The sequence below is a fragment of the Dendrobates tinctorius genome, unplaced genomic scaffold, assembly GCF_039654945.1.
Source record: "Dendrobates tinctorius isolate UK_male_01 unplaced genomic scaffold, ASM3965494v1 ptg000103l, whole genome shotgun sequence".
Lineage (NCBI taxonomy): Eukaryota > Metazoa > Chordata > Amphibia > Anura > Dendrobatidae > Dendrobates > Dendrobates tinctorius.
In genome coordinates this window covers 8,009,070-8,072,811 of record NW_027361771.1, presented here as the reverse complement: position 1 = coordinate 8,072,811, position 63,742 = coordinate 8,009,070, and the positions used below count along the sequence as shown (strand labels likewise).

At 45.9% G+C, this 63,742-nt stretch overlaps 1 protein-coding gene across 1 annotated transcript; it reads left to right on the top strand.

Annotated features, from left to right (window-relative positions):
* Nucleotides 1-14,259: 14,259 nt before the first annotated feature.
* Nucleotides 14,260-45,254, top strand: KCTD2 (potassium channel tetramerization domain containing 2). Its single transcript, XM_073588034.1, has 6 exons — nt 14,260-14,699; nt 16,071-16,179; nt 18,308-18,399; nt 21,626-21,721; nt 32,079-32,204; nt 43,004-45,254. The coding sequence occupies exons 1-6, from the start codon at nt 14,406-14,408 to the stop codon at nt 43,031-43,033; spliced, it is 747 nt and encodes a 248-aa protein (XP_073444135.1). The 5' UTR covers nt 14,260-14,405; the 3' UTR covers nt 43,034-45,254.
* Nucleotides 45,255-63,742: the final 18,488 nt, after the last annotated feature.

Sequence of the window (63,742 nt, the reverse complement as noted above, 5' to 3'; positions counted from 1 at the left end):
TGAAATGCTGGTTTTTGTTCATTCTGCGTCCCAAAACTCAGAATAAAAAGCGATCAAAAAATGTCACGTGCCCGAAAATGGAACCAATAAAAACGTCAACTCGTCCCGCAAAAAATAAGACCTGACATGACGCTTTGGGTCAAAATATGGAAAAATTATAGCTCTCAAAATGTGAAACACTTGGGGGTTCAAAGTGCTCACCACACATCTAGATAAGTTCCGTGGGGGGGTCTAGTTTCCAAAATGGGGTCACTTGTGGGGAGTTTCAACATTTTAGGCACATCAGAGGCTCTTCAAACGCGACATGACACCCGCAGACCATTCCATCAAAGTCTGCATTCCAAAACATCACTACTTCCCTTCCAAGCCCGGACGTGTGCCCATACAGTAGTTTTCTCCCACATATGGGGTATCAGCGTACTCAAGACAAATTGGACAACAACTTTTGGGGTTCAATTTCTCCTGTTACCCTTGGGAAAATAAAAAAATTGGGGACTAAAAGATCATGTTTGTGGAAAAAATATGATTTTTTATTTTCACGCCTGGGCGTTATAAACTTCTGTGAAGCACTGGGGGGTTCAAAGTGCTCACCACACATCTAGTTAAGTTCCTTGGGGGGTCTAGTTTCCAAAATGGGGTCAATTGTGTGGGGTTTACACTGTTTAGGTACATCAGGGGCTCTCCAAACATGACATGGCGTCCGATCTGAATTCCAGCCAATTTTACGTTGAAAAAGTCAAACGGCGCTCCTTCCCTTCTGAGCTCTGCCATGTGCCGAAACAGTGTTTCCCCCCCACATATCAGGTCTCAGCGTACTCAGGACAAATTGCACAATAACATTTGCAGTCCAATTTCTCCTGTTACCCTTGGTGAAATAAAAAGAATTGGACCTGAAGTAATTTTTTTGTGAAAAAAAGTTAAATGTTCATTTTTTTTTTTTAAACATTCAAAAAATTCCTGTGAAGCACCTGAAGGGTTAATAAACTTCTTGAATGTGGTTTTGAGCACCTTGAGGGGTGCAGTTTTTAGAATGGTGTCACTTTTGGGTATTTTCTATCATATAGACCCCTCAAAGTGACTTCAAATGTGATGTGGTCCGTAAAAATAAAATGGTGTTGCAAAAATGAGAAATCGCTGGTCAACTTGTAACCCTTATAACTTCCTAACAAAAAAAAATGTTGGTTCCAAAATTGTGCTGATGTAAAGTAAACATATGTGAAATATTACTTTTTAAGTTTTTTGTGTGCCATATCTCTGTGATTTAAGAGCATAAAAATTCAAAATTGGAAAATTGCGAAATTTTCAACATTTTCGCCAAATTTCCGTTTTTTCACAAATAAACACAAGTTATATCAGTGAAATTTTACCACTAACATGAATTATAATATGTCACGAGAAAACAATGTTAGAATCAGTGGGATCCATGGAAGCATTTCAGAGTTATTAACTCATAAAGGGACAGTGGTCAGAATTGTAAAAATTGGCCCGGTCATGAACGTGCAAACCACCCTTGGGGGTTAAGGGGTTAAGGATAACATCAGAAATGAGCCAGAAGTGACGACTACCCACTGTGTTTACATGTACTAAATTTCTTTTGCCTTCAAACTTACTCTCACCATGCTGACATACGCTCTAACAGTTTTGCCTCTATTGCTCCTCACTCTCCTTCGCTATCCGCAAACCCCAGCACCCTCTAACCGAGTAATCCTCTCTCCTTCCCTCTTGCCTCCCCCACCTGACCTCCTCTGCTGACCTGCTCCTCGACCTCAGAGCTCTCCTAATAAAATACAAAACAAGCCGCCCACCCTCCTCCCACATGCTCTCCCTCTCTCTGCTTCTCCTCACTGCTTAGCGACATATCTCCCAACCCTGGTCCCCTACAGCTCATACCTCGCATTATTACCCCCTTCTATCGTTCCCAACCCAATACAAACACCAGCAATCTTTCCCACCTCAAATCCGTGCCTTTGACAACCACCACCCTGCTCCCACTCTCTGGATCACCCTGGAATGCCCGCTCCATCTGCAATAAACTCCATGTGATTCACGACCTTTTTACGTCTCGTAATTTTTCCTTCCTTGGCCTCACCGAAACATGGCTGACACCCTCCGTCACCGCCTCCCATGCTGCCCTATGTTACGGCGGCCTCCACTTCACCCACACTCCTCGCCCTGGCAACAGATATGGCGGAGGAGTGGGCCTTCTCCTTTCTTCCAACTGCACCTTCAACCCAATCCCACCTCTTCCCTCCCTAATCCTTCCCTCTTTTGAAATCCACTCTGTCCGCATCTACTCTCCCTCCAAACTCCAAGTGGCCGTCATATACCGACCTCCGGGCCCGACCACTGCCTTTATTGACCAATTCTCCACATGGCTGCTTCAATTTCTCTCTGCTGACAATCCCACCATCATCATGGGTGACTTCAACATCCCCATTGACACCCACCAGTTGGCAGCATCCAAACTCCTGTTCCTTCATCTTTTGGACTTAACCAGTGGTCCTCCTCAGCCACCCACACAGACGGACACACATTAGACCTGGTCTTCACCCGTCTGCTCCCTATCTAACTTCACAACCTCCCCTCTCCCTCTATCTGGCCACCATCTACTCACTTTCTCATCACTGTACTCCTCACCTGTCACCCATGTCCAGCAACATGCGCAACCCCGCAGAAACCTCGCACATCTAGACACTTGCACACTCTCTGACTCTATTCTACCACTGTCCTCCATATCTTCACTCCATGACACTGCCACTAGTTTCAATAATGCCACTCTTGCATCAGCCATCGACTCGGTCGCCCCTGTCATGCATAGCAGAGTGTGACGAATCAATAGACAACCCTGGCACAATAAGGCCTCTTTCACACATCAGGTTTTCGCCTTCAGGCGCGATCCGGCGCTTTTGACAGAAACCGGATCCGGCGAAATGCAATGCCGGATCCGGTTTCCCCCCCATTGACTTGCATTTGCGCCGGATCGCGCCGGATGGCCATGCGTTTCATCCGGTTTTCGCCGGATCCGGCAATGTGTCGCAATGTGTCGCGATCCGGCGTCTGGAAAAAACGTCTACTGTAACGTTTTTTGTCTCCGGCGAAAAAGCCGGACACGCCGGATCCGGCGCGTCCGGCTTTTTCACACAATGAAAGACTATGAGCGCCGCAATGCGCCGAATCCGGCGAAAGCCTGATCCGGCGGCCGGATCCGGTTTTTTGGTCTGAGCATGCTCAGTAGCTCTGCCCACAAGACATATATAAAAGCAAGACAGTGGGACCCACAGCCACACCCAACATGCCACCCAAGACAGCAACCAGGCGCAGGAGAAGGCAGGAGACATCTGCAGCAGCACCATCAGCACCACCCCAATTGGAGCAGCATGCTGAACAACGGGAGGGGAGTCCAGCAGCAGATGAGAGACGGTAATTATCAAATCACCCATTCCTCCAAACTAGGGCTATTGAATATCAAGATATTTATTGGCCCTTTGTTTCTCTTTATTCAACAGCCGCCCAATAGATGCAGCAGCAGCAGCAATGGCAGCAGCTGGAACACCACCCACAGGCATGGAGTGTGGCCACCAGGAAGACAGCACATCATCTTCTGGGAGCCCTCCCTCGCATCGTCAGCGTTTGACGGTAAGTTTTTATTTCCAAAATCCATCTTCTCTGTAATATATGTCTATTCATGGCCTTTTATTTCAAAACAGGAATCACAAGATGAAGAGGAGCTCCCAGAAGAAGAAGGAAGGGGTGGACAGACACCTGGAGTGGGCTCACAATTGGTAAGTTTTTTGCATCAAACGCAGAAACACAACATCACACTACACACAACACATAGAAAACAATGTTCTGCAGACCACACACAGCAAACAAATGCCTACATCCAAAGACATAACTTTTTTTGTTTTCTTCTCTAGTCTTCCCAATCTGGTGCTTGGCCAAGAGGTGCTCGCAGTGCCTCCCAGGGTCGTCGGCGACAGCAACGCGGCGGTCACCAGCGTGTAAGTATAAATATTTTTGCTTTGTTTTTTTGCACTTTTTATTTCATTTCTTTTGTGGAGGCTAATTATGTTATTTTTGTCTTTTTCTTTAACAGCCTTCACAGCGTGCTCCCGACTCTGACGTTGAGGATGGAGGGATTGATGTGGACCGCCTCATCGATCTCGTCAGAGAAAGGGAGCCGCTCTGGAATATGGCTGACCGCCGCCACGCTGACCTGATCGTTACCCGACGACTCTGGGAGGAAATCTGTTCGCTCCTTGTGGGCCGCTGGGAGGACCTCGATGTTCGGGCCCAGATTACAGAGCGTAAGTATATACAGTACCGGTTGCTTGATTTAAACCAGTGTTTCCCGAACTCCAGTCCTCGTGGTCCCCACGGATCATGTGTTCAGGATTTCTATTTACTATGGAAATCCTGAAAACATGACCCCTGGGGACCATGAGGACTGGAGTTTGGGAAACACTGATGTTGTATACTAACCACTCCTTTCTCGTTTCAGGGAACAGAATTGTGAATCGGTGGCGGTCTGTGAGAGATCGTTTCAAGAAGGAGTTCAATAAAGAGATGCGGGCCCCGAGTGGATCTGGAGGACGCAGGAGCAAGTACAAGTACGCAGAAGCCCTGTCGTTCCTCCGGGAAACAATGGTCACCAGAAGGTAAATATTACACACCACGTGTGAAAAAAAATGTTAGATGTAAATTTTTTTTTCAGCCAGGGCCATACCATGTCAGTATTTTAATTGTTTTTTTTTCTCTTTATTCCACAGCACGGTGAGCAGCACTCGGGAGCCGGCACGATTGGACCCTTCTGAGGCGATCCCTGAGGAGACCGGCACCGAGGGACACTTCGACCGCCCCGGTACATCTGCACCTTCCCAGCCTTCCAACACATTCGACCCATCTGTCCCATCCACCAGCACAGGAGCATCGTGGCCGCCTACATTACATGAAGCTGCTGGTGAGGAGATCGCTTTCCCTTTACCCCACCCTTCTGCCCCTGCCACCTCTAGTACACCTGCGGGTACTGGGCGGCAGCGGCAGAGGGGTCAGGAAAAGACTTATGCGCCAGAGTTCTTGCATCTGAATGCATCTTTCCAGAACTGTCTAAAAGTCTTGTCAGAGCAAATCTCCGCAGGCTATCAGCAGATCAACTCCAGCATTCTGGAGGTGAAGACACTTCTGCAAACCATGCATTCAGAAGCAAGATCTTCGCCAAACCACACCTTTTTCAGGTCTGTTGTGGAGCGCATGGAAACACTCTCTCCTGCCCAGCAGATGCATGTAATGCATTCATGCCACGCTGCTCTCCAGCAAGTTACCTCCCAACCTCCTCCTCCCACCACAGTAGTTCCTCCACCTGCACCCCCTCCAGCCACTTTCCATCCTCCCCCTCCTATTACATCTACACCCCCTCCAGCCACTTTCCATCCTCCCCCTCCTATTACATCTACACCCCCTCCAGCCACTTTCCATCCTCCCCCTCCTATTACATACCATCCACCTCCAGCCACTTTCCATCCTCCCCCTCCTATTACATACCAGCCACCTCCCCAGCACCAGCCACCTCCCCAGCACCAGCCACCTCCCCAGCACCAGCCACCTCACCAGCACCAGCCACCTCACCAGCACCAGCACCAGCCACCTCCCCAGTACCTGCAAACTCCCCAGTACCAGCAACCTCCCCAGTACCAGACATCTCCCCACTTCCAGCAACCTGCCCCGTACCAGACATCTCCCCACTTCCAGCAACCTGCCCCGTACCAGACATCTCCCCACTTCCAGCAACCTGCCCCGTACCAAACTCCTTCCCCATACAACTTGCCATCAACATCATCTGCTCCTACAGTCCCTGCCCAACCCTCCACTCCACCACCCACCACCTCTTCTGCTTCCCACATGTCCACCCATTCAGTAGTTTTTTCCACACCTTCACCTCTAACTGTTCCTTCCCCACAACGATCCCAGTCCTCTCTCCACACTCCCAGTGTCGAAGTGTCCCGCAGCCCCTACAGCAGTATTTCCACCACACACTACACAGAATTATAATGTGTGTATTTAAATAAAAATGACCAGTTTTATGGTTTCAGTTTTATAGTTTCAAATTTTTATGAAACATGTTTATTAAAATTTTAAAAAAGTTTACTAAAAAAAACATTTTTCAATAAAAGTTAAATTATTTTACACTGGTTGTCATTTCTTTCTGCAGCGAAAAAGGTTAAATACAGGGTATTTAAAAGGTGAAATGGTATTCAAAACTAGGTATATAACTGTGGGTAAATTTTAGCTTTTTGCCACAGTTGTGTTCCTGGTTGTGTTTGAAGCAAAGTATTTCACCTAAAAAGTTGTGTTTATTGTTGGTGATTTCCGAACAATGTACACAACTTTTGTTAAAAGGTGAAATACTTTGCATAAAACACAACCAGGTACACACCTGTGGCCTAAAGCTAAAAATAGAGACCATGACAAGATAGCCAACTTTGGTTGGCAAAGGTATATACTGTTGGTACAGAAGGTACACAAGTTTGGTTAGGGCACAAATCTTTCACACTCTGTCATCCTGCCAGTGTACTCTGCCTTGAGGTGACATAAAGTATAGTGCAAAATTGTCCCTCATTACTGAAACCGTCACAGAACTTCTAGTGGTAATGTCATGGTAATCTTGCAAGGTGGTTTCTTCAGAGGTGTCCTCAATGGAAATGGGTTCCTTGCATATAACAAAATTGTGGAGTACCACGCACGCTTTGATCACCTCGTCCACAGTTTCTGTCTTGAGGTTGATCGCAGTCAATAGGACCCGCCATTTGGCTGTCAGAATACCAAAGGTACATTCAACCATTCTTCTTGCTCTTGTGAGGCGGTAATTAAAAATGCGTTTTGGTCTTGTCAATCCTCTGCTAGAGTACGGTTTCAAAAGGTGTTCTGACAGCTGGAAGGCTTCATCCCCTACACAGACAAATGGCATAGGTGGACCAGATGTTTGCGGCAGCGGTCTAGGTGGTGGGAACTGGAAGGTGTTTCCATAATGTTTACGCCCCATGGCAGACAGTTTGAAAACTTGAGAGTCATTGGAGCGGCCATAGGCCCCAATATCAACCGCAATAAATTTGTATTCCGCGTCAGCGATGGCCATGAGGACAATTGAAAAATATTTCTTGTAATTGAAATATTCCGATCCAGATCCAGCTGGCTTTACAATGCGGATATGTTTCCCGTCCACAGCGCCCAAGCAGTTTGGAAACTGACATATCTGTTGAAACTTGTCAGCAATTTCAATCCACCTCTCTGTTGTGGGCTCTGGTAAAAACTCTTCAGCTAAGGAGTCCCACAGTGCACGGCATGTGTACTTCACAATTCCAGATATGGTGGAAATCCCGAGTCTGTACTGGAAATGCAGTGACGAAAGGGATTCTCCAGTTGCAAGAAATCTGTGGGGAATTAACAAACAATAAATTAGTTTTAAATCACAGCATTACATACCAAAACTGACCTAACACTTGGAGATACAAATTACCACCAACAAGATTGCAGTGAAAGTGTGCTCTGATGCAATCATATCCAATAAATGTGGCTTACCTTAAAGTCACCATCAGACGCTCTGCGGGTGAAACGGAGAAGCGGCAATAGGTGTCCGCTTTTCTTATGAGGTGTGCAATGCGCTCCACCAAGTAATGAAAATTCTCCATTTTCATCCTAACACATCCAAATAATTTATCCGGGTTTCGTCGAAGGTCCATGCATAGTGTAGAATAGACCCCACGCGTCATTCTCTTGGCTGTGATGGGGTGGATCCACAAACGTCGTCTACGATGCCTGATGCGCTGCTGTCTCGCTCTCTCCTTCTCCAGAACAATCACCCTCAAACGATTTGCCTCCGCTGTAAAATCCGCCAAATTCTTCAAAATATTTCCAATGACAACATCCATCTTCGCCAGTAAACTTGCTCTTCTCTCCAACCTGCACTTTCTCCTCTACAACCTGTCAAAGAAGGGCTGTAGGAACATGCTATATATAGTTTTCCAGTAGCCAATCCCGTTCGGAAGGCCACAAGGGTCAATTTTAAAAACCGGATCCGGCGTAATCCGTCGAAAAACGGATAGAAAAACGGATGAACCGGATGAGACGGATCCGGTTTTGTCTGTCAAGAAAAAGACGGATCCGGCAGGAAACCGGATCCGTCACATCCGGTTTTACGAAACATTTGCCGGATCCGGCGTTCCGGCACGACGCCGGATCGCGCCTGACGCCGAAAACCTGATGTGTGAAAGTAGCCTAACATCACTAAAAAGCTTTGGCAAGCATCCAGAATTGCAGAACGGTGCTGAAAGAAAACATATTCGCAAGACCACTTCACTGCACTCAAACAAGCAACACTCGCATTCAAATCTGCCCTCACCTTTGCTAAACAGGCCTACTTTACATCCCTTGTATCTTCCTTATCCCACAACCCCAAACAGTTGTTCAGCACTTTTAACTCCCTCCTCCACCCACCACTGCCCCTTCCGACTTCCCTAACCTCTGCCGAGGACTTTGCTGCACACTTCAAAAACAAGATAGACCAAACACGGCAAGTCTTTATTGCTCAACCAACACAACCCCTTTGCACACCAGACCAATGCCCAAAACCCATAACCTCCGTATCTAACATCACTGAAGGGGAGCTCCAAATCACACCTCCCCACTTGTGCACTTGACCCTATCCCACCCCACGTCCTCCCCAACATCACCCCCACTCTTATCCCATCCCTAACCCACCTCTTCAACCTATCACTAACTTCTGGTACCTTCCCTTCTGCTTTCAAATATGTCACAATCACGCCTATCCTTAAAAAGCCAACCCTCGACCCAACAGCCATGTCCAACTATCACCCAATATCGCTGCTCCCATTCGCTTCTAAGCTCCTGGAGCAGCACGTCCATGCTGCACTTTCCTCCCACCTCTCATCTAACTTGTTCTTTGACAATCTACAATCTGGTTTCCGTCCCCACCATTCCACTGAGACAGCCCTGACCAAAATTACCAACAACCTACTTACAGCCAAAGCTAACGGACAATACTCTATACTCCTCCTTCTAGACCTGTCCTCTGCTTTTGACATAGTTGACCACTGCCTCCTACTACAGATCCTGTCCTCCTTTGGCATCAAAGACCTCGCCCTATCCTGGATCTCCTTATACCTTTCCAACCGCACATTCAGCGTCTCCCACTCCCTCCTCATCCCACCCTCTCTCTGTTGGAGTCCCCCAAGGCTCTGTTCTAGGACCCCTACTCTTCTCATTATATACACTTGGCCTGGAGCAACTCATAAAGTCCCATGGATTCCAGTACCACCTTTATGCCGATGATACCCAGATCTACCTCTCTGGCCCAGACGTCACCTCTCTGCTGTCCAGAATCCCGGAGTGTCTATCAGTCATATCTTCCTTCTTCTCCTCTCGCTTCCTCAAACTCAATGTGGACAAATCTGAACTGATCATCTTTCCCCCATCTCACAGATCTTCCTTACCCATCTATAACAATTAATGACATCACGATTTCCCCCGTACCAGAGGTCCGCTGGCTCGTGGTAACCCTTGACTCTGCCCTGTCCTTCAAACCGCACATCCAAGCTCTCTCCACCTCCTGTCGCCTCCAGTTCAAAAATATTTCCAGAATCCATCCCTTCCTGAACCCTCAATCTTCTAAAATGCTTGTGCATGCCCTCGTCATCTCCTGCCTCGACTATTGCAACATCCTTTTCTGTGGCCTCCCTGCTAACACCCTCGCACTTCTCCAGTCCATCCTTAACTCTGCCGCCCGACTAATTCATCTCTCTCCTCGCTACTCCTCTGCTTCTCCCCTCTGCAAATCTCTTCACTGGCTCCCATTCCCTAAGCATGTGCAATTCAAATTACTAATACTGACCTACAAGGCCATCTATAACCTGTCTCCTCCATCTATCTCTGAACTAATCTCCCAATATCTTCCCTCATGTAATCTTCGGTCATCTCAAGACCTCCTTCTCTCCTCCACACTTATTCGCTTCTCACCCAACCGCCTCCAAAACCTCTTCCGAATATCCCCCATCCTCTGGAATTCTTTGCCCCAACACGTCCAACTAGCAACCACATTCGGATCCTTCAGACGGAACCTGAAAACCCATCTCTTCAGGAAAGCTTACAGCCTGCAGTGATCCCCGCTGCCTCCTGACCACTACTGGAGCTACTGCCTCACCATCACTGGAACTGTTGCAACCCCCCAACCTACTGTCTCCTTCCCCACGATCCTGTAGAATAATGTAAGCCCGAAAGGGCAAGGTCCTCTCTCCCCTCTATATCAGTCTGTGATTGTTAGTTTGTTTAAGTGATATTTGTAATTTCTATGTAGCCCCTTCTCATGTACAGCACCATGGAATCAATGGATCTATATAAATAATAATAATAATAATAATAATAATAATAATAATAATAGTGAGGGGGCCCACAAAGAATGACTGTCATCCTTACAGTAAAGCAGGGAGACATGGTCTAAATGCTCTCCATCAGCATGGGGCTACTAATGGGGCCATCATACTGTGTGGGGGGCTACTAATGGGGCCATTATAAAACGTGGGGTCTACTAATAGGGCCATCATACTGTGTGGGGGCTAATAATGGGGCCATCTTACTGTGTGGGAGGCTAATAATGGGGCCATCTTACTGTGTGGGGGGCTAATAATGGGGCCATCTTACTGTGTGGGGGGCTACTAATGGGGCCATTATAAAGCATGGGAGTCTACTAATAGGGCCATCATACTGTGTGGGGGGCTACTAATGGGGCCATTATAAAGCGTGGGAGCCTACTAATAGGCCCATCATACTGTGTGGGGTGCTACTAATGGGGCCATTATAAAGCAAGGGAGCCTACTAATAGGGCCATCATACTGTGTGGGCGCTACTAATGAGGCCATCATACTGTGTGGGGGGCTACTAATGAGGCCATTATAAAGCAAGGGAGCCTACTAATAGGGCCATCATATTGTGTGGGGGCTACTAATGAGGACATCATACTGTGTGGGGGGCTACTAATGAGGCCATCATACTGTGGGGGGGGCTACTAATGGGGCCATTATAAAGCAAGGGAGCCTACTAATAGGGCCATCATACTGTGTGGGGGGCTACTAATGTGAGGCCATCGTACTGTGTGGGGGGCATACTAATGGGGCTATTATAAAGCGTGGGAGCCTACTAATGGGGTCATCATACTGTGTGGGGGGCTACTAATTTGGCCATTATACAGCGTAGGGGGCTACTAATGGGGCCATTATACTGTGGGGGGCTTCTGCTGGAACCATTATACAGCATAGGGGGTTTTTAAATGGACTATTTACCAGCCAAGATCACAGAAACTAATGCATAAAATTTTTTTTTTACAGGGTTCTGCCAGGCCCATCAATGATGACCTTGTAAACTAGGGGCCTGTCACTCTGTCATGTACTCGAAGAGTGCCAGGCAGCATGCCTGATCTAATAGTATGGGCATTTAATAAGCTGTTAGCTGGGCACTGTGCAAATAGTGTGACTTGTGCAGTTTTAAAGAGAACCTGGCAGCAGGATTTAGCGCTATAAAGTAAAGCCATGGTCATAATGGCTTTGTGATGCTGATTAATCCGATACCTGCTGTTCAGGAATCCTATCTGTGGTTGCTGAATAATTATCCTGTAAAGTTTTCACCTAATGAAGTCTTCTGTGCATTGGGGGGGTGTTGGGGTGGCTAGGGTCTTCGTATGCCCCTCCACCAGCCTTTTGTGATTATATTACATGTCACTTCACTGATTCAATGACCTGCCTCCTTTTTTAACTTCCGTGCCACTGCAGTCATTGGGGTGGGCGGTGCGTACACAGTTTGATTCTACGGCCAGTCTTCAATACACATTTATTAAGAAGCTTCAGTATCAAGGCCAAAGCTAGGAATGGAATATAGAGAAAATGTAATGGGGAAAGATCTGAACCCCTTCTCATTTTAGTCTACCATTCTTCAGTCACCTGAGTGCTGCAGCCTCTGATTGCAGCAGACCAGTAAGTGGAAATGGTCTGTCATCAGAAACACATCTGTTGATGCACTGCCCCAGTTACTTGACCACTGCAAGCAAAGGCCTTAGGGTATGCACACACGTTGCGGTTTCTGTTGCAGATTTTGCTAAACTTGCAGGTAAAATGACCTGCGTTTTACCTGTGGATTTAGTGCATATAAAGAGCCCTGACACATCACCATCAATGAGTTTAAATGCCAAAAAAATTCTAACCTTATCACCCCTAAACTCTTTTTGCATAATAATTTGGAACACAGTTTAGAGTGCAGTCTTATGGCGGCTTTTCCTGATAAATCACATTTCTTCTGTCCATACGAACTACAGATACAGGAAATAAATGATAGGTGTTTTAAATTACTTTCAGAATCACAACTAGTGCAAAGGAGGAAGCTAATTATACTGCTCCCTATACCTTTCTCTCAGACTATGATCCTCCGCTCTCAGTATTGAAACACACACTAACCCCCATGGCCCTTCTGTCACACACGGCCCCCTGTGCCCTCCTCTGTCACACACACGGCCCCCTGCGCCCTCCTGTCACACACACACACGGCCCCCTGCGCCCTCCTCTGTCACACACACACGGCCCCCTGCGCCCTCCTCTGTCACACACACACGGCCCCCTGCGCCCTCCTCTGTCACACACACACGGCCCCCTGCGCCCTCCTCTGTCACACACACACACGGCCCCCTGCGCCCTCCTCTGTCACACACACACGGCCCCCTGCGCCCTCCTCTGTCACACACACACGGCCCCCTGCGCCCTCCTCTGTCACACACACAGCCCTCTGCGCCCTCCTCTGTCACACACACACGGCCCCCTGCGCCCTCCTCTGTCACACACACACGGCCCCCTGCGCCCTCCTCTGTCACACACACACACACACACACGGCCCTCTGCCCCCTCCTCTGTCACACACACACGGCCCTCTGCCCCCTCCTCTGTCACACACACACGGCCCCCTGCGCCCTCCTCTGTCACACACACACGGCCCCCTGCGCCCTCCTCTGTCACACACACACGGCCCCCTGCGCCCTCCTCTGTCACACACACGGCCCCCTGCGCCCTCCTCTGTCACACACACGGCCCTCTGCCCCCTCCTCTGTCACACACACACGGCCCCCTGCGCCCTCCTCTGTCACACACACACGGCCCCCTGCGCCCTCCTCTGTCACACACACACGGCCCCCTGCGCCCTCCTCTGTCACACACACACGGCCCCCTGCGCCCTCCTCTGTCACACACACACGGCCCCCTGCGCCCTCCTCTGTCACACACACGGCCCCCTGCGCCCTCCTCTGTCACACACACACGGCCCTCTGCCCCCTCCTCTGTCACACACACGGCCCTCTGCCCCCTCCTCTGTCACACACACGGCCCCCTGCGCCCTCCTCTGTCACACACACACACACGGCCCTCTGCCCCCTCCTCTGTCACACACACACACACGGCCCCCTGCGCCCTCCTCTGTCACACACACACACGGCCCTCTGCCCCCTCCTCTGTCACACACACGGCCCCCTGCGCCCTCCTGTCACACACACACACACGGCCCCCTGCGCCCTCCTCTGTCACACACACACACACGGCCCTCTGCCCCCTCCTCTGTCACACACACACACACGGCCCTCTGCCCCCTCCTCTGTCACACACACGGCCCCCTGCGCCCTCCTGTCACACACACACACACGGCCCTCTGCCCCCTCCTCTGTGTCACACACACACACACACACACACGGCCCTCTGCCCCCTCCTCTGTCACACACACACACACACACACACGGCCCTCTGCCCCCTCCTCTGTCACACACACACACACGGCCCCCTGCGCCCTCCTCTTGTCACACACACACGGCCCTCTGCCCCCTCCTCTGTCACACACACACACACGGCCCCCTGCGCCCTCCTCTGTCACACACACACACACACGGCCCCCTGCGCCCTCCTGTCACACACACACACACGGCCCTCTGCCCCCTCCTCTGTCACACACACGGCCCCCTGCGCCCTCCTCTGTCACACACACACACGGCCCCCTGTGCCCTCCTCTGTCACACACACACTGACCCCTTGGACCTCCTATCACACACATTGCCCTATCACACCCTCGCCATCTTCCTGACTGTTATCCCTCCTCTTTCTTTCCTCCCATAGAGCAGCATTAGCTGTAGCCCCGCCCTTTCCGGTACCACCACGTGACCCCCCCTACCATTCTACTACCTGGCGCCGCTGGCTGTGGGTGTACCAATATGACGGTGTTGGTGCCCTCGGAAGTGACGGCACAGCGCCCCGGAAGCCCCGAGCCTCGGTGTTATGGCTCCGCCGTTCTCCCGGTTCTCTTCGGTGTGAGCCATTATGACAGAAGCACAGAGGGAAGCAGCGGAGCTGGTGGGAGCACGGGTGACCCCGCACAGCCTGAGCATCCCCAGCCCCCGCAGCGGACCTCTGAGCCCCGGCCTCTCCTGCTCCGCACCCCGGAGCCCCCGCAGTCCTAGTCAGCAGGAGGGCGCCGGCAGAACGGGAGGAAAGTGGGTCCGACTGAACGTGGGCGGCACGTACTTCCTGAGCACCAAGCAGACGCTGTGCCGGGAGCCCAAGTCCTTCCTGTACCGCCTGTGCCAGGAGGAGCCGGACCTGGACTCTGATAAGGTGCCAGCGGCGGGCAGGAGCGGACCCTGGCCTGGTGGAGGCCATCGTGGGACCTGTGCAGCCACCATGTTACTGCTGTCATCTCCACCATATCTGTGACAGCTACCCTCTGATCATCAGCCCTCGTTCACATCCCCGGTTTTCACTTATAGAACACGTACCCGTTAGAGTCTATGGCGCTGTTCACACGGAAACATGTCAGTTTGTGATCTGACGCTTACATCAAACTCTTGTATGCAGATCTGTGCAAAATAACAAACTGCCAGCACACGGCGGCCATAGTGTCTAATGGGCAGGAGGAACGCGGGTATTCTTATTGTTTTCCATAGAAGGAAAGCTGCCGCTGACCAACGAGCGATAAAATTCAGAAAAGCCTACATCAAAATGGATCCGTCCTTTTTTGTGATAGAGAAAACCGTATGTGTGAATGAGGCCGAGGGTGCTCACTCTGCGGTGGTTGTCCTGTATGCGGCACCGCTCTCGGGTAGATCATTGCTGGAATCCAGTGGCAGCGGGCACATGTTATTTCTAAATAATCAAATAAAGAAGCTGCTATTAAAGCAACCCTCCAGCGGGTGGGCTTTAATTCCAGTGCTGGAGTGGTGCCACTAACATAAGCTCCCTGCCCCTATTTTTATACTCGCCTGCCGCCGTCTTCAGCTCTTCCTGGCACCGATCTGGTCCCGAGCTGCCATTTTGTGACCGCTACTTCTGACTGGCCAGAAATAACACTCACAAGCTCTCAGTGTAAGTCTATGAGGTCCTCGTTCTGGCCTCGTACACGTACATCTAGTAGTGACTTCCGGATCACCCAGCAAACTACTGGAGACCGACGGGAGCGGCACTGGAGTGGTGCATTGAACTGGAAGCTTGGAGAACAGGTTGATCCCATGGATGTCTATAGGTGTCATATTATGGCTATATACAATCCAGAGTTTAGATGTAGTCTTAATACAACCTCCATGAGACTCATGGTGCTTATTCACATTAATGTGCGATCTCCCAGCCATCCTGACATCTGGTCAGGATACGTACGGCATGATGCTATTGCCGTGGCCTTAGTATAACACCTCACTGGTATGGAGCGCCTAGACAGAACATATTCATGGTAATGTGGTGTGGTCACCATTCTACTGCGCAGCGTGCAATAGTGTCTCATCCGTGTGTTATCCCAGCAGGTACAGATGGAAATGTGGGTGATGCATTTGGGTATTTAGCGGCCACAAATAGTGATCACAATGTTTATTCAGTAAAGAAGGCACATTTGACATTCACTGATAATGTATTCCACCACAAGAAAAAAAGTCAGTCACTATTGTTGGTGTGCATTGTGTAGAGCAGATGATGATTTTCTTTCTGGTTCCTTCCTAGGATGAGACTGGTGCCTATCTTATTGATCGGGACCCTACCTACTTTGGCCCCATTCTGAATTATCTACGACATGGCAAGTTGATCCTTAATAAAGAGCTGGCTGAAGAAGGTAAGGAGCTATTGGCAGAAGGTAGGATGTGCTTTTCCAGCATTCTGTATGCAGATTAGTCAATGATATCGGCTCTACTTTATACAGGGGTAGTAAGACCTGTTTCCATATATTAAAGATGTGCCAACACTTGCAGTTATACATGACTTGTATGCAACTAGGCACAAAAAATCCTACTAATAACAATTAAGGTTAAGGCCTAAAACTAGATTATATGTAATGTAAGTGGACATCTGCACAACATGCTTTAAAAGCTTGATAATGTGTGCTTTTAGAGAATTGTGCCTGTGTGTCCTTGCTTGGATTTAGAGCCATTTTTTCTTAGTTGGAATGTTTCTCAAGAAAAAATGGCCATATAATATTAGTGAGCATAATATAGTAGATGACCATAATTAATAATGACCATAATATATTAGGGTATCTGGAAATTGTGTGTTCAGACATTCTTTTACTCTGTAACCTTTTTTTGGAACAGACAAATTTGAATACAAAGTTTTCTTCTCATTCAGGAAAGCTTTCATCCGGCTGTAGGTTTTTTTTTTTTGTTTTTTTTTAAACCGTATGTTTCACTCACCTTTCCCAGGTCCAGACCTGAGCCTCCGCAGCTGCTCCAGGTGTCTGTTCTTTTATGCAGCGCTGCAGCCAATGACTGAGCTCAGCTGCTCTGCTCAAATTGATGAAATAGGCCTTTGAGCTTATTGATTGGCTGCAGCGCTGTCGACGTGATGTCAATGCTCAAGACAATAACAGACATTGGGAGCAGTGGCACAGACTGAGCTCTACATTTGGGGAGGATGAGTAAAGTGCTTTTTTTTTATTTTATTTTTTTTTTAGAAATGTAGCCATATAACAGCAGTTTTTCAAAGCAAGGAAACCTGTTTAATGTGTACAACAGATCTGTTGCATAACTGGTGAATATCCAAGCAGATTAACTATTTTTAGAGTTGGACGTTCTGCATAAGACGTTTCCTTCCCTTCTAAAACGAACAAGTAATGGAATCCAGATTTGGCTCATAATTATTAGTGGTGCCCCTCTGCTTCCGTTTGTATCAGTTAAGTAATGGATCGGCTTTTGACATCAGTGGGATCTGTGACCAGGTTTTTTTCTACCTCCTTTAAGAGCGGCTTAATGTAGGGTCAGAGACTCTAATTCCAGCAGTGTGTCACTTTCTGGGCTAAACTGCACTGTCACTGTTTCCTCTGCTGCAGATCAACCAGTGCTCAGAATGTACACTGCACATCGATAAGCGGCTAATCGGTGGGTTCTGTCACTGCGTTCAATTGATTTGCTGAAAGAAACATTACTACATGCAGCACATTTATTTTTTTTCTGTTAAAAGTGATGGAGCCCCAATGCAAGCTGATTCTAAAGTCCCTCATAGATATTACGTTAATCTGAAACTACCCATGTTAGATGACCACTTAATGTGTACAGAGGTCACCCTACTCTACCCCAACAGTTGAATTTAATTCTCCAGATGATGGGCTGCTACCAGAGGGGTCTGTCAGCGGCTCGCTCCCCTCTCCCTCTTTAGAGACACGCTCAATTGGCCAGCTGAGCATTCATGTATATGAGGGGTGGGTCAGAGAGAGAACTGTTTGAATTGCAAATATAAAAAGGTCTGCTAACACTTACCTGCCCAGCAAATACCAAGAAGACACTCTTCAGGCATATGCGCCGTAATTGTATGCTAATTAAATGTGCGGAGAGCCTAAAAAATTTTCTGTGCAGGAACATCATTGTGTGCATTTTCTGGCAGATGCAAAGGTTACAGTCGACCCTTTAAACTGGTGCCTGAGGTGGCCTGATGGTTATCCACTACAGAGAAGGACACCGCACAGCAAAACTTCATTATATAAAATAGCTTAACCCCTTGGTACTTCATGCTAATTTGCAAAGTTTTTGGGCAACTACAGCAACTTTATCATGAGCATTAGTGAAATTGGTGGAGTTGTGTTTTTTGGGGGAATTTTTAGCAAAGGAAATCCTCACTCAGGTTTTGGAAATCAATATCAAATTAACATATGGACAATATACTTTGCATACTGTGGTGCAGATGTCGCTTTCAACAGAGCAGATGAACTGTACATAAAAGGTTTTTAAACTGGTTGTATCTTCTGTACACAGGGGTCTTGGAAGAAGCAGAGTTTTATAACATTGCTTCCCTTGTGCGACTAGTGAAAGAACGGATTCGCGACAATGAAAATAGAACTTCACAGGTAATTCATACACAAACTGGCCCTTCATACGGTGCTGGGCACAGTATATGCTATCTAATTACTTTCCACATACTTCTGGTTTCACCCAGAAACTGTAATTTAGTAATATAATATAAGTGAGATTGGATAAGTTTCCAAAAGAAACTCTTATTACGCCAGTCTCTGGATAAGATATGGTGGATCTCTACAATATGTCTTAAAGAGAACCTGTCCTCACTATTTAACCTGTTAAAGTAAAGGTATGGCCTTAATGAACACACATATAAAAAGCGGGCTGAAATAAAGCCCTAGCCAGCTCACCAACCACAGCCAGAGCACGGAACCTCGTCTGGATCCAAACGAAAGTTGATTGTAGACAGGAAAGAAGAAAAGTTCCAGCTTCCAGGATAATACATTTTTATTCCAAAATGTAGATATAAAATTCCATACACAGCTTTCTCCCCAAATGCAAATGGATGTGTGTCGGGCACTGAATCAGCTATGCGTTTTGATCCTTTGTGGAACTTTTTCATCCATTTGCATTTGGGGAGAAAGCTGTGTATGGAATTTTGTATCTACATTTTGGAATAAAAACTTATTATCCTGGAAGCTGGAACTTTTCTTCTTTCCTGTCTACATGGCCTTAATGACCCTGATATATTGATGTAATGAATACCTTAGTGAACAAACTTGAAGCCTGGTTTTTGTTTAATTCACTTTAAAAGTTTTAGTGCAATAACCTCTTTGTGCAGCGGGGCGGGACTGTGGGTAGGGTCTTCTGCTCTGCTGTGGCCCCTCCACATTTGTATCTGCATCCTTTTTTAAGTTTTGCCACCCACTAACATTCATGTTGCGTGTGGTCCACCAAAATGGAGTCCATGGCTGCACATGCACAGACTAACATCTCGGCTCACCGATCTGTGCATGGGTCACCATATTGCTGAAGAACGTAGCGTTAATCTGAGCATGCACTGCCTCTGGCACAATTTTGCTGGAGACCGCAGGAGGTTAATCTGAGTATGCAAACACATGAATTCCCTACTCTGCTGTTAATACACAAACTATGGGAAAAAGTAAAAAAAAAAAAAAAAAATATGCAGGCTATCCATGGGGTGTCTCAATATACTTCTATATGGAATACCCCTTCCCTTTCTAATCTCAGCCACTTGGAGGGTTTTGAGAGCTGGGCCCGAAGAGGGATACGTAGATTTGAACATATATTGGAGGGAGATAGAATTAGATATTTTATTTGCGTATGGAATTTGGGATTCAGAATTTTACAAGCATTTACAAATTAGACATGCGTACCAAGCACAAAGTCTCATTGCAGGAAAACCCATGCAACGAAATAAAATTATACAGTGTATTGAAAAATCCACAGGAATAACTGGGATGATTTCTCATTTATATTGGGACATACTGCATTTGGTGCTTCTGAATCATCCTGTATGTGCGAAGGAGAGGTCTGAGCGAGATATTGGTCTTATTGAGGACAATTTATGGTCAGAAATATTAGAAAGTGTTCCCGGACTGTCGCTGGGAGAAGCCCACAGTTTGTCACATTTATATGCAATTCATCAAGTTTATCTCCCTCCCAAGTTTTTGTTTATTATTGGAGTTAGGCCCGATCCTCTTTGTCCAAGGTGTCGAACAAACACAGCCACCCTACTGCACATGTTATGGTTGTGTCCAAATCTTGAAGCGTTCTGGAGTGGAGTAATAGGGATAATTAATAGAGTATATTTGGTTGAGCTGAGCAGAACCCCCTTTGTATGTATCCTAAGATATATAGAAGACTTGCCAACAGAAGAGGTTGAGAAGTTAGCTGTATCTAGAATGCTTTTTATGGCCAGAAAATTGATAGTCCAGTATTGGATCTCCCACCAAACCCTCCTCAATTGCAGAATATGTAATGAAAATTAACTTGCTAGTTAATTTGGAAAGAGGTATATATCGCAAGAGAGATTCTATTTCCAAATTTGAAAAAAATATGGGCATGCTGGATTGATCATTCTGGTCTTGCATTGAGAGAGCTGACCAAATTCAGGTTGGGTCTATCCTGATACGACGATATAAAGGTGGACCAAGATTTAACTCTGACAGAGATTATTACACGATAATTTGATGTGGCTTACAATAAGGAGACTTCAGATATGTAGCTCTTTAATTGAGACTTATATTAACCTGTTGTTGTTATCTTCCTTTGTACTATTGTAACAATTTTGGGAGCGTCACTATATGTAATCAGCTATACCATTTTACAATTAAAATATTGTTTGCTTTGGGGTTGTAAACTGGAGGGAAGGGGAGAGCGGGGTTAGAGGTGTATGTACCTCTATTGCAGGTTGTTGTTTTCTTCTTTGTTTTTCCTTTTTGGATTGAAAATTTCAATAAAAAATACTTAAAAAAAAAAAAATAAAAAAAAAAAATCTGAGTATGTGCCGCCTCTTGTGCCATTTTGCTGGGACATGAATGTGCATAGGTACCGCCTGTGGCAAGGGCGACGCTAGCACAAAATTTTAATGGCTCATACACATGCTGTGGGGACATGGCAGAGACTAAGACCCTTCCCACAGTTCCGTCCTGGTGCACAAAGAAGATATTATACCAAAACTTCTAAGGTGAATTAAACAAGAACCAGGCTATGGATTCTTTCACTACAGGTATCCATTAAATCAGTATAACATATATAATGGCTATACCTTTACTTTTACAGGTTAAATGTTGCTGACAGATTCTCTTTAAAAGGTTTGTCCCCTTTGTAAAATAACAATAATAAAGAAAAGATATACTCTCTTCCAACATTGGGTCTCTTGTTGCATTGTTAGGCCATATGCGAGACGGTCGCAGCCCAACAGCGGCAGTTGAGTGGCTGCAGAGCTCACAAGGCATGTCACTGTCATGCGAATGCCAGGAGGCCCAGTGCTGATGTCGCTGGAATGGCTCCGGTTTTCTTCTTTTTTTTTTTTTGTGTGTTTTTTTTTTTAATTTTACAAAGGGCACTACTTTATCTGAGTAGGGATTGTCTTGGTAGCGGATAACCCCTTTAAAGACATGCTTTTATGTTTTTCAGACATTTGATTTGTTTGGTTTTTTTTTTTGTTTTTTGGCGATGAGGGTAGGGCATTTGTCCTTTAATAATCTTAGAATTTGACTGCTATTTGCCATATTCTTCTGTTAATTCATAAACTGTATTTATAGAAGAATATAGAAAGTTCTTAATACTCACTAATTTTTATATTTGCAGGGTCCAGTGAAGCATGTCTACAGAGTGTTACAGTGTCAAGAAGAAGAGCTGACACAGATGGTGTCCACCATGTCTGATGGTTGGAAGTTTGAGCAGGTGAGCCATGTAACATGCATGACATAAGAGGGTATATATTGTACAGGACATGGTCTACAAAAGACCCCAGTAGTCTCTTTCCTCTCATCAGTATGTTCATAATTCATTCAAAAGAGAGACACTTGCACATTAAAAGGTTTAATGACCTCTCTGCTTTAGTAAAACTCAATTAAAAGGGTATTCCCACATAGTGCATTTATGGTACAGTGGCATGGAAAAGTTTGGGTAACTCTGGTCAAAATAATTGTTATTGTGGAGAATTAAGCAAGTTGAAGATAGTAGGTCGAATCTCTGAATTGCCCTAATGAACCTAGCCACCCATGGGTGAGTAGCTAACAAATGGTCAAGGAATGTACTTAATGGCGATATCTGGACTTTTAGGGTGCTAGGTCTGAACCCCTTATTAAAATCCGTCTGGAGGAAATCTAGGACCGTTGGAATATCGGGCCTGCCCGGAACAACATCGGACCTGCCACCTTCCAGACAGAACCTTTTCCAGATTTTTTTTATATTTTGCGGCTGTGACCGGATTCCTACTAGCCTGAATTGTGGTAATAACTTGGTCCGATAACCCCTGAGCTGTCAGGATGTCCCGCTCGGGATCCAAGCTGACAGATGAAGTCTTCCTGGGTTCTGATGGAAGACTGAACCCTGATGGATGATATCTTTCCTTTGGGGAAGCATAACTGGATCTTCTAATGCCATGGCTCTTAGTAGTGGGAACCAACTTCTCTTTGGCCAATACAGGGCGAGCAGAAGTAACTTCGCCTGATCCTCTTGGATTTTCCTGGGAACTTCTGGAAAAAACACCATCGGGGGAAAGGCATAAGACAGAGACCTGTCCCACCTCTGACTCAACGTGTCGATGGCCGCTTGATTGTCTGTTGGATTTAGGGAGTAAAATCTGGTGACCTTTGTATTCTTCATGGTTGCAAACAGGTCTATTTGAGGTTTACCCCAGAGATGACAAAAGTACTGGATAACCTCCTCATTTAGCTCCCATTCCATCGGCCAGACCTTCTGTCTGCTCAGGTGATCCGCCACTATATTTTGGGATCCCTCGAGATGAACCGCCGCTACCGAGAGGGATCCCCGGTGCCTATCATGGCGAAGGAAAAAGAAAGAAGAAGAAAAAAAAGCCTGTAGAACAGGAGTCTTACCTGTAGCGCCGGCCGTCGGGTGCTGGAGGCACAGTCCCCGGTGCCCCCCCCCCCGGGCTCCGGGTTCGTGTGGGCGCAGGTGGGATCCCGGTGCTCCTGGAAGCTCGACCACGCCGCCCTCCCCTTGCGCCCGGGATATCTAGTAGGGGAGAGTCGTGGACGTCATCCGCCCGCTGACGTCAGCGGCGCAGAGGATCATGGGAATGCGCCGGCTGACGTCAGCAAAGGGCGACGGTGTCATGGCTTTCTGAAGCGGTCGGCCGGGGGTCGCAGGGGGGAGGGGAGGAGACACCCACCAGGACGGAGGCGCACTATTTAAATGAGGAACAGCGGCTGGGCAGGCAGTTCAAGGTGGCGTCAGAACAGGAGCTATCATTGTCTCTGCCTCCTTCACAACCCTCCGGTCGCAAACATGGTAGCCACTCAAGCAGCAGCCGCAGGTCGGGAGACTCCTCAAGGTCCAAAAAGCACAGGTCACGTTCTCAGACGCAGCCTCCAAGTCCGGTACCCTTGATTACGGGTGGTGAGTGATCTTCGTGAATGCTAGCATTATGTTAATAGGGGTTCCCTGTTGTATGTTTTACCCCGTAGGAAAAACCTAAAAAAGCGGGAAGTAAGAATAATAATAGGGACTGCGCCATATGTAAAACTCCCCTAGCAAGAGACTGGCAGAAAGATCTCTGCGCCAATTGTATTCAGCGAACCATGGCTGAAGAAGTGCCTAGTTTCACAGATAACCTGATATCGGCTCTTAGGTCAGAGATGGAGGGTTCAATTAAGACCTTGTTGAAGAAAGGGAGGAAAGGTAGAAAGAATCCCCCTAGTTCTCCCTCAGACTCCTCTTCGGCCTTATCTCGGACCGAACATCCATCCTCCTCAGACAGTGACACGGGGGGTAAGCCATGTTTTCCCGTAGAAGACACGGATGCTCTCCTAAAGGCCATTAGAACAACAATGGGCCTACAGGAAGAGAAAGCGGCTAAATCCCTAGAGGACGTCATGTTTGGGGGGCTTAAAGAGAGGAAAAAACGGACCTTTCCAGTAAATGAAAAGATCCAAGCGCTTATTGAGAGAGAATGGAGGAAACCCAAGAGATCAGGGGCTCTTCCCTCCGCCTCCAAGAGACGATACCCCTTTGAGCACAAAGATGCGGAAATATGGGACAAAGTCCCAAAGATTGACGCAGCGGTGTCCAGGTCTTCCAAAAAGTCAGCCCTACCCCTAGAAGACTCAGGGGTTCTTAGGGACCCGCTAGACAAAAAAGCTGATTCCTATTTGAGGCATGCATGGGAAGCAACAGCAGGAGGATTAAAGCCGGCAATAGCAGGCACCTGCACGGCGCGCTCCCTGATGATTTGGCTGCAGCAGTTAGAAGAGATGCTAGCTTCAAAGGTCCCAAGAGAAAAGATATTGGCAGATATGTATCTCCTGCACGGGGCAGCAGCTTTTTTGGCAGACACCTCGGCGGACTCTGAGGTTGACAGCTAGAGCGGCAGGCTTATCGAATGCCGCCAGACGCACGTTGTGGCTTAAAGGCTGTCCAGGTGACCTGCAATCTAAAGCTAAGCTGTGCTCTCTCCCCTGTGATGGTCTGTTTTTATTCGGGAAAAACTTGGATGACATCCTGGAAAAGGCGAGCGATAGGAAGAAAGGCTTCCCCAGGTTCCCAACAGACCAGAGAAGACAGCCCTTTCGGAGGGGAAGATTCAGTAGGGGTTGTCCTCCGGCCGATAGGAGAAGATGGGAAGATAAAAGGAAAAAGGAGTCAGGATTTATGTTTGGTGGAGGCACCTCCACTGCAAAGAAATCTCCACAATGATGCCAGCATCCCGGTAGGGGGGAAATTGGCACTCTTTCCCAGGCCTGGGGGAAGATCTCTTCCAATACCTGGATCCTAGGCATCTTAAGAGAAGGCCTGAGAATCCCCTTTGTTTGCCAGCCAAAAGCCGTGTTTGTCATTACCCCTATCAGGAAGGCGATCGAAGAACAGTTGGCCTTGGAATCAGAGATCCTGAGCCTGATAGACAAGCAGGTCCTTTCCGAAGTCCCAAATACACAGGAAGGAAGGGGGTTCTATTCCCCCCTTTTTCTGATAAAAAAAACATCCGTCGTTCAGGACAATCATAAACCTTAGAGGTCTCAATCGTGGATAAGGAATCAAACCTTCTAGATTGAATCGGTGGCTACAGCCATAAAGCTGCTACATCAAAATTGTTTTATGGCCGTAGTCGATTTAAAGGATGCGTATTATCACATCCCTATACATCCAGATTACCAAAAATACTTGAGTGGCTCTCTATATCCAGGGCGTACTCAGGCATTTCCAATTCAGAGCTCTTCCATTTGGCATATCTATAGCCCCGAGGGTTTTTACCAAGGTCATAGCGGAGGTAACAGCCTTCCTCCGAATTCAGAATACGGTCATAATACCCTACCTGGACGATTTCCTTATAGTGGGCAGCTCAGAGGACCACTGTATGGCACAGTTGAGCCGGGTGACTGACACCTTACAGGAATTGGGGTGGATAATAAATTTAAAAAAATCAAAACTAAAGCCCTTAAGGAAACAGACCTTCCTGGGATTTATCCTGGATTCAGAACAGCAAGCGTGTCTGCTTTCGGATACCAACATAGAGAAGGTACAGAACATGGCTTTGGCGGCCCGAGACCAACCTCATATGACATTGAGAAACGCGGTGTCTCTGCTAGGTACCCTGACGGCCTGTATTCCAGCGGTCAGGTGGGCTCAATTTCACACCCGACAGCTCCAGGGCGAGATATTGTCAACACAAAGATCGCTGAGAGGGTGTTTAGAAGGAAGACTAGAGCTTTCCTTAGAGACCAGAGACTCTCTCAACTGGTGGTTGGACAGTACAAACTTGGCTTTGGGAATGCCTTGGGACAGACAGACGACCGACGTAATACTGACAGACGCAAGCTCCCTGGGGTGGGGGGCACACCTATGAGGTCATGTGGCCCAGGGTTCTTGGAGGCCTCAAGAAATGGGGGCATCTTCCAACCTGAGAACTGTGGGCAGTGAACAAAGCCTTAATCCACTTCATTCCCCTACTCAGAGGTCGCAAAGTCCGCATTATGTCGGACAACAAAGTAACGGTGGCGTACATCAACCACCAAGGGGGGACAAGGTCTCACTCCCTAATGATGGCAGCGGGCGACATTCTTGGCAGAGCGGAGCAACACCTACACTCCTTAACAGCCTTGCACATAAAAGGGGCAGAAAACATAGAGGCCGATTTCCTGAGCCGCAATACTCTGAGGCAAGGAGAATGGGCTCTAAATCGGTCCGTTTTTCAAAAACTAACACAGCTTTGGGGGAAACCGGTGATAGACCTCTTTGCCAACAGAAACAACAGGCAAGTAGAGCGGTTTTGCTCACTAAACCCGAGGGAAGAACCATGGGCTGTGGACTCATTGCAGATTCCGTGGGACTTCAGGCTAGCCTATGCGTTCTCCCCCCACCCCCCCCCCCCCCCCCCCAGTGGCCCTGATCCCAACAGTTGTCAAGAAGATCAGGAACGATCAGGCCAGAGTGATTCTAATAGCTCCATTTTGGCCAAAAAGGCCCTGGTTTGCGCTGCTACGAATGATGTCCCGCTCCGATCCATGGGTTCTGCCAGAGATCCCCGACCTACTAGCTCAGGGTCCAATATTCCACGCTCAAGTCAAAGAATTCCATCTGACAGCATGGAATTTGAAAGGTCGCTTTTGATAGAGGTTTCTCTCCCGGGTTGGTGGCCACCCTACTAAAGAGTAGGAAACCGGTGACAACCAAATCTACGGCAGAACATGGAATAAATTCCTGCAGTTCCTTGGGTAAGCCGTTAGAACAAGAACCCCAGATTAGTGCCATCTTGGAGTTTTTTACAATCAGGATTGCAGCTGGGGTTAGCGGTGAACACTCTGAAGGTTCAGGTATCTACACTAGGAGCGCTCTATAACTGCAACTTGGCAGCAAATAGATGGGTAGCCAGATTTATCAAATCCTGCCATAGGTCTAGGCCTATTCCAATACCCAGAATAGCCCTGTGGGATTTAAACCTGGTACTAGAGGCCCTTACAAAAGAACCGTACGAGCCTTTACATCAGCTACCCATAAAATATCTGACCCTAAAGACGATCATTTTATTGGCCCTTACATCGGCCCGTAGAGTAAGCGACTTGCAGGCTCTTTTGGTAAATCCACCCTATACACAAGTTTTTCAGGACAGGGTGATATTAAGAACAGACCCTACTTATCTGCCTAAGGTAGCATCAGATTTCCATCGGGGTCAGGAGATCATCCTCCCATCCTTCTGTGATAATCCAAAGAATTCAGGGGAGGAAAAATTCCATAGGTTGGACGTTAAGAGAGACCTGCTAGAATACATATCTGTCACTAGCCAGTGGAGGAGGTCCCAGTCCCTATTTGTAGCCTTCCAGGGTGCCAGAAAGGGCCATGGAGTATCAAAAGGGACTACTGCCAGATGGATTAGGGAGGCCATTAGTATAGCCTACTCAGCTAGTGGTGGTCCGATTCCTGACGGCATCAAGGCTCATTAGAGCCGTGGCGACCTCCTGGGCTGAAAAGGCAGTGGTATCAATTGAACAAATTTGTAAGGCTGCTACCTGGGCCTCACCTTCAACCTTCTTTAAGCACTCTAGATTAAATCTATCCTCCTCTGCTGACTTAACCTTTGATAGAAGGGTGCTGCAAGCGGTGGTCCCTCCCTAAGGTGTTTCGTAGTCTCCAAAAATCTCTCAGGTGTGCTGTCATGGGTGAAGGGAAAACCACCATGGTTACTTACCGGTAGCCGGTTTTTCCAGAACCCATGACAGCACCTGTATATCCCCCCCTTTTCACTGTATGGGTGTGCACGATTAGTAGGGTGCTTTTGTGTGATGTGGTGTTGGATTAACATGTAACTAACTGGGAAGTCCTCTCAATGCTCTGTAACCCAACTGAAGCGGGGGAGAGGTGCCGCCCCTTATATCTCAGTAGGTTCCTGTCCTGGCGGGGCGGATCCCTCTCTCAGGTGTGCTGTCATGGGTTCCGGAAAAACCATCTACCGGTAAGTAACCATGGTGGTTTCTCTGCCCAGGAGAAGATTCTGTACCCCAGATCCTGGAGTGCCCAGCGTCTGGGGCTCCCCTGGTGTCACAAGAAAGATAGCGTTGTTACATTGTCCGATAGGATCTTTACATGTTGCCCTTTAGATATGACTGATTTCGCCTTCCCACGTGGCGTAGAGTTCCCTGTAGTTGGACAACTTGGACTGGATGTCTGATGGCCATCTGCCATGAAGAATCCTTCCCTCCAAATGTGCTTCCCAACCCCACTTGCTGGCAGCCATAGTGATCACCATCCGCGGTGAGGAGATCCAAGGAATTAACTGCAGATTTTTTGGCTAGGTCCACTAAAGTAGTGATCTTCACACAGCCAGGGATAAGGACATTCTTCTGTCGAGTGATAACTGGCGCCGGTCCCAGACGGACAAGACTTCTCTTTGCAAGGCTCTCGAGTGGAACTGTGCCCACCAGCCACAGGGGATGCAAGCTGTCAGAAGGCCTAGAATTTTCAGTGCCGACCTGATTGAAGCCCGACTTCTCAGGAACTCTCGGACTCTGTTTCGCACAGTCTCCTGCTTCTCCGGTAGGAAGGATATTCTGCATCTTCACCATCACCTTCTGCCGGTTGAGGATCCACCGATCCACCCCAGGTACTCCATTGTGGATATGAGTCCTTCCACTGAATTTACCACCAGTAGGAAATCATCTAAATATGGCACTATGATTATCCCTTTGTTCCTTAAGTAGGCTACCATCTCCGATACCAATTTGGTAAAAAATTCGGGTTGCCAATGCTAGGCTGAATGGAAGACACTGAAATTGTCAGTATTGATTCTGGATCTTTACCGCAAATCTCAAATTTTTGGGATGCCAGGTGTATTGGAACCTGGTATTATGCACTTTTTAGATCCAGGGTCCATATAAATGCGTCCCTGTCTATAAGGGGAACCGTTGATTTTGTAAACTCCATCCTGAACCTTTTGTACTTTACCCAGAAGTTTAAGTGCTTCAGATTTATTATAGTGTGGGATTCTCCTGATGGCTTTATGATGGTGAACAACGCAGAGTAGTGACCCCTGCGCTCCTTCGTCTGGGGGACCGGGATTATCACAGAAGTGTCGACCAGTTCCTTTAGGTCTGCTACCATGGAAGACTGTCGACAACGGAAGGGGAACGATAAACCTTTCGGGTGGAGGTGCAGTAAACTCTATAGCGCAAGCCTCTGCTATGGTTCTGAGAACCCACTGATCCTGGGTAATGTGGTGACAAATTGCCGCGAACCGCCTGAGTAAAAAAACACAGCATGCTCATTAATTTAGCGGAATCGCGGTGATCCCGCACCCATAGGAATGCATTGTTCTGCTTACTTTCCGCATGTGGCTGTGCACACCATGCGAAAAGTAAGCAGAACATTTGCAGATGGTACCCACGTTCCGGAGGAGAGGAGACTGTCCTCTCGTGTGTTTTCCTGTCCCTGTAAGCAGGAGAATGACGACCTCCCAGGGTGCTGTCAGGAGGGACAAAAAAATATGGGCTGATGGAAAAGTTTGGGCACCCTTGGTGATTTGTGTGCTTCAATACGTTTTTACCAAGTTTTCAGACCTTTATTAGCCTGTTAGAGTTATGGCTTGATCACTATCGTCATTAGGAAAGGCCAAATCATGGAGATTTCCCAGCTTTATAAAAACCCAGCCTCCTCTAACCTTGTGCCAAAATACAGCAGCCATGAGTTCTTCTAAGCAGCTGCCTAGCACTCTGAAAATGGTGGAGGCCCACAAAGCAGGAAAAAGATATGGCAGTTGCTAGGAACAGTGGAGGTCAAGGTAAACCAAGTAAATTTTCAGTGAGAGCTGCTCGTAGGATAGCTAGAGAGGCAAATCAAAAACCCCACTTGACTGCAAAAAATTTAGCAGACTCTGACCAGTAGAACAATGTACCACAACTCCAGAGACACATGCACAAATATGGCCTTCATGGAAGAGTGATCAGAAGAAAACCTCTCCTGTGTCCTCAACATAAATTTTAGCTCAATAAACATACAAAAGAACATCTAAATAAGCCTGATATGTTTTGTAAGCAAGTTCTGTGGACTGATGCAGTTAAAATAGAACTCTGGCCACAATGATCAAAGGTATGTGTGGAGAAAAAAGGCACAGAATTTCACGAAAAGAACATCTCGCCAACCATTACGCATGGTGGTGGATCAATTATGCCTTTTGGTATGTGTTTAGTCAATGGGGAACATTTCACGTGTACTGAGAAGAATGCATTCAAGGACATTTCAACAAATTCCTGATGCAAACACAACACCATCAGTAAAAAAAAAAAAGTTGAAACGAGTGGCTTCTACAAGTGGATAATGATCCTAAACACACATCAAAGTCCACAATACATTACTTCAAAAAGGCACACACTGAAAGTTTTGCAATGGCCCTCAGTCCCCTTATCTGATCATCATTGAAAATCTGTGGCTAGACCTCAAAATAGGAGCGCGTGCAAGGCAACCCAGGAATCTCACAGAACTGGAAGAATTTTCCAGGATGGAGGAATAGGAATCCCTCAAACAAGAATTGAAAGATTCTTGGCTGGTTACAAAAAGCGTTTACAAGCTGTTATACTTTCAAAAGGGTGTTCTACTGTATACTTACCATGGAGGGTGTGCATTGTTCTCTTTTATAGGTATATTTTTGAGTAAAATGTAAATTCTCTTTTATTCTGTAAACTACTGACAACATGTCTTCGACTTTCCAAGCACTGAATTTTGTATTTATTCTCAGAAAATAAGAAATGGTCAAAATAACAAAAAAAATGTAGCGCTTGCAGACCTCAAATAATGCCAAGAAAACAAGTCCATGATTTAGAAACAACAGTATTAATGTTCTAACTCAGGAAGAGTTCAGAAATCAGTATTTTGTGGAATAACCATGATTTTTAATCACAGCTTTCATGTGTCTTGGCATGCTTTCCACCAGTCTTTCAGACTGCTTTTGGGTGACCTTATGCCACTACTGGTACAAAAATTTAAGCAGTTCTTAGTTTGATGGCTTGTAGTTATCCATCTTCCTCTTGATTACATTCCAGAGGTTTTCAATGGGGTTCAGATCTGGAGATTGGGCTGCCCATGACAGGGATTTGATGTGGTGGTCCTTCATCCACACATTGACCAAGCTGTGTGTGGCATGATGCATTGTCCTGCTGGAAAAAACAGTCCTCAGAGTTGGGGAACATTGCCTGAGCAGAAGGAATCGACTGTTTTTCCAGGATAACCTTGTATGTGGTTTGATTCATACGTCCTTCGCGAAGATTAACCTGCCCAATTCCAGCCTTGCTGAAGCATCCCCAGATCATCACCGATCCTCCACCAAATTTCACAGTGGGTGCAAGACACAGTGGCTTGCTCTACACAAGAAGAAATGCATAGAGCAAGACAGGGAGGGGGGGATCAGTTGAATAAGCCCCGCCCAGCGGATCGGACAGCGTCAGTTTACATACATCTGAACCGATATAAAAAAGGTATTTATGCATGAAAGGTGCGGGGTCAGGGGGAAGCAAAAGTACTAAGAGAATCCTTATGTGATGCACAATTGAATGATATCATTATATGATATCTCAAAAAAGGGGTGACAGATTCCCTTTAAGTAGAATGAAGTGTACTCAGGTTGGAATTCAACTGACACTGGAATGGAAAGATGAAATGTATCATCTTTAACTTTAGTCTTTTTTTAGAGATCATTTAATTTTAAACTTAGTTGTAGGTATGACCATAGGTGCCCAAACTTTAACATGCCACTGTATACCTAAGGGATATGCCATACATGTGTAGTCACAGCAATAGTACCTGCATCTATCTTGAAAACAGGGTTGTGACGCTGTCAGTTGTAGAGCGAGTCTGTCAGAATCCATTAATTTGTATGAGAATTATCACCATCTCTCCAGTGAAAGCTAAATGTGACAGGGCCCCGTTCTTCAGGTACATGCATATTCTTTGGATATGCCATTAATGTACAAGATGACAATATCCCTTTTAACCCCACATTTTCTTGCTAAACACACTGGAGAGTTGATCTTTGTCTTACCAGCATGCGTGCAGCAGTAAGGAGTGTGACGACTTGTACATCATTGTTTTTCAGCTTATCAGTATTGGATCTTCTTACAACTATGGCAATGAAGACCAAGCAGAATTCCTGTGTGTTGTGTCCAGGGAGCTGAATAACTCTACCAATGGACTTGTCATTGAGCCCAGTGAAAAGGCAAAGGTAAGTGTAGCTGCTATCTTATGAACAGCACATTGTTTTGTTAAAAACTACTTATTAAAGACTGGATTTTATCATAACATTTTTTTTTAACCCCTTCCCATCTGAGCGAACTTTTTGTCATTTTGTTTCCTGAACCTTCTTCTAGAACCAAAACTTTTCTTTCTCTTTTGTCTCATTGGGGGACACAGAAACCGTGGGTGTGTGCTGCTGTCACTAGGAGGTTGACACTATGCATGAAAAAAAAATGTTAACTCCGCCTCCGCAGTATACACCCCTCCGACCGGCTGTAGGACAATCCGTTTTGCTTAGTGACAGCAGGAGGTAGACAGGGGTCTCTTGCAGACCTATGCCTACCTCAATGTGCGTCGTTCCTTTTCAGGTAACCATGGAGGGATACAGAGTAGATTTGCTGCATCTGTATTCCCACACTGGGATCGTGAGTACGGCGTGTACTGCCACCCCGTATCCTCATGAATCCCACGGACAGGACCCTATCCCCTAACACAGGACTCGTGTTCAGGTGGCAGCTCCTGGTCCTGACCTTCGTCTCCCATCACTCGCCCATCAGAGCCTGATGATTGAGAGAGATGCCCTGCAGAAAAGGTTTGGGACAGCAATCTTTTCATGCAGATAACCGACCCCTGTTACGGGGTGAACTGGAGGTAAGAGGCTGCAGCGTTGTATGATCCGCTCTGGCTGAATGTGACCGCTGTAATCTTTCAAGCACGGCAGTTCCAGCCTCCTCCTGTTGCAGCGTTATGGCCCTGGGCTCTGCCAACGCCAGATTCCGGCTCCCGGCAGGCTCCCCCCCCCCCCCCCCGGCTTCCTCTTCCTGTACCAGCGCCATTCTTGGTGCTCCAGGAGGCCGGAGTAGGGCCCCGCCCTCCACTTCCGGGCGGGGATTTCACAAGGCTTCTAGGCAGCGGCAGGGCTGTTCACCTCGCGCGCTCTCTCTCTCCCTCATCAGCCTTCGGGCGGCAGCTGCGGCGGGGACACAGGTCGTGGGTATGTGAGTACTGCACTACAGGTTGCTCCCTCTCTCCGCTTTCTACTCCCAATGATTGGCACCAGGTAAAACCTGTCGGTATGCCCAAGGGAGAGCATTCCCGCTCCTCCTCATCCGCCTCAGTGCCCTTGGTCGAATATTTTGTATGTACCAAATGCAATGTCAGGCTTCCTTCAGGCCAGTCCTCGCCAGGCCAGTCCTCGTCGCTCAGATTGCAGCAGATCTACGGTTTCACCTACGCTAGAGAGCAGTTGCAGCCCCCCCCATTTTGCCGGTCAGAGCTCCCACATTACCCCTGGCGCAGGAGGAAGCCACCTTGCTTGCCGCCCAAGGGCCATCCATCACCACGGGAGACAGCGAGTGTCCAGGATGGGCCTCTTCCTTATCGAAGTCCGTGGCTGACCTTACCATGGTATCACAGACCTTGGTAATGGTGCTTAACAGATTGCCACTTCAGACTCCAGTAGACACAGGAGCACCAAAGGAGCATCCTTTTGGGCCTTCTAGGGGCCGTAAAAGATTTAGTCAGGACCACCAACCCAGGTCCCCTTCTCACTCCATCTCACCGCCAGAATTCCTCTGGCCGTCTGCCTCCTCCCGGTCCTCATCCCCAGAATCAGGCGAGACATTATCAGAGACACACTCAGAGGAGGGTTCTGAGTACGGGCCAGAACAGTGCCAGGTCAAGGATATGGTTCAGGGCCTCATTACCGCAGTCAATTAGACCTTTAACAGTGGGGACACCACATCAAAACCTTATTATCAGGTTTTCTCATTTAAGCGTCATAAGTCCCCCTCTAGGGTCTTCGCCTCCCACAAGGATTTTGAGGAAGTATTGATCAGGAAAAGGGAGAACCCAACCAGGCGGTTTCAGAGAGGAAGTCATTTTGGGATTCTATATCCCTTCCATCCAGATCTCACCGCCAACTGGACAGTCTCCCCTTCGGTGGACCCAGCAGTGTCCAGACTCGCTACCAATACAGTCCTCCCACTCGCCAGTGGGGCAGCCCTAAAAGATCCCAATGATAGGAGGAAAGAATCCCTGACAAAATCCGCCTTTGAGGCAGCAGCCGCTACATTGTGTCCAGCCTTCGCCTCAGCCTGGGTAGCTACGTCTGTTACAGAATGGGCCAAACAGCTTAGACAGGGCATATTGGCCGGGGCCCCACCAGCAGAACTAGCGGAGTTCGCAGATCAAATTTCTCATGCCGGGAGGTATATGGTATTAGCAGCCCTGGATGTCGTGTCTTGCGCAGCTAAAGCATCCAGTAACATGGTAGCCGTCCGGCTGACGGTTTGGCTAAAGGCTTGGCAGGTTGATTTGTCCTCAAAGAAATCACTGACCAATCTGCCGTTTCAGGGCACCTGGCTCTTTAGGTCAATGTTAGATCAAATCATTAAGGATGCAACTGGGGGCTACAAGCTCCCTTCTCCCTCAGGCCAAGCCTCGTCAATATGTTTTCAAACGTAGGGCTCAGCCCTTTCGCCATACCCCAGCAACAGGCACTTATGCTCAGGGCCCGCAGAGGTCGCAAGCACCGAAAGATAGGAGGAAGGTATCATTTCGGGCCACACTGTTATGGCATTCCCACAGTTCCAACAGCAGAGCTACCAGGTCAGGGCCGGGCAGAGCCACTTCAGCCTGATGCCAGCAGGGAGTCCAACTCCCTTCCCAGTACCTCTCCCAGACTAGGAAGTCGCCTTCTCCTCTTCAGAGATGTCTGGCAGAATTCAGTAGAGGATATCTGGATAAAGGAGGTAGTATCAACAGGATGCAAGATAGACTTCAACGCGCTTCCGCGAGATCGCTTCTTTCTATCGCAGCCACCAAAAGACGCTGCTATAGCTCTAGGTTTTTTTGCTGCAATCGACTCTCTCCTCAACGCAGGAGTAATCGTCCCTGTTCCCGAGCAGGAACGTTTTACCCGCTTTTACTCAAACCTGTTTGTGATACCGAAAAAGGATGGCTGTTTGTCCCATACTAGACCTCAAAAGGATAAACAGATGGGTCCGCTTACGCCATTTCAGGATGGAATTGATTCGGTCGGTAATTACGTCTATGGAGGATCAGGAATTCCTTTGTTCCATAGATATCCGGGACGCCTACCTACATGTCCCCATTTTTCAGGGACCTCAGAGGTTTCTGTGTTTTGCTGTCCAAAAGCAGCATTTCCAGTTTGTGGCCCTGCCATTTGGGCTGGCAACATCCCCCAGAATTTTTACAAAGATTATGGCAGCGATGGTTGCTATATTAAGGGTCAGAGGCATAATATTGGTACCATATCTCAACGATATTCTCGTCAAGTCCGCCCTCCTTCGCTCAGGCCCAGGAAAATATAGTGGTAGTTTTTAAACACGCTGTCCCGGTTTAGTTGGATCATAAACAGGGAGAAATCCCACCTAATGCCAACACAACGCCTAGAATTCTTAGGGATGATAATCGACACCCGCCGCTTGAGGGTCTTTCTCCCAGAAAGAAAGTGGATTACCCTCCAGCAGGGAATTCGCTCTCTGTTGAAATTCCGGCTTCTATCCTTTCGCGCTGCCATGAGAGTCCTGGAAAGGATGGTAGCAGCTTCAGTGGCAATACCCTTTGCCCTGTTCCGTTCCAGGATACTGCAGAGGAACATAATCCTTCAGTTGGACAGGTCCATCTCTTCGCTGGATCGCCTCTTCCTCCCTTCCATTCAGACCAGGGAGTCCCTCAAGTGGTAGCTGACCTCCCCCCTTGTTCATCTGGGTCGGCCTTTTCCCCCTGTCCACTGGCAGGTATTAACTACAGATGCCAGTCTCCTGGGCTGGGGAACGGTATTCCGCCACCTGACGGTCCAGGGACGATGGTCGAGGCAAGAATCCTCACTATCAATCAACATTCTAGAACTGACGGCTGTCTTTCTAGCACTTCTACATTGGGAAAGATACCTCAACAACCAGCCAGTCCGGATTCAAACGGACAATGCCACGGCGGTGGCATACATAAATCACCAAGGGGGAACCAGAAGTCCCCGGGCACTGGCCGAGGTATCCAGAATCTTCAACTGGGCAGAAACCGCAACTCCGGCAATTTTGGCAGTTTACATTCTCGGCACAGACAACACGGCCGCAGACTTCCTCAGTCTGGAGGGGCTCGCGGCAGGAGAATGGTCCTTACACCAGGACGTGTTCCGTCAGATATGCCAGCTATGGGGGACTCCAGATGTGGACCTCTTGGCATCGCGACAGAACAGGAGGGTCCAACAGTTTGTCTCAAGATACCGCGATCCTCTAGCAATAGGGGTCGACGCGCTGGTCATTCCCTGGACACAGTTCAGACTCCCCTTCCTCTCCTGCCCAGACTGCTAAAGAAGATCAAGGCGGAAGGGGTGCCGGTCATATTGATCGCCCCGTACTGGCCCAGGAGGGCCTGGTTCGCAGAAGTTATCAGTCTTCTCACAGGCACCCCCTGGAGACTCCCCGAAAGACCAGATCTCCTGGCTCAGGGGCCGTTTTACCACACGAATTCTCGGTTGCTCAATTTGACCGCATGGCCGTTGAAACCACAATACTGAGAGCAGTGGGTTTTTTGGACCGAGTCATTAATACAATGATTCAGGCTAGGAAGCCTTCCTCGTCCAGGGTCTTATCGAGCCTGAAAGGCCTATTTTGGCTGGTGTGAGTCTAATCACATCACACCTATGCCCTGTTCCCTGCCATCTGTCCTAGCCTTTCTCCAGGCAGGGTTAGATGGCGGTTTGGCCCTAAGTTCCTTGAAAGGCCAGGTATCTGCTCTCTTTTCTTTTTCAAAGAAATTTGGCCTCCCGCTTACAGGTTAAGACCTTTTGGCAAGGAGTGGCACATGCAGACCCTCCTTACAGATCCCTTGTGGCTCCATGGGATCTTAACTTGGTAGCCTTGACAAGTTCACCCTTCGAACCCCTCCAAGAAGCTCCCATGTCTTTGTTGTCCTGGAAGGTGGTATTTCTCATAGCCATCACCTCTATTAGATGGGTTTCAGAATTGGCGGCATTGTCCTGTCGCCCTCCATTCCTAATTATGCACCAGGACAAGGTTGTTTTGCAGCCTTCTCCTAACTTTTTCTACCCAAGGTGATATCGGCCTTCCACCTGAACGAGAATATAATCCTTCCGTCATTTTGACCCGCTCCAACCCATCCTCTGGAGCGTTCTTTGAATAAGCTAGATCCTTATCGCCCTGACCAGGTCTATCTGGCCAGGACCATTCCCTTCAGGAAGGCGGACTCTCTCTTTGTTATCCCTAATGGGGTGAGAAGAGGCCTGCCGGCCTCTAAGGCATTGCCCGCTGGATGAGAATGGCAATTCTTGAAGCCTACCGGGTGAAGGACAGGGTGTCCCCTGCTGGGGTCAAGGCCCATTCAACCCAGGCGGTGGGCGCCTCCTGGGCGGTACACAACAGGGCATCAGCCATGCAGTTGTGCAAGGCTGCCACATGGTCGTCCGTGCATACCTTTTCAAGGTTCTATAAGGTCCATACCTATGCTTCAGTGGACGCCAGCGTAGGCAGAAGAATCTTGCAGGCAGCAGTAGGGAGTTCTCCGACCTGGAGGAAGTTTGTCTTTTCCGACCCCAGGGACTGCTTTTGGACGTCCCACGGTTTCTGTGTCTCCCAATGAGACGAAAGAGAAAATAGGATTTTATTTGCTTACTGTAAAATCTGTTTCTCAGAGTCTTCATTGTGGGACACAGCACCCTCCCATGATTTTATTACGTGTTTGGAATATATGATGACTTACATGATGAGGTCTCCTCCTACTGCTTTTTCACGAACTGATTGTCCTACAGCCGGTCGGAGGGGTGTATACTGCGGAGGCAGAGTTAATATTTTTTTTCATGCATAGTGTCAACCTCCTAGTGACAGCAGCACACACCCACGGTTTCTGTGTCCCCCAATGAAGACTGAGAAACAGATTTTACGGTAAGCAACCAAAATCATGTTTTGTTTCAACATAGTTATAATGAGGGCTTGTTTTTTTTTTTTTTTGCAGGAGTTGTAGCTATCAGCAGGATTGTACTCAGTAACCTAAAGACAGTGTCAGGTTGACACCGTTATACTGATTAAAATGATACCTTGGTTGATGAAATCCGTCTTGTGGTTGGGGGGAGGTTCTTCATGTGGTGCTCTAATTATGTATTCATCAACATGGCTTCTGATAGGTCACTGATCCCCCTAGTTTACATAATGAATATTATTTATACAGTGGGGAAAGAAGTATTTAGCCAGCCACCAATTGTGCAAATTCTCCCACTTAAAAAGATGTTTTATATCCTTTGGCAATGACAGAGGTCAAATGTTTTCTGTAAGTCTTCACAAGGTTGGCACACAGTGTTGGTGGTATGTTGGCCCATTCCTCCATGCAGATCTCCTCTAGAGCAGTGATGTTTTGGGCCTGTCGCTGGGCAACACATACTTTCAAATCCCTCCAAAGGTTTTCTATGGGGTTGAGATCTGGAGACTGGCTAGGACACTCCAGGACCTTCATATGCTTCTTAAGAAGCGACTCCTTCGTTGCTCTGGTATTGTGCTAGGGATCATTATCATGCTGAAAGATCCATCCACGTTTCATCTTCAGTGCCCTAGCTGATGGAAGGAGGTTTGCACTCAAAATCTCCCGATACATGGCCCCATTCATTCTTTGATGTACACGGATCAGTCATCCTAGTCCCTTTACAGAGAAACAGCCCCAAAGCATGATGTTGCCACCCTCATGTTTCACTGTAGGTATGGTGTTCCTTGGATGCAACTCAATATTCTGTCTCCTCCAAAACACAACAAGTTTTGTTTCTACCAAACAGTTATACTTAGGTGTCATCAGACCATATGATATTCTCCCAAAACTCTTCTGAATAATCCAAATGCTCTCTAGCAAACATCAGACGGGCCCAGACATGTTCTGGATTAAGCAGGGGGACACGTCTGGCACTGCAGGATCTGAGTCCCTGGCGAAGTAGTGTGTTACTGATGGTAGCCTTTGTTACACTGGTACGAGCTCTGTGCAGGTCATTCACTAGGTCCCCCCCATGTGGTTCTGGGATTTTTGCTCACCGTTCTTATGATTATTTTGACCCCACAGGGTGAGATCTTGCGTGGAGCCCCAAATCGAGGGAGATTCAGTGGTCTTGTATGTCTTCCATATTCTTATTATTGATCCCACAGTTGCTTTCATTACACCAAGCTGCTTGCCTATTGCAGATTCAGTTTTCCCAGGCTGGTGCAAGGCTACAATTTTGTTTCTGGTGTCCTTCAACAGCTCTTTGGTCTTCACCATAGTGGAGTTTGGATTGTGACTGTTTTAGGTTGTGGACAGGTGTCTTTTATACTGATGAGTGGAGGACAGAGGAGCCTCTTAACCCCTTTCTGACATCTGACGTACTATTCGTCCATGTGCCCTTGGCCTGAATGCGCATGGACGGGTTAGGACGTCATGGTGATCGGCCGCGCTCACTAAGCGCCAAGCACTAAGGCCCAGGAGCGGTCACAGATTGCCCCTGGCACTTTAACCCCAGAACACTGCGATCAAACATGATCACAGCATTCCTGCAGAAGCAGAGGGGCTGTCAGCTCTGACAGTGCCATTAATGTCTGTAAAGTGCTGTGGAATTATTGATGCTATATAAATGAGTAAAATAAATTAAAATACCACCAAAAACATTAATTACACATTATAGATGCAATTATGCTGCAGCGTTGCTTTTAAAATATATATATAACTAGCTGAAGAGCCCGGCGCTGCCCGGGCATAGTAACTAACTGTGGTTAGTTATAGCAAATTATAATTATCCTCCATCCCATAGTCCCGTGCCCATATACCCATCACACATCCTCCATCCCATAGTCCCATGCCCATATACCCATCACACATCCTCCATCCCATAGTCCCATGCCCATATACCCATCATACATATCCACGATCCCATAGGCCGTGCCCATATACCCATCATACATATTCTCCATCCCATAGTCCGGTGCCCATATACCCATCACACATATCCTCCATCCCATAGGCCGTGCCCATATACCCATCATACATATCCTCCATCCCATAGTCCCATGCCCATATACCCATCATACATATCCACGATCCCATAGGCCGTGCCCATATACCCATCATACATATCCTCCAGTGCAGCTGATCGCGGTTGGGTTTCAGCTGGTTATCACAGCTGACACCCGGCACTATATGCCAGGAGCGTTCAAGGACCACTCCTGGCACATTAACCCCCGGCACACTGCGATCAAACATGATCGCATTGTTGTGGGGACATAGGGAAGAATCGCGCAGGGAGAGGGGGCTCCCTGCGTGCTTCCCTGAGACTCTCAGAACAACACAATGTGCTTGCGGTTTTCCAAGGGCCTCCTCCCTGCAGACCCCCGGATCCAAGATGGCCGCAGGGTCATTCCGGCTCAGTGCCTGCTGAGAGCAGGTTCTTTGAAGCCTCCTACACTGCATGTCAGATAGCTGATCTGACGCAGTGCAAAGTGTCAGTTCAGCGATGTCCCACTGTGGGACAAAGTAAAAAAATAAATAAAGAAGAAAAAATATTCCTCATATTCATTTTTTTGTAAATAGAAAAAAAACAATTAAAAGTACATATATATAGTATAGCCACGTCCATAATGACCCGCCTTATAAAACTGTCCCGCTAGTTAACCCCTTTAGTGAACCCCTTAAAAAAAGGCAAAAAAAAACAATGCTTTATCCTCATACCGCCGAACAAAAATTGCAGTAACACGTGATCAAAAAGACGGATATAAATAAACATGGTACTGCTGAAAACATCATCTTGTCCCGCCAAAAAAAATGAGCCGCCACACAGCGTCATCGGCGAAAAAATAAGTTATAGCTCGCAGAATAAAGCGATGCAAAAATAATTTTTTTTTTATGTAAAAATGTTTTCATTGTATAAAAGTGCCAAAACATAAAAAATATAATTGAGGTATTGCTGTAATCGTACTGACCTGAAGAATAAAACGGCTTTATCAATTTTACCACACGCGGAATGGTGTAAACGCCCCCCCCCCCCCCACACACACACACACACACGCGGAATGGTGTAAACGCGCACACACACACACACACACACACACACAAAATTCATGAAATGCTGGTTTTTGTTCATTCTGTGTCCCAAGAATTGAAATAAAAAGCGATCAAAAAATGTCACGTGCCCGAAAGTGGTACCAATAAAAACGTCAACTCGTCCCGCAAAAAATAAGACCTCACATGACTCTGTGGGGTCAAAATATGGAAAAATTACAGCTCTCAAAATGTGGTGATGCAAAAAACTATTCTTTGCAATGAAAAGCGTCTTTTAGCGTGTGACAGCTGCCAAACATAAAAACCCGCCATATAATGTAAATCATACCCCCCTTTATCACCCCCTTAGTTAGGGAAAAATAATAAAATTGGGAAAAATGATAAAATTTAAAAAATGTATTTATTTCCATTTTCCGGTTAGGGTTGGGATTAGAGGTGTGTTGGGGTTAGGGGTGGAGTTAGAATTGGGGGGGGGTTCCACTGTTCAGGCACACCAGCGGCTCTCCAAATGCAACATGGTGTTTGATCTCAATTCCAGCCAATTCTGCATTGAAAAAGTCCTTCCCTTCCAAGCTCTGCCATGCGCCCAAACAGGACAAATTGCACAACAACTTTTGGGTTCCAATTTCTCATGTTACTCTTGGGGAAAATAAAAATCCTCTCCTACAGCAGATTCTGCATGAAAAAGGCATGCTTGTGCCAAAACGTTGCAGAAGATAATCTCTTTCTATTGAGCTTTCCTTATTTTTGCCTTTTTGTTTGGTGGTGGTATTTGCCTCGTCGTTCTACATTGGACAATGAATTTTCATTTGAGTGCCCAAGCTTTTTGTTGTGGTTTTTTTTTTTTTTTTTTTTTTGACAATTGCCTACATTACATTACAAACACAATAAACTTAATAAACAACTTTAATCCTTAAACTTTATATAGTCTTATACCTGCCAAGGTAGTCCATGCCACACAAAGTTATCAATTTTGTCCAAATTAAGATATTCCCAAAGGCTGGTGATGCGTTATTAAATGCAGGGATTATACCAAAACTAGTATTGGTTGTATATTCACTAACAACATGCTTACGAACAGAAAATAATTGGTATCAATATGTCCTCAATATACAATATTTAAAAAGCCTAAATAGCCAAACAGTCTGGTACAGTTATTCTGAGAAGGTCCGTAGATGCCACCCCAGGGGTGACCAGCCACCGTTCTTTCTCTACACCTGTGTGCATCTTCCCCACTTTCCGGTGCCGCTCTGATCATTTTCTCACTCATGTAACTTCTATTCCCACTCTCCTAATCCTTCTGGGGTTTGTGTGTGACTCGTTCTGATGCTAAAGATTCTAAAAGCCATATACAGCCCAATCTGACCTTGCGAGTCGGAATAGAAGTCATGTGAATGAGGAGTGGAGCGATTCTGGATATCGGAGGAGATGGTTATATTAATAAATACAAACTGCATATACGTTTACACTGGTATAGCTAATAAAAAATGATTGGGAGGGCTTCTTTAAGCAAACATTCTTTACTTCAGAGATTCAACGCCTGATAATAGGCTGCTTCCTCCAGCTATCTTACTTTTGACGTAAGATTGCCAGTTATATTATGCAGTGCCAATTGTAATGTCCTTATCTTGTACTTTTTTTTTTTTAAACCGCTCTGTTCTGGCAGGCACAATTCAGTCCCAGGTTGGGAATCCCTTATGAAATTGGTGTTTTCACAAGTCCTTTTCGTTCTCATTTTAGATTCTTCAGGAGCGTGGATCCAGGATGTGACCAAGCATGGTGACCAAGATCTGTTCCTGAGCTCCAGCCAGGCTGTAACCAAAGCCCTCTCTGCCTGCGGAGCTGTTGCGCTGTACTTTCTTGTTATCTCCTCTTCCTCAGCCGGCCTTAACACCCCAGCGTTAGAGGGGGCAATTGTGCGCAAACTAAAACAGTATTATGTTTGCTGTCTCCCGTCACAGGCCTGTGCTTTATGTTGTCAGGTTATTTAGGAATGATGTCAATTATTGTGGGGTGGACGGGTTGGAGGGGGCAACTCCTACTTTTTTGGGGCTAGTTGTGTTTTCTTGTGTGTCCTCTGACTTTGGCCTACGTTAGGAGTACCTTCTGCAATGCTCCTAGGACTTCCAGTGACAAAAGGCAAACTTATTTGCTGGATGGAAAATATTGGCCTTCCTTTAAATTATCTTCCTTTACAGTTGCCAAAAGTCTTGTTCTGTTTCCTGTCTTAAGTGCTTTTACTGTGCAGTTGTCTTTTTTTTTTTTTTTTTTTTTGGTTAATCCTATGAGGAAATCGATGCCTGGAGTCTATGTTGAGCTCAGTCTGTTCTCCACAGGATCTCAGAAGCAAAAGTAGAACTCCAATAAACTGATCACTATTTTGGCACGGAAGTGTCCATCGCTCACTGTGGAGGCTGTTCCAGCATTTAGCAATCTTCCTTTGTCTTTACAATGCATGCATACCTGTACCAAACAAGCTGCCATGTTCCTTTTTTGTTGGGATGGATTAGTGTGTGGGGAGGGGGGGGTCTGGGATTGGTCTGCCTGCCTTTTGAATCTATGTGTTTCAATAAGCACAAACACTCTTTGGACAACTGTGATACAGAGAAAAGATGAGGCAGAACCAAATTATTTGTCTTGTTTATGGGTGTATTTTTTTTTTTCTTTTTTTTCCTCACGCAAAAATTGTCATTATTGCCAAAAATCTTAGTGTGTGCATTTTTCTTTACTGCGTCTCCTTTTTTCTTTTTTTTTCTTTTTTTCCTACCTCACTTCAGGTGTTGATCTTGCATAACTGTAATTCACGTGGCACTATTGAAAAAGTTAGTATTTGCCTAAACTGCTTCCCTTTGCAAAAGAAAAATGACCATAAAAGCCTCAATACAAGCACTCTTGGATCCAGGGCCAGCTCCAGGTTTTTGTGGGCCCTGGGCGAAAAAGTCTGTGGGCCCCTTTAACCCCTTCCTGACCTGTGACAGTGTATGCGTCATTAAAGTCGGTGCCAATCTGACCCATGTGACGCATATGCTGTGTCATGACTTCAAAGCCCCCCTGCGGGTCGGGTGACTGGGGTCGCTGAAAGGTCACCCGACCCGCAGTTACAGGAGGCTTTGTGCTTCACCCCAAGGGGGGTGGCTTAGCCCCCCCCCCGTGCCTACGATCGCTCTGTTTCACTTTCAACAGCCAATCAGAGCGATAGTAATATTTCATCAATGAAAATTGATGAAATATTACAATCCAGCCATGGCCGATGCTGAAATGGCATCGGCCATGGCTGGAGACACTAATTTAAACCCACACACACCGACCGACTGACGGTACCGAACGGCGGCGATCGGCTGCCGCTGTCAGTCTGCTCCCCCATCTTCAAATCCCCCACGATACTTACAAAGCCCCCTGGCCGTCTCGGTGTCCCGGTTCATGGGCGCCGCCATCTTGGAAAATGGCGGGCGCATGCGCAGTGCGCCCGCCGGCATTTCTCGGCTGCAGAATCTTTTTTTTTTTTATTTTGATCACTGTGATAAACTCAGTGATCAAAATAAAAAAAAGTAAATCACAGCCCCCCCTTATCACCCCCCCCCCCATAGGGACAAATAATAAAATAAATAAAATATTTTTATTTTTCAATTAGGGTTAGGGCTAGCGTTTAGGGGTGTGTTGGGGGTTAAGATTAGGGTTTAGGGGTGTGTTGGGGTTAGGGTTGGACACAGAATTGAGGGGTTTCCACTGTTTAGGCACATCACGGGGTCTCCAAACACGACATGGCGCCACCATTTATTCCAGCCAATTTTGCGTTCAAAAAGTCGAACAGTGCTCCCTCCATTTCGAGCCCCCATGTGTGCCCGAACAGTGGTTTACCCCCACATATGGGGTATCGGCATACTCAGGAAAAATTGCACAACTTTGGGGGTCTAATTTTTCCTGTTACCCTTGGAAAAATTAAAAATTGGGGGCTAAAAAATTATTTTTGTGGGAAAAAATTATTTTTTATTTTCACGGCTCTGCGTTATAAACTTCTGTGAAGCAATTGGGGGTTCAACGTGCTCACCACACATCTAGATAAGTTCCTTGGGTGGTCTAGTTTCCAAAATGGGGTCACTTGTGGGGGGTTTCCACTGTTTAGGTACATCAGGGGCTCTGCAAACGTAACATGACGCCCGTAGACCATTCCATCAAGTCGGCATTTCAAAACGTCACTACTTCCCTTCTGAGCCCCAACTTATGCCCAAACAGTGGTCCCCCCCCCCCCACATATGGGGTACCAGCGTAGTCGGAACAAACTGGATAACAACTTTTGGGGTGCAATTTGTCCTGTTACCCTTGTGAAAATAAATAGTGGGCTAAAAATCATTTTGAGGAAAAATTTCTTTTTTAAATTTTCACGGTTCTGCGTTGTAAACTTCTGTGAAGCACTTGGGGGTTCAGAGTGCTCAAGACACATCTAGATAAGTTCCTTGGGGGGGGAACTAGTTTCCAAAATGGGGTCATTTGTGGGGGAGCGCCAAAGTTTAGGCACACAGAGGGTCTCTCCTAACACGACATGGTGTCCGCTAATGACTGGAGCTAATTTTCCATTCAGAAAGTCAAATGGCGCGCTCCTTCCCTTCCGGGCCCTGCCGTGCACCCAAACAGTGGTTTATAACCACATATGAGGTATCGATGTACTCAGGAGAAATTGCCCAACAAATTTTATGATCCATTTTATCCTGTTGCCCATGTGAAATTGAAAAAACTGAGGCTAAAAGAAAATTTTTGTGGAAAAAAAAAGTTGTTTTTTTTTTCCACGGACCAATTTGTGAAGCACCTGCGGGTTCAAATTGCTTATTATGCATACAGATAAGTTCCTTGGAGGGTCTAGTTTCCAATATGGGGTCACTTGTGGGGGAGCTCCAATGTTTAGGCGCACAGGGGCTCTCCAAATGCGACATGGCAACCGCAAAATATTCCAGCATATTTTCCATTCAAAAAGTCAAATGTCGCTCCTTCCCTTCTCAGCCCTGCCGTGCGCCCAAGCAGTGGTTTATGACCACATATGAGGTATTGGTGTACTCAGGAGGAATTGCCCAACAAAATTTAGGATCCATTTTATCCTGTTACCCATGTGAAAATGAAAAAAATTGATGCTAAAAGGAAATTTTTGTTGGAAAAATTAAAATGTCCATTTTTTTCCTTCCACTTTGCTTTAGTTCCTGTGAAGCACCTGAAGGGTTAATAATCTTCTTGAATGTAGTTTTGAGTAGCTTGAGGGGTGCAGTTTTTAGAATGGTGTCATTTTGGGGTATTTTCTGCCATATAGATGCCTCAAAGTGACTTCAAATGTGAGGTGGTCCCTAAAAAAATGGTTTTGTAAATTTTGTTGTAAAAATGAGAAATCGCTGGTCAACATTTAACCCTTATAACTTCCTAACAAAAATTTTTTTTTTCCAAAATTGTGCTGATGTAAAGTAGACGTGGGAAATGTTATTTAGTAACTATTTTGTGTCACATAACTCTCTGGTTTAACAGAATAAAAATTCAAAATTTGAAAATTGCAAAATTTTCAAAATTTTTGCCAAATTTCCGATTTTTTTTCACAAATAAACGCAAAAATTATCGACCTAAATTTACCACTAACATGAAGCCCAACATGTCACGAAAAAAGAATCTCAGAATCGCTAGGATCCGTTGAAGCGTTCCAGAGTTATTACCTCATAAAGGGACACTGGTCAGAATTGCAAAAAATGGCCAGGTTATGAAGGTCAAAATAGGCTGGGTCATGAAGGGGTTAACACATGCCACAATTCATGATGCACAGATACAGCAGAGAAATATATAGGTGCATCTCAAAAAATTAGAATACAGTTGTAGCCAAAAAGTATTGACACCCCTGCAATTCTGTTAGATAATACTCAGTTTCTTCCTGAAAATGATTGCAAACACAAATTCTTTGGCATTATCTTCATTTAATTTGTCTTAAATGAAAAAACACAAAAAAAATTGTCCTAAAGCCAAATTGGATATAATTCCACACCAAACATAAAAAGGAGGGTGGACAAAAGTATTGGCACTGTTCGAAAAATCATGTGATGCTTCTCTAATTTGTGTAATTAACAGCACCTGTAACTTGCCTGTGGCACCTAACAGGTGTTGGCAATAACTAAATCACACTTGCAGCCAGTTGACATGGATTAAAGTTGACTCAACCGCTGTCCTGTGTCCTTGTGTGTACCACATTGAGCATGGAGAAAAGAAAGAAGACCAAAGAACTGTCTGAGGACTTGAGAAACCAAATTGTGAGGAAGCATGAGCAATCTCAAGGCTACAAGTCCATCTCCAAAGACCTGGATGTTCCTGTGTCTACCGTGCGCAGTGTCATCAAGAAGTTTAAAGCCCATAGCACTGTGGCTAACCTCCCTAGATGTGGACGGAAAAGAAAAATTGACAAGAGATTTCAACGCAAGATTGTGTGGATGTTGGATAAAGAACCTCGACTAGCATCCAAACAAGTTCAAGCTGCCCTGCAGTCCGAGGGCACAACAGTGTCAACCCGTACTATCCGTCAGCGTCTGAATGAAAAGGGACTGTATGGTAGGAGACCCAGGAAGAACCCACTTCTTACCCCGAGACATAAAAAAGCCAGGCTGCAGTTTGACAAAACTTACCTGAAAAACATTTTGGTAGAATGTTCTCTGGTCAGATGAGACAAAAGTAGAGCTTTTTGGGCAAAGGCATCAACATAGAGTTTACAGGAGAAAAAAAAAGGCATTCAAAGAAAAAAACACGGTTCCTACAGTCAAACATGGCGGAGTTTCCCTGATGTTTTGGGGTTGCTTTGCTGCCTCTGGCACTGGACTGCTTGACCGTGTGCATGGCATTCTGAAGTCAGAAGACTACCAACAAATTTTGCAGCATAATGTAGGGCCCAGTGTGAGAAAGATGGGTCTCCCTCAGAGATCATGGGTCTTCCAGCAGGACAATGACCCAAAACACACTTCAAAAAGCACTAGAAAATGGTTTGAGAGAAAGCACTGGAGATTTCTAAGGTGGCCAGCAATGAGTCCAGACCTGAATCCCATAGAACACCTGTGGAGAGATCTAAAAATGGCAGTTTGGAGAAGGCACCCTTCAAATATCAGGGACCTGGAGCAGTTTGCCAAAGAAGAATGGTCTAAAATTCCAGCAGAGCATTGTAAGAAACTCATTGATGGTTACCGGAAGCGGTTGATCGCAGCTATTTTGGCTAAAGGTTGTGCAACCAAGTATTAGGCTGAGGGTGCCAATACTTTTGTCTGGCCCATTTTAGGAGTTTTGTGTGAAAAGATCAATGTTTTGCTTCATTCTCTTTTGTTTTTTCATTTAAGACAATAAATGAAGATAATAATATCACAGAATTTGTGTTTGCAATCATTTTCAGGAAGAAACTGATTGCCCAAAAAGCTCTACTTTTGTCTCATCTGACCAGAGAACATTCTTCCAAAACGTTTAGGCTTTTTCAGGTAAGTTTTGGCAAACTCCAGCCTGGCTTTTTTATGTCTCGGGGTAAGAAGTGGGGTCTTCCTGGGTCTCCTACCATACAGTCCCTTTTCATTCAGATGCCGACGGATAGTACGGGTTAACTCTGTTGTACCCTCGGATTGCAGGGCAGCTTGAACTTGTTTGGATGTTAGTTCTTTATCCAACATCCGCACAATCTTGCGTTGAAATCTCTTGTCAATTTTTCTTTTCCGTCCACATCTAGGGAGGTTAGCCACAGTGCCATGGGCTTTAAGCTTCTTGATGACACTGCGCACGGTAGACACAGGAACATTCAGGTCTTTGGAGATGGACTTGTAGTCTTGAGATTGCTCATGCTTCCTCACAATTTGGTTTCTCAAGTCCTCAGACAGTTCTTTGGTCTTCTTTCTTTTCTCCATGCTCAATGTGGTACACACAAGGACACAGGACAGAGGTTGAGTCAACTTTAATCCATGTCAACTGGCTGCAAGTGTGATTTAGTTATTGCCAACACCTGTTAGGTGCCACAGGTAAGTTACAGGTGCTGTTAATTACACAAATTAGAGAAGCATCACATGATTTTTCGAACAGTGCCAATACTTTTGTCCACCCTCCTTTTTATGTTTGGTGTGGAATTATATCCAATTTGGCTTTAGGACAATTCTTTTTGTGTTTTTTCATTTAAGACAAATTAAATGAAGATAATAATACCAAAGAATTTGTGTTTGCAATTTATTTTCAGGAAGAAACAGTATTATCTGACAAAATTGCAGGGGTGTCAATACTTTTGGCCACAACTGTAGATTCTCTATGGGGTTAAGGTCGGTACTCAAATCGAGCAGCTTAGATGGGCTCAAGTAACCACTATAATGGAAGTCAATGAGAAACGTGAGCATTTTTCAGAAGACCCTAGTCTGGATGCATCTCTGACTCCCAGGTCCCTGCTGGGTGTTACCACACTGGTACGGACTGACAATAAACTGAAGATAAAATAGATTTTACAGGAAAAATTTTCTAAAACATTCTTTATTGATAATGACTGGTATGTAAAGCAAAATAAAATAGAAAAAAAAAAGCCTATTCCACCCCTTAATAGCTGGACCATCTCACCGTATTTGCAGCATAACTACAGTAGAGTGGGGAAATAAAACTCCCACTGGTAGTCACAGATTAATGTCATTTTAACATTTTGCTACCTTATCTGTGCATGTGTTGTGTGTGACATGGTCAGACACATCCTGTTTTATTTATGAAGGTTGAACTCTGAAACTCATAAAGCCAATGCATGAACGGACAAAAGTTAGAAGGAAAGGAGATGTAAAGGAGGGCTTTATTCTGGTAAAATTGTTAGGTAGTGGGACTCCTAGGCTCATGAAAGCCTATACACTCACTACAAGGGCTGCCAAAAACTAGGAGGGAGTGCAATACATCCTGGTAGACATATAGAGGATGGCCTCAGAAAACATTTACTCCCATTTTCAAGAAGTGGGGCAAAGTGCAAGGGCTGAAAAAACATTTACCCCTTGGGGGTAGACTGTATTTTTTGAATTATAAGATGCCCCCCCACCAAATTTTGGCGGAAGATGAGCATGTGGGTCAAAATATGGAAAAATTACAGCTCTCAAAACGTGGTGATGCAAAAACTATTCTTTGCCGTCTTATAATCCAAATGTAGCTTACTGGGGGGGGGGTGAGGGACGCATATGTTGCTCCTGCAAGAGGCCAATGGCATGGGGGGGGTGCGATGCTGCGGGCCCAGTACTGGGAGGAGGGGGTGTCCCGGTGGTGCAAGGCTGCAGACCCTGGGCTTTCATAAAATGTTAGCGTTGAGCAGAGGGCCCATCTCATTTATTTCCCTGTGGTGGGCTTTGGGAAAATGGCCACCAGAGGCAGTAAATGCGCTGATTGATTTCTCTGTGGCTCCTGAGATCTCAGTTAGCATATGTGCTGCCTCCGGAGGCCATTTCCCCGAAGCCCACTGAAGGTAAATCTATGGGATTGGGGACTCTGCTCATCGCTAACATTTTATGAAAGCCCAGGGTCTGCAGCCTTGCACCGTTGGGACACCCCCTCCTCCCAGAACGGGGCCAGCTGCATCACCCCACTCCTGATGCAACAACCCTGTATCCTGTGACCCCACTCCACCACAGCCACCATATCTCCAGTAAGCTACAATGAAATCAAACTATAAGATCCATCACCATTTTATTTAAAAAAAAAAAAAAAAATTTTTGCCTACATTCCTCGCCAAAATTTGGGATGCGTGTCTCATGGTCCGGTGTGTCTTACAGTCGGTAAAATCCAATATATATGTAAGAGAATTGTAGAGGTAGGCCTTGTCACATCCTGTAAAAATTAAGGAGGACAACATCCACACTCTGGAAAAATTGAGAGCGAGGGTCACATGATTACCCTCTAAAAATTTTGAGTTAGGGCTGCCTGATGACCCTACATTTGAATTGATTTTATGTTCTGCCGTCATCCGGTGGGGTTGAGTAGTCTGGGCCAATTCAGGCTCATCAGTTATTATGCCCCTGGCAGCACTAAAAACCTGCTCTGACAAAATGCTAGAGACAGGGCAGGCCAGCACCTCCAAGTTATAGAAGGATAGTTAATGCCATGTGTCCAGGTTGGATACCCAATAGTTGTGCTGCACAGAGGAATCATGAAGGATGCTGGTACGGTTGGCTAGTAACTCATTCACCATCTTCAAAAACATTTCCCTCCTTATCTGACTACCCTGTGCATCTGGGTAACCCTGGGAAAATCTAATGAAATTGTCCCAGATCCTTGATCGTGCTCCCCTGCTTCTGTTGGGCCTGGTGTGTTTCTCCCTCGTCACTTATCCTTGGTTGCTCAAAAATCTATGACTTCTGCCATCGTTAGAAGGGCTGCTTTTTTTTATTTTACTAATTGTTCGACTAGGGCCTTTTGGTATTGCACAATTTTACTAGCCCTCTCTGCCGCAGGAAGGAGAGATTGGTGAACAACCAGTAATCAGTGTTGGCCAAAATGCATATAACGTGAGGGTCATGGGAAAGGCAGCATGTGTGAACATAGCATGTGTGCCAGACTCCCAACAGTCAAGACCATCCTGTCCCCACCAGGAGGACTCCTCCTTTTCAGCCTATTCACGTTGATCAGACGGGATGAAGGTGGTGTGGGTAGTACCCTCAGTAGCGCAGGCAACCATCTCCTGTTCTTCCTCATCACACAATGTGGTCCATGACTAGTCGATTATGTGCGGAGACTGTAGCTGGTATTCAACTACTGCCCTCTGCTGCTCACAAAGCCTTGCCAACATATGCAATGTGTAGTCACGTCGCATACCACTCGGAGAGCTGGCACTTGCAAGCATCGCTGTAGCACTGCTAGACCAGCGGCAGCTGTAGCTGACTGGCGGAAATGAGCCCACACTTACCTTCACAAGTAGCTCAGGCAAATCTGGTTAGGTTTTCAGAAGCTACTGAGCCAGTAAGTTGAGCACATGGGCCAGGTATGGTACATGTGCGAGCTTGTCAAGCGTTAGAGCCGCCACCAGGTTATGGCCATAATCACACACAACCATGCCTGATTGCAGGTTGTGCGGTGAGAGCAACAGAACTGTCTGGTCTGTTATACCTTTTAACAACTCTGTGGTGGTGTGCCGTTTGTCAACTAAGTAAATTAGTTTCAGCAGAGTTTATTGCCGCTTTACCGAGGCAATTCTTCCAGCTTCCGACTCATATGGATACTTTGTAGATCTACATAATCAACTTATGAATACAACGCTGCTTCCAAAAAAACCTTGATATTCACATGTGATAAATAAAAGTAAGCTGATTTTGCAGATTCTTCAATGATTTTTGGGGCTACCTGCAGATGTCAAATTAACTTGCATGATTATTTCAATGATAGGTGGGAAATAAGCCACTGACAAAATAACCTCTGATATCATGTTATGGGCTCATGGAGACTAGCATATAAATCGATGACTAGTGACACAGCTGACAATGCTCCCCCTTCCATTCACAATTACCTTTGAATGCGCTCATTAGATAAGCTAATGTACATGTGTATTTCCTGAAATAGGAAGTGAGTGAGTGAAGAATATCCCCAATGGCCAGTGTAAAAATGGCAAGATTTCTTTTTTATTTTCAGTACAGACTGATACGAAAAACAAGTTTCCAAAAATAAAAAAATAAAGATGTTGTCTACTACTTGGGCAACCCAGTCTTACATAATATATGCCCCAGTGTAAAGTAAAAATAACAGATACCTTCCGTGCTGCTTCCCAGGGCTTGAGTGTCATTGTTATACCACATTAGTACTTCAGCAAGGATAGAATCATAGAATCGTAGAGTTGGAAGGGACCTCCTGGGCCATCTGGTCCAACCCCCTGCTCAAAGCAGGATTCGCTAAATCATCCCAGTCAGATGTCTGTCCAGCCTCTGTTTGAAGACTTCCATTGAAGGAGAACTCACCACTTCTCGTGGCAGCCTGTTCCACTCTTTGATCACTCTAACTGTCAAAAAGTTTTTTCTAATATCTAATCTGTGTCTCTTCCCATTCAGTTTCATCCCATTGCTTCTAGTCTTTCCTTGTGCAAATGAGAATAAAGTTGATCCTTCTACAATGTGACAGCCCTTTAGATATTTGTAGACAGCTATTAAGTCTCCTCTCAGTCTTCTCTTTTGCAAACTAAACATTCCCAAATCCTGCAACCTTTCCTCATAAGACAGGGTTTGCAGACCGGTCACCATTCTGGTCGCTCTTTTCTGAACTTGCTCCAGTTTGTTGATGTCTTTTTTAAAATGTGGTGCCCAAAACTGGACACAATATTCCAGATGAGGTCTGACCAAAGAGGAGTAGAGGGAAATAATGACTTCACGTGATCTAGACTGTATGCTTCTGTTAATACATCCTAGAATTGCATTTGCCTTTTTTGCTGCTGCATCACACTGTTGACTCATATTCAGTCTGTGATCTATTAGTATACCCAAGTCTTTTTCACATGTGCTGTCACTTAGCCCTATTCCTCCCATTCTATATATGCTTTTTTCATTTTTATTGCCCAGATGTAGTACTTTGCATTTCTCCCTGTTAAAAACCATTCTGTTAGTTGCTGCCCACTTCTCCAGTTTATTTAAATCTTTTTGAATCCTCTCTCTCTCTTCTCTAGTATTAGCTATCCCTCCTAGCTTTGTGTCATCAGCAAATTTAATCAGTTTACCCTCAATTCCTTCATCTAAATCATTGATAAAGATGTTGAACAATACAGGGCCCAGGACAGAGCCCTGTGGTACCCCACTTGAGACATTCTTCCAACTGGATGTGCAGCCATTTACGACCACTCTTTGGGTCCGATCACTAAGCCAGTTATGAATCCACCTAACAGTTGCCTTGTCCATTCCATACTTAGTCATTTTTTCAATAAGGATTGTATGAGAGACTTTGTCAAATGCTTTGCTGAAGTCAAGATATACTATATCTACAGCATTTCCTTGATCCACCCAATCAGTGATACCGTCATAGAAGGAAATTAAGTTAGTCTGACATGACTTATTAGTTACAAACCCATGCTGACTCTGTTTAATCACTTCATTCTTATCCAGGTATTGACATACATGTTGTTTAATAATTTGTTCAAAGATCTTTCCTGGTATAGAAGTCAGACTCACCGGCCTATAGTTGCCTGGGTCCACCTTCTTCCCCTTTTTGAAGATAGGAACAACATTTGCTCTTCTCCAGTCTTCTGGCACTTCTCCTGTTCTCCAAGAATTTTCAAAGATTATGGAGAGGGGTTCAAAAATTTCTTCTGCTATCTCCTTCAGTACTCTGGGGTGTAATTCATCTGGACCTGGAGACTTGAATTCATTTAGGTTAGCTAAGTGTTTCCTCACTATCTTTCTGTTTATAGATATCCTGGATTCTTCTATTCCCATAATAGGACAGTGAATAACAGTTGATGTTGCATTTCCTTTCTGAGAGAAAACAGATGCAAAATAGGAATTTAAAAGTTCAGCCTTCTCAACATCCTGTCTTACCATTTCATCATTTTCATCCTGTAAAAATCCTATAGCATCTTTGACTTTTCTTTTACTTTTGACATATCCCCAAAATCCTTTATTATTGCTTTTGACATCTCTTGCAAGCCTCAGTTCATTTTCAGCTTTAGATAATCTGATTTGTGCCCTGCAGGTTCTGCAGACAGCATTATATTCTTCTTTAGATATGCCTCCCTCTTTCCATTTTATAAACATTTTTTTCTTCCTTTTTAGCATGTGCTTAAGTTCTGTGTTCATCCATCCTGGTTTCCTTAAATGCTTCCTATTCTTCCCTCTTTTTGGAATTGTTAACAACTGTGCTTTGAGAATTTCATTTTTCAAGATTTCCCATCCTTCCTGGACATTTTTGTCTTTAAGGATATCCAGCCATTGGATCCCTCCAATTCTCTTTCTGAATCCCTTAAAATCTGCCTTTCTGAAATCTAACCTTGACGTCTGAGTCTTCACAGGTCTTCCACCTCTAGTTATCCAAAATTCTAAAATAGCATGGTCGCTACCTCCTAGGGTCCCAGCCACTTTTACCTCCTCAACCATTTCCTCCCTGTTTATAAGGATTAGATCCAAGGTAGCAGTTCCCCTTGTTTTCTCCCTTACCTTTTGGAAGATAAAGTTGTCAGCAAGAGAGGATAAGAATTTCCTTGACCTGTTAGTTTTGCCTGAGAGAGATTCCCAACAAATGTCTGGATAGTTGAAATCTCCCATGACAACTATGTCATATTTTTTGGAGAACTTGGCCATCTGATGCATAAAGAGTTCATCTATATCTTCGGCTTGCACAGGCGGCCTGTAGTAAATGCCTACAATGGTGTCCTTTCCATTGTTCTGTCCTTGTATTCTTACCCAAACAGTTTCCACAGAACTCCCAGTCTCTGAAGCTTCAATCTCTGTGCAGATATACGCGTTTCGAACATACAATGCGACACCCCCTCCTCGTTTATCAAGTCTGTTTCTTGCAAATAAGTTGTATCCTTCTAGTCTTGTATTCCAATCATGTGTATTGTCCCACCAAGTTTCAGTGATTCCAATTACATCATATTTCTTTTCCTGTGTTAGTAGTTCCAATTCTCCTTGTTTGTTGCCCATGCTTTGTGCATTAGTATAGAAACATTTTAGTTTGTGATTGGTTTCTCTTTCTCCAATATTTTTATTAATTAGATTCTTTCGTCTTTGTTCTTCCTTTCCACTTCTAATAGCAGAGTTCTCAATAGCATTTGTCAGGTGTATGGCTTTTTCTGGTCTTTTGCTTCCCTTCCCATGTTGTTCTAGTTTAAAGCTCTCCTTACAAGTGTAGCAAGGCGACTTCCAAATACATGCTTTCCAGTCTTCGTAAGGTGCACCCCATCTCTAGCAAGTAGTCCATCGTATAAGTAGTTCACTCCGTGATCCAGAAATCCAAATCGTTGCTGACGGCACCATCGACGTAGCCAGTTGTTCACCAGCAGAATCTTATTCCACCTCCTTGTTCCATGGCCATCCACTGGGAGGATGGAAGAGAAGACCACCTGCGCTCCCAGTTCTTTCACTTTCTTGCCTAAGTCTTCAAAGTCTCTGCAGATGGTTTCCAGGTCGTTTCTTGCGGTGTCATTTGTCCCCACATGTAGTAGCAGGAATGGGTAGTCATCTGTAGGTCTGAAGAGTCCTGATATCCTGTCAGACACATCTTTAATTTTTGCACCTGGAAGACAGCACATTTCTCTTGTAGTTATATCCGGTCTGCAGATAGCGGCCTCTGTTCCTCTCAGCAGGGAATCCCCCATGACCACCACTCTCCGTTTCTTCTTCACAACATTTTTCTTTCTCCATCCAGGAGGACTCTGAGGGCGTACAAGGTTGCTGTTTGTTGGCAAAGTCTTATCCTGATGTATTTCTTCATCGTTTTCCTGCGTGAGAGCCTGGTACTGGTTTCTGAGCAGTATGGGTGCTGACTGCCTCCTGATCCTCCTGCTTCTCTGGGTCACATGTCTCCATTCCTCTGTTTCTTCAGGTGCACTTCGAATTTCTTCTCTTTCTGTAACATGAAGAGATAATTCTGCTCTGTCCAAGAACTATTCACCTTCCTTAATGATCTTCAACGTAGCTAACCTCTCTTCGAGATTTTGCAACTTTTCCTCCAACAGGGACACAAGCTTGCATTTGTGGCATGTGAAGTTTGGCTTTTCCACTGGTAAATCTGTGAACATGTAGCAAGAAATGCAGCTCACCAAATGGCTCCTGGCCTCTTCCATCTTGAGATTTCTTAAAAACGATGAAAGATGAGCCAAATTTCGCGCGCCGATAGGCGAGCGGTTTTTCCGATTTCCTCTTTTCAGCTGCAACGGCCAAAACCCAGTGATCGTTGAGCTCGCGGAGACTCTTCACTTATCCCAGAAGGCACTGGGAATATGCAAATGATCTCCTCAAGACTCTTCCCCTGGTTTTCCGATTTCCTCTTTTCAGCTGCAACGGCCAAAACCCAGTGATCGTTGAGCTCGCGGAGACTCTTCACTTATCCCAGAAGGCACTGGGAATATGCAAATGATCTCCTCAAGACTCTTCCCCTGGTTTTCCGATTTCCTCTTTTCAGCTGCAACGGCCAAAACCCAGTGATCGTTGAGCTCGTGGAGACTCTTCACTTATCCCAGAAAGCACTGGGAATATGCAAATGATCTCCTCAAGACTCTTCCCCTGGTTTTCCGATTTCCTCTTTTCAGCTGCAACGGCCAAAACCCAGTGATCGTTGAGCTCGCGGAGACTCTTCACTTATCCCAGAAGGCACTGGGAATATGCAAATGATCTCCTCAAGACTCTTCCCCTATAGATAGATATTAGTAGGGTGTTAAAAACCTAACTTTTATTACGATCATACAAAAACGTGAATAAATCAAAACAAACCATACCACAGAGAAAACGTGCTTAATAGTTCACCAGTGCACATAAGTTAAATAATTGATTGGTCTCACCCCTTCAGTATCCTGGAGAAGGCCATCCAAAGTTGTAACGGAGAGGTCAAGGAAGGGATACATGTGCTAAAAAGACTACCATATCCTGTCCCGTGCAGGTCTGCAGTCCTCACAAGGACAGTCTCAGGGTATGGTCCTGTACTAGAAAGCGTTCCTTAGTTCCCTCCCGATGCGTTTCATCCATCGGTCAAAGTGGATTCATCAAGGGAAAAGGAATATAAATTTGAGTCTATACGGTAAATTTTAAGAACGATAATAGAGTCATCATGGACTAAAATTTTGGGATGGTACCCCAATAGTGGGGAGCCCTATTCTGTCCACAGAGTGCTGCACAACTTAGTAAAAGTGATGGCTAACACAGAATTTCAGAAAAGGAACATCATATCAACAGTAAAATGTGGTGGTAGTGTGATATGCTGGGGCTGTTTTGCTGCTTCAGAACCTGAAAGACTTGATGTGCTAAATGAAACCCTGAATTCTGCTGTCAACCAAAGAATCCAGAAGGAGACTGTCCGGCCATCTGTTCGTGACCTCAAGCTGAAGCGCACTTGGGTTATGCAGCAGGACAATGATCCATAACAAACCAGCAAGTCCACCTCTGAATGGCTTAAGAAAAACAAAAATAGAGTGGCTTAGTTAATGTCCCTGACCTAAATCTGATTGAGATGCTATGGCATGACCTTAAAAATGTGGTTCATGCTCAGAAACCCTTCAAGGTGGCTGAATTACAACAATTCTGCAAAGATGAGTGGGCCAAAATTCCTCTAGAGCGCTGTAAAAGGCTCATTGCCAGTTAGAGGAGACGCTTTTTCACACAGGTTTGGATTTCTTTTTCCTTAACCCCTTAAGCCCCAACACCCTTAATGCACGTTAATGAACGGGCCATTTTTTACAATTCTGACCACTGTCCCTTTATGAGGTCATAACTCAGGAACGCTTCAACGGATCTAGGCGATTCTGAGACTGTTTTCTCGTGACATATTGTACTTCATGTTAGTGGTAAAATTTCATTGATGTAACTTGTGCTTAATTGTGAAAAAAACGGAAATATGGAAAATTTTTTGAAAATATTGCAATTTTCAAACTTTGAATTTTTATGCCCTTAAAATAGAGAAATATGTGACACAAAGTAATTACTAAATAACATTTCCCACATGTCTACTTTACATCAGCACAATTTTGGAAACAAAATTTTTTTTTATTAGGAAGTTATAAGGGTTAAAATTTGACCAGCGATATCTCATTTTTACAACAAAATTTACAAAACCATTTTTTTTTAGGGACCACCTCACATTCAAAGTCACTTTGAGGGGGTCTATATGGCAGAACATACCCAAAAGTGACACCATTCTAAAAACTGCACCCATCAAGCTACTCAAAACTACATTCAAGAAGATTATTAACCCTTCAGGTGTTTCACAGGAGCAGAAGCAACGTGGAAGGAAAAAATGAACATTTAACTTTTTAGTCACAAAAAAGATCTTTTAGCAACATTTTTTTATTTTCCCAAGGGTAACCGGAGAAATTGGACCCCAAAAGTTGTTGTCCAATTTGTGCTGAGTACGCTGATATCCCATATGTGGGGAGGAACCACAGTTTCGGCGCATGGAAGGGCTCAGAAGGGAAGGAGCGCCGCTTGACTTTTTCAACCTAAAATTGGCTGAAATTGAGATCGGACGCCATGTTCCGTTTGCAGAGCCTATGATGTGCCTAAACAGTGGAAACCCCCAACAGGTGACCCCATTTTGGAAACTAGACCCCCCTAAGGAACTCATCTAGATGTGTGGTGAGCACTTTGAACCCCCAAGGGCTTCACAGAAGTTTATAACTCCTGGGCGTAAAAATAAAAAATCATATTTTTTCCTCAAACATGATCGTTTAGTCCCCAATTTGTTATTTTCCCAAGGGTATCAGGAGAAATTGGACCCCAAAAGTTGTTGTCCAATTTGTCCTAAGTGCGTTGATACCCCATATGTGGGGGAGAAACACTGTTTGGGCACACGGCAGGGCTCGGAAGGGAAAGAGCGCCGTTTGATATTTTCAACCTAAAATTGGCTGAAATTGAAATCGGACGCCATGTTCTGTTTGGAGAGCCCATGATATACCTAAACAGTGGAAACCCCCCCTCAAGTGACCCCATTTTGGAAACTAGACCCCCTAAGGAACTCATCTAGATGTGTGGTGAGCACTTTAAACCCCCAAAGGCTTCACAGAAGTTTATAATGCCCGGGCGTAAAAATAAAAAATCATATTTTTCCACAAACATGATCGTTTAGTCCCCAATTTGTTATTTTCCCAAGAGTATCAGGAGAAATTGGACCCCAAAAGTTGTTGTCCAATTTGTCCTGAGTGCGCTGATACCCCATATGTGGGGGAGAAACACTGTTTGGGCACAAGGCAGGGCTCGGAAGGGAAAGAGCGCCGTGTGACTTTTTCAACCTAAAATTGGCTGAAATTGAGATCGGACGCCATGTTCCGTTTGCAGAGCCTATGATGTGCCTAAACAGTGGAAACCCCCACAAGTGACCCCATTTTGGAAACTAGACCCCCTAAGGAACTCATCTAGATGTGTGGTGAGCACTTTGAACCCCCAAGGGCTTCACAGAAATTTATAACGCCCGGGCGTAAAAATAAAATATATTTTTTCCACAAACATGATTGTTTAGTCCCCAATTTGTTATTTTCCCAAGGGTATCAGGAGAAATTGGACCCCAAAAGTTGTTGTCCAATTTGTCCTGAGTGCACTAATACCCCATATGTGGGGGAGAAACACTGTTTGGGCACACGGCAGGGCTCGAATGGGAAGTAATGACGTTTTGGAATGCCTGGGGCGTCATGTTTCGTTTGCATAGGCCCTGATGTACCTAAACAGTGGAAACCCCCCTCATGTGACCCCAATTTAGAAACTAGACCCCCTAAGGAACTTTTCTAGATGTGTGGTGAGCACTTTGAACCCCCAAATGTTTTGCTAAAGCTTATAATGCCCGGGCGTGAAAAAAAAATAATATTTTTTTTTCCACAAAAATGATCTCTTAGTCCCCAATTTGTTATTTTCCCAAGAGTATCAGGACAAATTGGACCCCAAAAGTTGTTGTCCAATTTGTCCTGAGTGCGCTAATACCCCATATTTGGGGGAGAAACACTGTTTGGGCACACGGCAGGGCTCGAAAGGGAAGTAATGACATTTTGGAATGCAGACTTTGATGGAATGGTCTGCGGGCGTCATGTTCCGTTTGCAGAGTCCCTGATGTACATAAACAGTGGAAACCCCCCACAAGTGACCCCATTTTGGAAACTAGACCCCCTAAGAAACTTATCTAGATGTGTGGTGAGCACTTTGAACCCCCAAGTGTTTCGCTAAAGCTTATAATGCCCGGGCGTGAAAATATAAAATCCTATTTTGTTTCCACATAAATGATTTTTAGTCCCCAATTTTTAATTTTCCCAAGAGTAACAGGAGAAATTGGACCCCAAAAGACGTTGTCCAATTTCACCTGAGTACGCTGGTACCTCACATGTGGGGAAAAAACTGTTTAGGCACATGTCGGGGCTCGAAAGGGAAGTAGTGACCTTTTGGAATGCAGACTTTGATGGGTCTGCTGGCGTCATGTTCCGTTTGCAGAGCCCCTGATGTGCCTAAACAGGAAAAAAATCCCACATGTGACATCATTTTGTATACTAGACCCCCAAAGAACAAATCTAGATGTGCCCCCAACTAAACTAATGTAAATTAGTAGTGCATGGAGGTGTGGTACAATTTGAAGCAATCCTTCATACACAGGCCAGGTTTTTCGGGGCAGGTGTCGCACTGGTAAATGGTGTCCTTGCGTATTCCCTTTTTGTAACACACTCGGCACCTTTTTCGCGGCTTACCTTTTCTACCAGTTGGTGGGACCACCCCCGGAAAATGCTGACCTGGTACGATACGAGCACCTTCAGTTCCGGAAGTACTGGGACCCGCTCCTTCCTGAGCGCCAAACATCAGGGCCTTAACCACTACCTCCTGGAAATGAAGGTACGACGTATCGGTGTGGCGTGCACATTACATAGTAACATAGTTATTAAGGTTGAAGGGAGATTTTAAGTCCATCTAGTTCAACCCATATCCATTGTGACAGCAGGAATGCGTTGAGCATTGCCATTTGTACGATGTGCACGGCCAGCTTTTTGTACCACGCCCTGGCCTTTCTGAGAGCATTGTACAGTTGGAGGTATTGATCGGAGAGATCAACGCCCCCCATGTTTTTGTTGTACCCCACGACACAGGTCGGTTTGCTGACCTGTGTGGAGGTACTCCGTACAGTGCAGAGGGTGCTGCCATCACCGTGTATGGTGGTCAAGAGATGGACATCCCTCTTGTCCTTGTATTTGACCACCAGTAGGTGGTCGCTACATTGGGCTCTGCTCTCACCTTTTCTGAGCATCTGCCCAAGTAGCGTCTTCGGAAGGCCTCTCTGATTTTTGCGGACAGTACCGCAGTCTGCGGTACCTCGCGCAGAGAGGGATTTGTAGAGTTGGATGCTGGTATAAAAGTTATCAGTGTAGAGGTGATAACCTTTATCCAGCAGTGGGTGAACCAAATCCCACAAAATTTTCCCACTCACTCCCAGGACAGGAGGACACTCAGGTTGTTCAATCCTGGTGTCCTTTCCTTCGTAGACTCTAAACCTGTGAGTGTACCCTGAGGTACTCTCACAAAGTTTGTAGAGTTTGATTCCGTACCTTTCCCTCTTACTGGGCAGGTATTGATGGAATCCAAGCCTTCCCTTGAAATGGACCAAGGACTCATCCACGCTGATCTCCCTTTGGGGCACGTACACTTCAGCAAACTTTTTGTTGAAGTGTTCGATGACCGGCTGAACTTTGAACAGATGGTCAAAGTTGGGGTCATCTTGTGCGGAACACTGTGCATTATCGGTATAATGCAGAAACTTGTGGATGGCCTCAAAACGCGTCCGGACCATGACCATTCGGAACACTGGAGTGTTGTATAAAATATCAACACTCCAATATTGCCGAATTTCCGGCTTCTTCAGTATCCCCATGTGGTGGACCAGGCCCCAAAACTGCATCATTTCAACTGCGTCCACAGGAGACCAGTTGGAATATGATGAACGTGGGTTTTCTGCCAAAAATTGACGAGCGTACAAATTAGTTTGCTCCACCATGAGGTTAAGAAAATCCTCAGAGAAAAAGACTTTGAAAAAGTCTATTTCTGTGAGGTCGGTGGTGTCAAACTTGATTCCTGATTCTGCCACAAAATCAGGAATCAGTGGCTCGTAATTTTCGGGGGGTGAAGTCCATACAGGGTCTACTGAATCAGCTTTGGGCATGGTGGGCGCTGCCTCATCTTCTGTCCTGGAGCGTCTGCGTGGCGGTTCCGCAGGACCTGAGGAGGAAGATGAGGAGGGGGAAGAGGGAGAGGATGAAGAATCCGAAAAATAAAGAAAAGTCGGATCTTCGTCCTCGCTATCAGTGTCGGAGGCAAGGTAAGAATATGCCTCCTCCATTGAATAGCGCTGTTGGGACAAACGCGATGGGCGGGACATTTTTGTGAAAGTGGTGCTTGGGTGTACTTTATTTATAACTATGTGTATGTGTGGGGGGCTAGTGATTGGTGCACACTATCCTGTAAAGAAAAAGCTAAAAGAAAAAAGGAAATGGGGAGAAAAATACCTGTGAAAAGAAAAGTCTAAAACAGCAGGCCCTAGCTCAGATAAGTGAACAGCGTCACTTATCAAAGTTCAGTGGTGGCTGCTGGGTGTGCGTACAGGTGTGGTGCAAGGGGGGGTGAAAAAAAGGAAATCAGCAGGCACAAGCTCTGATAAGTGAATTATGTCACTTATCACAGTTTGGCGACTGTGGGAGGCGAATAAGGAGTTGGCGCTAAGGGGGCTGCTAATTGTGCGCACAGAGGCGGCGCAAAGGGGATGGAGGGGTAAAAAGAGGGGGAAGGGGGGATGAAGAGAGATCAGACAGGGATCAGGGATTAGCACTTACGCTTGTAGTTAGGTGGCGCA

What these genes read in the sequence shown, in the direction of transcription:
- KCTD2 (XM_073588034.1), top strand. Translation starts at nt 14,406, where the DNA reads ATGACAGAAGCACAGAGGGAAGCAGCGGAGCTGGTGGGAGCACGGGTG. An exon ending in CGGACCTGGACTCTGATAAG is followed by an intron (nt 14,700 to 16,070) that starts GTGCCAGCGGCG and finishes GTTCCTTCCTAG; the next exon opens with GATGAGACTGGTGCCTATCT. An exon ending in ATGGTTGGAAGTTTGAGCAG is followed by an intron (nt 21,722 to 32,078) that starts GTGAGCCATGTA and finishes ATTGTTTTTCAG; the next exon opens with CTTATCAGTATTGGATCTTC.